The sequence below is a fragment of the Lupinus angustifolius genome, unplaced genomic scaffold, assembly GCF_001865875.1.
Source record: "Lupinus angustifolius cultivar Tanjil unplaced genomic scaffold, LupAngTanjil_v1.0 Scaffold_16_26, whole genome shotgun sequence".
Taxonomy (NCBI): domain Eukaryota; kingdom Viridiplantae; phylum Streptophyta; class Magnoliopsida; order Fabales; family Fabaceae; genus Lupinus; species Lupinus angustifolius.
In genome coordinates, this window is record NW_017718876.1 from 490 (window position 1) to 72,578 (window position 72,089).

The 72,089-nt window shown below is 34.6% G+C and overlaps 4 protein-coding genes across 6 annotated transcripts; all 4 read left to right on the top strand.

Moving 5' to 3' along the window:
* Positions 1-12,761: 12,761 nt before the first annotated feature.
* LOC109337965 (uncharacterized membrane protein YjcL) lies at positions 12,762-19,171 on the top strand. 3 transcript variants are annotated; one of them, XM_019575076.1, is made up of 6 exons: positions 12,762-13,115; positions 14,361-14,587; positions 16,377-16,487; positions 17,072-17,227; positions 18,095-18,336; positions 18,732-19,171. In XM_019575076.1, exons 1-6 carry the CDS (start codon positions 12,829-12,831, stop codon positions 19,053-19,055), a joined length of 1,347 nt encoding a protein of 448 aa, XP_019430621.1. In that variant the 5' UTR covers positions 12,762-12,828; the 3' UTR covers positions 19,056-19,171. The 3 variants fall into 3 exon arrangements, with proteins under 3 accessions (XP_019430621.1, XP_019430622.1, XP_019430623.1); XM_019575077.1 differs by having other exon boundaries at positions 13,007-13,115; positions 14,307-14,587; XM_019575078.1 differs by having other exon boundaries at positions 13,009-13,115; positions 14,289-14,587.
* A 1,820-nt stretch (positions 19,172-20,991) lies between these two features.
* Positions 20,992-22,023, top strand: LOC109337961. Its single transcript, XM_019575069.1, has one exon. It carries the CDS (start codon positions 21,030-21,032, stop codon positions 21,885-21,887), a length of 858 nt encoding a protein of 285 aa, XP_019430614.1. The 5' UTR covers positions 20,992-21,029; the 3' UTR covers positions 21,888-22,023.
* Positions 22,024-30,152: 8,129 nt separating this feature from the next.
* Positions 30,153-30,997, top strand: LOC109337962. The gene is made up of 2 exons (XM_019575070.1): positions 30,153-30,796; positions 30,862-30,997. Exons 1-2 carry the CDS (start codon positions 30,153-30,155, stop codon positions 30,995-30,997), a joined length of 780 nt encoding a protein of 259 aa, XP_019430615.1.
* A 21,375-nt stretch (positions 30,998-52,372) lies between these two features.
* Positions 52,373-53,616, top strand: LOC109337963. The gene is made up of 2 exons (XM_019575072.1): positions 52,373-52,558; positions 52,660-53,616. Exons 1-2 carry the CDS (start codon positions 52,373-52,375, stop codon positions 53,614-53,616), a joined length of 1,143 nt encoding a protein of 380 aa, XP_019430617.1.
* The last annotated feature ends 18,473 nt before the right edge of the window (positions 53,617-72,089 follow it).

Below are 72,089 nucleotides of genomic sequence, written 5' to 3' on the forward strand. Positions count from 1 at the left end.
TGCCTTGTCTGAATTGTAGAAGAAGGGTTGAGGCTTTGCCTCTATTACGAGCTTCATGACTCTTAGGACTAGTACCCATCGTGGCGAGCGCAAGGACGTACTATGAGGAATGTTAAATACAGGCACGAAGCGGGTCATTAATGTTCTCCAAGTTGGACTCCTCTCTCCCTCGCCTTGTGTAACAACATTTACACTTCGGCACTTGGGACCTCTCTCTATAGAGATTAATCTCATGTCCAACATCTTTTGTAGCAATAGCTTGAACTCAGAACAACTTTCTAATATGTGACCTCCTGGACCGTGCATCTCGCAACTATCAAGATCTTCATCTTCCCTCAGTCTTTCCACCATCCCATGTATGCACATCTCCTGGTAAATAACCTTCACCAAAGTCTTTATCTCATGAACTTCCCTAATATACAAACCATCTGGTGCATCCTCTACAACATTAACACCTTGGTTTCCATGATTGGGCAATGGGTTTCGGTCCACATCTGGTGTATTTTCCTCAAACACTAGTTGTTTTGTATTTATTAGTTGTTGAACCTTATACTTGAGAGCCCGACAGTGTTCAATGGAGTGACCGACAACTCCATAGTGATATGCACATGTAACATTTGGATTGAACCAAGGTCCTGGTGACTCGGGAACCTTTCCTACTATCGGGGTTATGCATCCCCCTGCCATAAGATAAGCGAAGATCTCAGCGTAGGTAACAAGGATGGGGTCGAATTATGGAGTTTTCTTTTCATTAGTATTATGGTGGAATGTGTTCTGGCTTGGATGGGGAGTGTTGTTGTGTTGGGATGAATATTGGTTGGTGTTTGGGTTGTATGGCATATATGTGTTGGCATTTGGCGGGGTGTAAACATTGACGTTTTGATTTGGTGGTGTGTATGTGTTTGGGATTTGGGTTCGCGTGAACCGAGAAGGCTCACGGTGGTTATTTCGGGTGTTTTGGGTTTGGTATTTCTTGGGCTCGGCGGCCACAAAATTTGTTTCACCTTCTTTCTTCTTAAAAAATTGGGCTTCTTCCCTGGGCCCGCACTTCCTTCGATAATCTTCCCACTCCTCAATCCTCCTTTTAACTTTTCCCCAAACTTGATTAGAGCATTGAAGTTAGTTGCTATATTTCCCACGAGGAGTTCGTAGTATGGGCTCTGTAGGGTGTCGATGAAAATCGATAGTTGTTCTTCTTCCTCCAGACGGGGAAGTACATCAGAAGTTAACCCTCTCCACCGTTAGACATACTCTCTCAAGTTTACTGAGGGCTTTTTAGACATACTTTGTAGTTGAGACCTATTGGGTGCTGCATCCTCATTGTACTTGTACTGCTTGACAAATGCGTTAGATAAGTCTGCAAAGGTCCTGATTTGTGCCTTCTCCAAACGAATATACCAGCTCATAGCCATGCTTATCAAGCTATCCTGAAAGCAATGTATCAGGAGCTTATCATTCCCATGGTATGTCGACATCTTCCTTACGTACATGTGCAGGTGGCTTTTGGGGCATGTAGTCCCATTGTATTTTTCAAACTCTAGTATCTTAAATTTGGGTGGAAGCACCACATCCGGGACCAAGCACATTTCAAAGGCCTTTTTAAGTCTGAGTAGCTTGCTCCCTCAATTGCCCTCAATCTTTCCTTTATCCTCTCCATCTCCTATTTATCTTGAGCTTGGGAGTCACCATCTTATTTTTTGTATTCCCTGACGGAAAACCATGTGTAGGATCCTCATCCTCTCCAATGACGTTTTCATGATGTTCATGACGAAGAGCTTCTCCATGCGCATCCTCGTAGAGAGGATTATAGTTAGGTGGCATTCCGCACATGAGCCATTTCATGGCCGTTTCTCGGTGTTGACTGGCTTTAGCAGTTGTATCAAGATTGGCTTTTGGCGCGGACTTGGGAGCTGGGCGTTGACCACTAGGTTGTTTGACGGCGGCGGCAGAAGTATTCTCATCCGAGTTCCGAGCCTTCTGCAGGCTCTGAATAAGCTTCATCATTTCCTTCATTTGCTCCTTGATTTCAGCTAGCTCTGACCTGCTCTCATGACTACTTGAATCGGAGTCTGACATTATCCTGGACTGCAACCTTATGTTGTATGGATGTTTGGGAGTAATGGCAGTTTTATTTAAATGCATATAATTAAAGACATAATTTAATACGATAAGAAAATGTTAGAGAGTATTCATTGGTATAGCAAGGATGACGAAGCCCATGTTTGAAGGCCATAGAGCACAATCCATGGTTTGCTTGTGGTTGATGACAATTTTTAGAAAAAGACTTTGTTTCCTTCCGTGGTTGCATCTTGGATATATATAGCAATGTTGTATCTTTTTCTTTGTTTTTTGACTTTGTTTTTTCCGCTTTTTTTATTTTATCCTTTTTTTTTTTGCTTTTTGAATTGGGACAAAGGTAGAATAAGGGAAATGATTTTATTGATAAGTGAATTCTAAATGGATAAAGGGGAATCATATGAATCGATTTCCTCCTTTTTTATTTCAAATGATCAAACTAAAATTCCCTACAATTCTTTGGTATTCTTCCTCCACTTCTTGAGCCTTTGAGCGACTGGGGTGCAACTACTAAAGAAAACATTCATTTCTGGAAGCATCCCAGTTTCCGGGTACATGTTGGCTTCTTGCCTTGCAGCTTCATAGGTCACCAACCACTCGTCTGTGAATTCCCCAATCCCATCTATGATGTCTAAACATCTTCTCTCACATAGCTCTTTGTCTTCCCTACATTCATCTAAGGCTTGCCCCCAATTGTCTGACCACATCTCTCTCTCCCCTACTAGTTGATTATAGGCATGTTCAAGGTTTCTGAGTTGGTTCAAGAGTTGATTTCTTTCTCCAATCATCTCTTCCAAGGCGAGACAATGTACTTTCTCTTGGTCGTCCATTCTAGCCCGATATTGGTTCTCTCTGCCAAGACCTTGTTCAATGGAGTTCTGACATTCATCAACTATTGCCCAAGCTTTAGCAGCACTAACCATATCTTGCTCTGACTCAACTCTGACTTCCTCTAGATTCCTGTCACTTTCTTTCTTCTCATTCCTTAGGTTGAAGATGATGTGATAACGAGCATCTAGTTGTGCTTTAAGATACATGAACTCTCTTTCTTCTCTGGTTAATCGGCCCTTGCCAACAGAAGCGCATAAGTCTACATAATCGAATTTGAGGCTTGCCACTTCCTCCTTTAAATTTGAGTTCAATTTATTGATTTTTTCTTGGCGAAAACCCTCCTTCTCAATTATATTCCTTGATTCTTCTAGTTGGCTCTCCAGGACTTTAATACTTTGCTGAAGATTCATTTCAGTTTGGGATGACCCCTCCTTTTCTTTAGGCATAATAACTTGGATGCTGGTTTTATTTGTCATTTTATCCTTTCTCCACAAATTATATTCTTCGGTATAGAAAGCCTGATGCTCCCCTAATTCCTTTTTTGCCATAAAAGCAAATATAATGTAGAGCTCTCCTTACAACATCGAGAAGCTCTTTGAAAGTATTTTTATCCTTATATAGAAAGACAAACCCCTGAAGTTGTTGAGGAGTTATAGGACTCATCCCCTATTTCAGTTGACTAAGTACCAAGGCAGGAGTGTAGGTGATGCATCCATTGGGACCCATTAGAATGAGATTTTGGTACTCCTCGCAAGCGTACATGACTTCCTCATGTTGATCATACAAGCAACACTTCACTCTGAAGTTTCTTGTGTTGATTTCTTCGAAGAGGTTGGACCATTCAGATAACGTGATGGGTTTGACATTTGTGTTGATGAATATTTTGAGTGGATAGTGAGACCCTATAAGAAACTGATGATGTCTGAACCAAGTTATCATCCACACATACAACAACTGTACACACAACCTTATCTTTACTCTTTTATTGGCTTTCTGATGACCTTTGTAGATCTGTAGGAGAGTCTCATCCAGTACTGCAGGTGTTGGGTTAATCGAAAACCTCTTCACCATATAGAAAACATCAAGGGCTTCACGGTCAATCATGTTAGCAACAAAGGGAAACAAGACCAGACCATAGATAGCTAGTGCAAAGGATGATGCGAAGGATTTCCAATTCTTTTGCTCTTCCATTTTGATTATATGCTTCCTAAGACAACTCCACTTCAACCCTTCATACTCTCCTTGCTTTATAATATTTTGAACCCCTGGACGTGCCCCTATCATTTCTTCAATATATCCTTCGCTTAACTTATGATCTTCACTGAATAAGTATACCTTTGATCGATCCAGCACAGGAACATCCAACAACATCTCATATTCCTCTATTGTTGGAGAAGCATCAAGATTAGGAAATTCAAAAATCCTCAGTTCTGGGTTCCAGTATTGAATCATGACTTCCATAGTTCGTAGTGTATCAAGCTCGATGTTGACTTTGAGTAGATCAATGAATCGCCCATAAGTCTTGGGGAGTCGTTCTTGCTCTTCTTTAGGAATTCTTTGAATGCACTTAAGGAGGAAATTTATACCATTCACCTATACCTCTACCTTTGTCCCCCTTTTAGGGGTCCCAACATTGCTATATATTGGATCCATGGTATTCGGGCCTTGCTATACGATGAGTTCTCTCTTTTAATAAAATCTGAAAAAATTGTTAAGTAAAATGTCACCCCAAAAAAATGTATGAGGCAATGTACATACATGTATGAATGTATGCATGCATGCATGTAAGCATTTATTATCACAGCTATGGTGTACTTTAATAGGTTTTGCGATTATCTAATAGAGATTGCTTTTAAGGGGTCCAGATTGCGTCCAATCATAAAGAGAGGAAACCCAAATACCTCAGGGATTACAAGTGAGACCCGAAGTCTACACCAGTAAGGCCCATGATATTTGGTAACAACCTGGGTGGTTCATCATGCCAATGAAGTGAGACCCAAAGTCTTCACCGACAAGGCGAATGTCTCTCCTAACTTAATGCTCGAGTATAGAGCATATACTTACTCCAATGTGATGATGTATGACATAAGATATTAATGACATACAATAAAATAATATAAAAAAAACCATGCATTTAATATTTGCAGGCCTAACTCACTAAAAAAAAGTCCACAGCAGAGTCGCCAACTGTAGCGCTCCAATTTTTGGTTGCACGAACTCATTAGAGTCACCACTACATTTTTTTGCTCAAAAATGTAGAAAAATCTTTTGGCCCAATCGCATTGGGCCTTAGACTTTGATATCCAGGTTCGGGAGTCAATTATACACTAGGAAATGTATTAGCATCCTAGTTGCCCGTTTAAATGGTACTCTATTATATTGCATGGATTACTAATTGTGTTATTATTATATTATTACCAACAAAACTTTATTTTAATATTATATCTGACAAGAGTGATTTAGGTCCTACGTATCCCTTTTATGGGAATGAAGACTACGTAGTTCTTTGGGTAGAAAAAAGTTTGTTGGTTGGGTTAATTTTATCTCTTAAAAATAGTAAAGTTTAAATTATTTTTGAAAAAAAAAAGGTATGAGTGAAGCATAGCATTTACATATGCAGCTACATCTCATATTAAAATTTGATTAGATATCCTAATTTTTCTTTTTATTTAAAAAAAAAACCATTTTTAAAATATGAGCGCAACATAGTCCTTACATCCGATACCGCAACTTATATTAAAACTTGGTTTAAGAAAAATTCTAATTTTTTGTTTATTTTTATTTTTTTAGAAAAAAAGTTATTTTTTGAGATGTAGAGATATACTTAATATATTTCACATAACTTTGTATTACATGATTTTCATTATTTTACGTACTTATTATAAGACAAATGAGATTTCAAAATAAATTAGCAAATAACACAATTCTCACAATTTATTTATTTTTTAGAGCATATGACATGTACATATTGATTTACACTTGGTATAATTTGGTTACCATCACATAAGTCCTTTTATTCCCACATAAGACTTTTTAGTTTTTTATATAATTATAGGACAAATGGGATTCAAAAATAAATTGGCAAATAATTAAGTTTCATACTTTATTTATTTTTATAGAATATGATATACATATTGATTTAAACTTGGTACAATTTATTTACCATTACATAACTTCCTTATAATAAACCTATAATGCATATTGACTCCATTATCACTAATAAAAAACTTGTGTAAAAATTTACTTTTTATGTTTTTGTATTATCAAAATAATTATTTAAAAATTATTGATGAAATTCTTTACTTAAAATGATGACACTTGCAATAAAATTACTGATATAATTTTCCTGCGTAAAAATTACACAGAACACAAAGAGAAAGTGCTTACCTAGTGAAGATCAAAGGGAATGGACACAATGTGGACGGGAGCAAAATGATGCCTTTGCAACCGCGGCATGTCAATGGATGATTGGATGGACGGGTGTGTGAAGGGGGAAGGTCCACGTGGCGAGCCGTGGGGCGTTGGATGAGCGAGGGTGCAGGATCACGTGATGCATGTGTCTACACTGAATCTCGTGTTCTCACACGGGTTATGTTCTGGTGCGGTGGTGTGCAATGTATCCGCTTGACGTTTCGAAATGTGGTTGGTTAGTTGTGGATGGTCAACGCATATCTAGAAAAGTAAAGGGATCCCACGATCAGTAATGGAGGAACACGGCTAGTGCTTTGCACGCAACCACACAGGATCGTCAACGCATATCTAGAAAAGTAAATGGACCCCACGATCAGTAATGAAGGAACACGGCCAGTGCTTTGCATGCAACCACACAGGATCGGTGTGTAAAAAAAGTCTCTCTCTCCCTTTAGCACATAAACCGAGGCTACTTTTTTTACTCTTTCCAATGAATTTTTTCTCTTCCCTTTGACTTTTCTCTTTGTAATTTTTCTCTCTAATTTTTTCTTTGAGCCGTGTATTCTAGCCTTTTTTCAGTTTCTCTTTCTATAATTTTTCTCAACCATGTTTCTAAGGGAATATCTTTCTCTATTTTTAGCAAACCCACCTACTAACTCATAGAATAAAAGAAATAAATATGGATATTTGGTTTTAATACTAATTATAATTATGAACTGATTTTTATCCCCTTTAATGTTATTTTTGGCACATGCTTAATTTGTTATTCCCTTCCCTTAATCCCATGATTTTAACTTATTACAAATTATTTGTATTAATCAAATCTTGCAAATTAAGGCATTTAACACATGATTTTAATAATCTTTTCAATACAAGATTTGCAACAAAAAAATCAAGCGAAATCTTGTCATTATTTGAAATTTGATCAACTTACATTTAGGTATTGTTTCGTTTTTTTGGGATGGTTTTTCATAAATAAAAGGATGCAATGGCCAAAAATTCTTAAGAAGTCTAAAGCTACTTATTTATTTATTATTATTCTTCTTTTCTAAAAAGCCTTATACAGACTTTATTTTTTGTAGAGTCGTAATATACTTTCTCTGCAAATCCATGAATGCAAACATTTTTATTTTTAAAAGGAATCAATTCTTGCTAATAAGTGACCATTAAATTATTTTTGAATTTCCTCTAAAAAACGAAAATGAATTAAATATATTTATGATGATGTCATGGATCATTCATTAAATATTCATATCACCTTTATCTCTTTATTTTTGGAAATAATTTTTTTGCAGGTAATTGAAATAAAATTCATTAAATGCTAATGAATTCATTTATTTGATTTGATTCCCCCCTTTTCTAACAAAAAATCAATTCATGCAATCCAATCGAATTCACATAAAATATATATTTGATTTGATGAAATTTGTATCAAAAAATAATTATGGAAAATTTGAAGTATTTTTTGGCCGGACAAAATTGGGTATTCACATTTGTCTTTGTTTTCACCTATCTGCCTTCTTTTTATGCGTTGCTTGATGATTAAGAACTCAGTTTTCTTTCCTACTCTATATGGCTTTTTCGACGCATAGATGCCTCTATTTATAGAACAGTTTAGGAGGAGTTATAACTCCTCCGCTATCACGGGAACTGCCCATAATGTGAGAGGGGAGAGAGTTAGCAATACCCCACTAGTTTGATCCATCAATTATCAATCATCATCACATTAGACACTTTCATTCAAACTAGTAACTTCTAAGAACATGGACCACTAATTGTTAAAATTAATCTAACACTTTAAGGTTGATTGCTTTGTGTTGGTACTTCTTAGACTTACTAACTCCCTAGTGAAGCTAATTGTTTTTATTCTTCTGTTCTCCATGCACATTCTTCTTTCTCTCCTTTTCTGTTCAATATTTTCCAGAGCAACTTTTAGTAACCCCTTTAAGCCTGAGGCTAGAACTGTAACTGAACCATAATATTCATCTAAAAGTTATGAGGAGTTAATAATCTAATGTTTTAAGAAAATTGGTACTTCAGAGCTATGAAGCACGGATTCACCAAATACCCTCGCGTGTAGGTGTCCGACACGTATCCGACACGGATACGATCAGATTCACAAAGGATACGTGTCCATAGAGTTTCCAAAAATAAAAAAAAAATAAAAAAATAAAAACAAATATCAAGACACGTATCAGATTTGTTTTCAATAAAATATAAGATATATAGATTCGTTTTTATGATAAGATAGATTTGTTTTCAATAAACACTCACTTATTTAAAGGTCACATCATATCAATTTACCATCACACCACATTGACCCTCGAATAGCTGGTACTTTCCGATCCATAACACTGCCGGTCGATGCTTAGTATTACTGCCTCTACCGCCATAGGTATGTTGTGAAGAGCAAACAGAAAAAGGCTTACCTTTCTTACTTCTTAGTTTCTTTTCGCTTAGTATGTTTATAAAGAGAAGAGGATGTGTGAGTATTAATAGAGAAGATAAATAAAGGACTTACCTTTATTTCTTAACAGAGAAGAGAAGAAAGATGGTAGGAGAGAAGAATGGAGTGGACCGTGGGATGAGGGAAGACTTTGAATTTTATGAATTATTCTACTATATTTTTTAGTTTTGATACTTTGAATTTTGGAGGGTAATGATTTTCAATTTCCATTATATTTTTTACTTTGAACATTTTGATTTACACTTATAATTTTATCATATTTTATGTATTTTTTATTAATTTATACGCGTATCCCTGAATGTATCGTATCCTACAATTTAGAAACAATGCATTTTGACGTATCAGATACGTATCGTATCCGTATCTGTGCTTCATAGCTTCAGAGTATACAAATCTTTGTAATGTCGTGTCGATTGTTTTTTTTGATGTAAAGGGAAATATTGGTGCATTGGACAACTTTTTTGGTCCTTGCTTTAGAGGGGACAAGAAGTATGACTTTTTTTTCTTTCTATTAGAGGATATTTTAATCCATTGAAACTGGCTTAAAATGGCGACTAGCTAGTGACATAAATATTGGTGGAATTACTTTGGAATCCAAACTTGTATATAAAGACTAATTTCTCATTAAATATTGATAGAACTAACTTTTGTGTCCAAAACCTAAATTTTATTAAATATAACACCTTCATCATTTTAGATAAATTATTCTAAATAATACTTATTATTATGAACATTTAATTTGGTATATGAAATGATATAAATGAAGATACCTTATTACTTATTTACATATGATAAAAAGATTAGAAAATTAATGGCGTTTGAAATGATATACATATTTGTACTATAAATCATTTGCACAATAATGTCATACATAACTAACAAAAATAATTGAAAAACATGAAATTATGAGTAGATATATTGTTGCAAGAAAATGCGCTATTTACTTTGAGTGAGATGTCATTAATTTGTACACAATTAAATAGACAATAGACACATACAAATAGAAGTCACGTGTGACCATGAGATGTGTTCTTCTATATTATGAGGGAACGGTCAGCAACGGATGCCTGGTAGAATGGAGGAGATCGAAAGCCTTGGTCGGGGTATCGTCTGGACCCATTGGGGGAGGTACCTAAAAGGTTCTCCGACGATCAAGTCAGTAGATTGCTTTAGAGAGAGAAAGAGAGTAAATAAGAGAGAAGTTAAAGTAAGTAGCAGTGTTGTTAAAACCGTACCGGTTATCAAACCGGTCAGGGTACTAGTATAGTGGTACAGTGGTTCAACCAGTGGTTCAGTAATTAAACTGCATGCCGGTTAAACCGGACATACCTACTTATATTTATATATATATAAACCTATAACAAAAAAATTCCAAATAGGTAGATACTCAAATTTATAATCCATATTTATAATCTACTCAAAATTCACATAAATAAACATCTTTAAGTCTTTAACAAATTCAAAATCTAAATTAAAAAATCATATATCAATGCAAAAGTATCACTTAACAACCACAAAATATAAATAAATGACATAACTTCACAACTCACTCTATAAAACAAATAAATTTAGAGTTTTAACATTTAACATCAAGGAGTCAAAGTTATCTTATATGAATATTATATTTTTCTACCAAATCCTATCTTCAGACAGTACTCCAAGATTACACAAATGTCACTGAGATTACACACGAATGTTAGGAACCAAAATGTGTAATCTAAGTATGTTTTGGAAACATGTGCCTTGAAGTGTTGAAGAAGAGTTGGAAAGATGGGTCACCTTGTAATGAGTTTTTAAGTTTTTTTAAAAAAAAAAATATATGTGTATAAACCAACCGGTTTAGTAAAATACCGGCCGGGTCACCGGTTTTGATACTTGGCTGTTCAACACCTGTACCGTACCGGTTCGGGGGCCGGTTCACTTGCTTTCCAGTTGAACCGGCCGGTACTGTACGGTTTTTATAACTATGGTAAGTAGTAATAAGTGTAGCAATAAATGAGGGAATGAGAGTTAATTATATCCCTATGTAGGCTCCTTATTTATAGAGTCTGAGTTCGTTGATGTTGCACCCGACTATTGGTCAGAGCCTAGTGAATATAACGGGATATGCTGGGTTGTCCTTACTCCATTTGCAGGTTTGCGTCTGTTGAATTGTCGGGGGCAGGTTGGGTGTGCAGGCAGCATGACAGGTGGAATGTCAGTCATCATTCAAGATATTTGTGGTGTATTAATGATGGAGTTAGAGACATTAATGAGATGTCATAGGTATTAATGGGGTACCAGAGACATTAAAGTCATGTTAGGAGCATTTATGGTGATTTCGGCGGGCCTGACCCGCACACGGGTGGGTAAGCGATGGTAGGCTTAGACACATATCTGCATCCGAAACGGGTTAGAAAACATCTGGATTTATCCGGGTGGAACAAGATGGGTTTGGTCGAGTCGGGTCATGCTTATCTCTCACTCAATCCTAAACATTGATCAAGTCTAATTTCGAACTTGAATCTAGATATGATGAAACATGACCATGTTCAAGTCCAAGTGCAATCAAGCTAAAACAGATGAACGGGTAGAGTTCTAATCACCCCTATAGTCAATGGAAATGTTTTATGACATATCATCCCCATATTTTAGCAAATCAATCTCAAGTGGAAGTTGTGTTCTTTCACTCTCCTACCTTCATCATCAATGGCTTCCAAATTGCAATTTCACACCCCATTTTCTCCACCATGGTTAACGATGGTGGCATTTTGTTGGGAATCTTTCCTCCATAATCATTGAATCTCAGTATATGCTCTAAATTTTGAAGTTTTAGAATTATTTTTTGACTCTTAAAGACTATCGAGTTCAACCATGAAAGTTAAAGTAACATTTTCAAGTTGACTTGGAAATATGGCAATAGTTAATCCTTGATCATGTCTTTATGATGAAACTTTCTCCCCTTTCATCATATAAAAGGAACTTGTGAGGAAGATATAAACAAACATGTGAGAAAAATATATATAGTAAGTGAAAAAGTTAATATTCATTATAATGTGAGAGTAATATTTCTAATAAGATACTAGTGATATTGTGTTCCATTCTTCTTAGTTGAGAGTGAATGTTATCATCTTATAATGAGAGAGACAAATATTTTAATTATACTTTAAATAATAAAGACATTTTCAAAATAGGTCTCATAATTGCTTACTTCTCAATATGATAAGTTTTTTCATGTTAAGTGCCCATTTTATATCATTTAAAGGAGGAAAATTGATTATGACAGTTTGCGAGACTCATGCATTTGCTTATATCACTTTTGGGAATCCGGATCATTTCCATTACTAAAGTGTTCATTACTAAGTTTGATAAAATCTCATTTTCCTTTATAATCTAGAGTACTGAACATTTCAATTCTCGTGAACTCCACTTTTGGGGTATAGTAACTAATCATGCATCATCTTTTTTCCCTACTCGTTTGATGACATTACCGCAACACTTGGTGTTGCATGTTTTGTTTGGGTGTTATGAGCATTCGGGTGGAGCTAAAGTTTTGGATTCTATGGTGTTGCATTTATGGACACAACTGAGTTGGGATCCTCTTCATTAATGGAGAAACAAGTATACCCAAAACAAGAGAAAAATGTAATATAATTTGACACTTTTATCCTTAAGATATAATGAGATGACATTTTTACCCTTATATGTAAGTGCAAAAATAATCATTTGTCTCTTCATTAATGAAGAAGATCCTAACTCGACAAAACTAATAGTTTGGATTCAATGGTGTTGCATTTATGGACAATAATGAGTTAAAATTCAAATCCATTAAAAGAATACATCTAAAGTATTAATGAGTGAGAAAAAAAATATATACACTTCACAAAATATTAGATTTATATAAATAATACAAATTAATAAATCTTTACCCCATAATCATTTACCGTCAATTAATAAAAGAATTTTGAGGAATTACGGTTTGACTTATCCGTGCCATTTCCCACGTGCAGTTAGATAAAATCACACACCACTCACTCCACTCCCACCACAATCTTCTATCACTAATGGCTTCCTTACGAACACCGTCGTCGGTCACCGTCTTCTCTCTGTCACTGACAATCCCCTCACGCCACCTGTCACCACCACCCTTCCATAGAAATCTCACCTCAATTCCACTACTACGTCAATGCACCAAAACCACACCATCATTGACCTCATTTTTCTCGAAAAAACAACCTCGTTCGAATCCAAGTGTTGCAGTGAGGTCACAGCTGAGATATCCTATCATTTCCCCTAATGATCATTGGGGCACTTGGTCCACTATCTTTGCCATTGGTGCCTTTGGTCTCTGGTATTCACTCTCTCTTTCTATTCACTGAAACCATAAGAAAAACTTGTGGACACATATCGAATACCTCATATTGATCGGGTTAACATGTTGTCAAAATTTTAATTAGAATTAAATTTTTAATATGTTATTAAAATTTATTGATTGTTTCCATATAGATAAGCAAGTCTTTCTCCATATTATTTTATCATCCCATTTGTTTGGTTCCTCTGAAAATCTGTTAGTAATTATTTTACTACCCTGTTCTTGATTTTATTTCCGAAGAAGAAGATTCACTCAGCTGTGTTGTATAGAACTATAGATAAACATGTTTCTCATGGGAATCATAAATTCCAACAATTTTGGGTTTTGGGTTTATATGAGATTGAATGATCTCAATTATCCAACCCAGTTGAGTTAAGCACAAGTGATAATTATGTGGAGTATAAAGCTCCTACCTTTGAAAATATTTTAATTGAAACAGAAAGTTATTGAGCATACCTTTATCTTAATTCCAATATATCTTTGATGTAATTGTACATTGGTTTTCAATACATTTATAATTTATTTCATCTATAAATTTGAAAAAACAATGTAATTCTGCCAGAAAAAATAATATTTTTGCCTTTACTGGGTATTGCAATCCCCAAAACTGTTTTGGTTTTTGAGAACTCTGTACAATGACCTTCACAATTTCGTGTTTTTACTTTCATTGAGGTAGCAGGGACAGACTCAATTGTATAATTACCTATATATACATACATACTATTCTGTAGTATTTTTAAAGAAAAAATTACATATTTATTCAATATATACATATATTTTTATATGTTAGGTCCCTCCATTTTCAAATAGCTGATAATAGATTCAATCTTAACGTATTGAAACTTTGTTACCAACATTGCCAGTGCCAGTTAATGCTATGATTTTACATACTTTGGACTTGGAAAATGCTTAATGTCATGTATGAATTTTTACAAAACCTTTTGTGGGAAGTAATTTCCTTTCATGATCTCTTGTTCCACATTTTTCTCATCTATTTGCTGCTACATAAATTCGTAGTGAGATTCATTGAAAATATTTCATAGTAAATACACTGCTGTTTTTGGACCCAGTAAGCAAAGGAATGTGGTTCAAAATTACCTTTCTTATAGGACAACTTCTCTTACAATGCTATTCGTCTATTTATATCGATAGGTTCCTCTGTTCTTGTAGGCATATCCTGGGTAACTCAGTAGTAAATGAACTTGTGTTGCTGTGAAATGCAAGGTCGGAGAAAACAAAGATTGGGAGCATGGTAAGTGCTGCTCTGGTGAGCACGTTAGTTGGGCTTGCAGCAAGTAATCTAGGCATACTTCCATATGATGCACCAGCATATGCAGTTGTCTTGGAGTTTCTACTTCCTCTAACTGTTCCTTTGCTATTGTTTAAAGCAAACTTGCTTCAAGTGCTGCGTTCAACCGGGACACTGCTCTTAGCTTTCTTACTTGGGTCAGGTGAGACAGATAGGAACTTCATGTATCTATTTCGTTAAAAAGATATTCCATCTAGTTATGTTGTAGTTTGTGGAAAAATTGAGCTTGGTTATATCTCAAATGGTCATCCTATTTTGGGATTGTTAATAATTTGCAGGAAAGTTAACATAAAACAAAAGTTCATTATGTCAAAGAATATCGTGGGGATGTACCGAAATAAGGTTAGACAGATTGTGGAAAAAAAGGTTTGCTAGGTTTTGCAGGTGGAATGTTGGAAAGTGAAAATGCTTTTTCAGCCTAAGTTATGCCGAGTGTCAAAACTAGTTAATTTGAGTTTTCAGCTTCTCGTATTCTTCTTATGCCTAGCAAGTGTAAGCTGTAAAGTGATTTTCACTCAAAATTTTCCAACCGCCCACTTTCCATCTACTCAACCACGTATCCGAAGTTAAAAAAGGCGATGAAGAAAGTAAAACTTAAATGGAGATTTTCATTTGGTTTATCTGAATTGTCAAAAACTCACTTCTTAACATGTCACACATATGAATTCAATTGTTTCTAGGCTTGCTTTTCATAGAAGCAAATCTATAGATCTTGTACTATTAACAAGGCTATTTGGTATCTTGAAAATTTATGATTGAGAAACTGCTTATTTTTTAAATCCCATGAGTTATTTTGTTCTTATCTTCTGAATTTCCAATATAGTCTATCAGTGTACACAACCTGGATATGCTTTTTATTTCATATTTTTTGGTGGGAAGTTAGATATCACATGTCATGTTGACTGCTCTATGGGGATCAATTTTTTCATTTTAAGACCAAATTAGAGCAGAACAAACTTGCATTCAACATGTAAAGACCTTTCTAAGTTTATTACAATTGAAGTGATGACACAAATTTGTGTCACATAGGATGTGCATACATTTTGTTTTAATGGCAGGGACAGAGAGAGCTTCATGGATAAATTATGAGCATCCTTAGGGATGTTATTTTACACCACAACTGCTTTCTTCCCGATGTTTCATGCCTTTAGTTTGTTTGTTTCGTGGTCAAGCCAGATGATGAAAAATTCACATGTTCGGTTCTATATGAATTCATCTATCCCAATAACCAAAAACCTGACTTGAGTGCTTCTTTATATACAGCTTAATTGGCTAAAAGAATGGGTCATAATTATTATGGAGAACCCGTGTATGATCTTTTATATACTTTTCCAATAGTAGTTCTACATACTATTACCTGTAAAGTAGGCTTAGAAATTGTAGAATCATCAATGATTGGTAAACCCGGAGATCCATTTGCAACCCCTTTGTTTGTTCAAAAGCCATAATCCACGAGGCAGTCATCTAAACAGAACAGACATGGGCTGGGATCCTTCAATTAAAGGAAGTGGGTGTGGTTGGAATGATGGGCTGGGTGTTCATCTTCTAGTCAGCATAGTGATCAATCACCTGAAACTATTCAAAGTTATTTAATTTGTTTTTATTAACAGTGGTTGATGGTTTAGGCAAAGTCTGGGCACTGAATCTATTTTATAATCACTACTTATGGGTGGTTTTATTCATCCTTGCAGTCTTTGTTGTTATTATATTCTAATTATATTAGATTCAGAATCTACTCTTCATTGTTATTTGGAGGATAATGGACTAACTCATTCGTATTTCTAATGATTATTATCATTATTTTTCTTTTATTTGTCCACACAAAAGAACGGAATAGGATTAGTTCCATGGACAGTGAAGCTTACGCTATTATGTATTATCTATAGAAATCTATTGTGTCTGTAATTTTATTTTGATCTTGTGGATGGCAGTTGCTTCTATTGTTGGCACTCTAGTGGCATTTCTGATAGTTCCTATGCGATCTCTTGGTCCTGACAACTGGAAAATAGCAGCTGCTCTCATGGGTAGCTATATTGGCGGATGTAAGTTCTTAAACAATTAGCTGCTGCATGCTTATTTGTAGTTTGCTTCTTGACCTAATGCTACGATACAGACTAGAAGTCTAGAAGTTTGCATCGATAAATTCATTGCAGTATCTGTGATAACAATCATCAGTTCTTTGGATTTTCTTCTGCATATTTTTCGTACCTATATGTTCCTCTTACAATGTATCCTCAATCAGGGTACAGAGGATTCCCTTCCCCACAAAGTACTTATCGAGATTATTGGACTCTGTTCAATGTCAGTTAATACACTAGACTAACTCGGAAATGAGGATGAAGCATTTATATACTGTGAATACTTGATGCCATAGAAATTGGTTTTTGCATATTCTTTATGATAGAACATTATAGTGCCATTTGATCCCTTAGTGGACCCACCTAGTGAGAAAAGGCTTAGTCGTTCTTGTTGTTCCCAAGGTGTAACATGATGGGTAGTTAGGTTGTATGGAATGTGATGTGTTAATTTTCAGTAGTTAAATTTGTTAAATTTGACATTCATGTTTACTACAATAATGCTATAACTGAATGAGTTTCCTTTGCCATTTTCTTGTTGATTGCTGTAGCTGTTAATTATGTTGCCATTTCAGAGGCGCTTGGTATGTCAGCATCAGTTTTAGCCGCAGGAGTGGCTGCGGATAATGTTATCTCTGTTGTTTATTTTATGGTATTGTTTGCATTGGCTTCTAAAATACCTCCTGAGGCTGCAGCACCAACCACTGGTACAATTCTCTCGTTCTTCTCATGTTCTTTTTAACTGAATTATAAACATCAACTCAATATCCTAGAAAAATACTCTAAAATTTAATCTGGTTCTCCTAGTTTTTACTGAGCTTGAGCCAGAATTTGTAAAATCAATGTTTTATGTCAGTTAGTATTATCAGTGGGTGCAATTTTATATTTGTTCTTTTACATTTTACAATTTATGTGCCATTTTGGTTCAAGGTTATTAAGATACTGCAATCAATAGCTAAAAATAGATCAAAATATTGCAAATTTGCATGTTAATTGGTTTTCTGTAAGTTGTCATAATATACACATATGTTGATAATTCCAGTATCATTTATGAAATGAGTACTTAGTTTGGAAAATAATTAATTTGCCTTCAACGGAAACATATTTAGATTTATTTCTTTTGCACATAATAGCCAAGGGAACCTGTCATTGGTGAATTGTTTTTCATTTTACTATATATTTATGACACGGACAAACTTTCCCGGTACATTTAGTTTAACAGATAATGACTTATCAATTATCTGAAAAGAGAAAAAAGTCATGCTTATGATGTCAGGAATCGATCTTTACAGTGCAGATTAAATCCAATGGTAAGGTATTTTAGATCTTGAAAATAATTTTATAAAAACATGGATTAGCATTCTTTGAAGTGGGAAATGCAGAAAGTTTATAAAGTGGAATCATAAATTATTCATTTTTGTTGATTATTTAAGTAGTACAAAATTGTCTGTTCATTATGAAAAAAGAGAAATTTTTATTCTATCTGTTTTTTTCAAAAGGCTAAATAATATAACTTTCTAATACACAATTCTGCAATGGAAATTTTAGCTTGATTTTATAAATAATCTTGGCAGATGATACAAAGTATATGGAGTCGGATTACGATGCCAACCTCCACGTGTTGCAGACTGCTACTGCACTTGCTACATCTTTTTTAATATGCAAAGGTGCAACATACCTAACAAAATTATATGGAATTCAAGGAGGAACCCTCCCTGGAGTAACTGCTATTGTAGTCATTTTAGCCACTCTTTTTCCAAGGCATTTTGGTTCCCTTGGATCTGCTGGCCATACTGTTGCATTGATTTTGATGCAGGTAACAAAAACTCCGTACATTCTTTTGCTTCATATTGTTTCTGTAGATCAATTTAGATGTGGGATTTATGGTCATGACTTATCATATAATAAATTTTATTTTGAATGATAATAAATATGCTTGTACCAGTACCACAACTTTGAAGATTAAATCATGTATCAAATACAGATGATGGCTAATATTTGCTCTTAGAAAATATGCTTGATTTCTTTGGTTTACTTTTACTCATTTTGCACCAGATGTTTTCATGCTTTTGATTGGTTGGTAGATACATGATCTAAGATACAAGTATCATGACATAGAGGAACCAAATGATTATCTATTAACAAAAGTTTAAGAGAATCAATGTGAAAGTAATAACCTTGGTATAATATTTAAGGATATATATTTGGCAGGTATTTTTTGTGGTGGTTGGAGCTAGTGGAAGCATATGGAATGTCATCAACACTGCCCCTAGTATTTTCATGTTTGCACTAGTTCAAATAACCATTCATCTTGTTTTGGTTCTTGGATTAGGAAAGTTATTTAAGCTTGATTTGAAGCTGTTACTTTTGGCATCAAATGCCAATATTGGAGGCCCTACTACAGCATGTGGAATGGCCAAGGCTAAAGGGTGGGAATCTTTAGTTGTTCCTGGAATTCTTGCTGGCATTTTTGGAATTTCAATTGCAACATTCCTTGGTATTGGTTTTGGAGTGATGGTTCTGAAACACTTGTAAAAATGAGTATTTCTAGGATCTAGATATGCTATAATGTGTACAGTTATTTGGAAGATATAATGCCTACCAGATTCATGGCATTCTTTGACATACAATTGCTCATGAATCTTTTATAACTTTCTTTACTGTTCCTGTTCTCCATCTCCTATGCTATCAAACACTTGACTAAGGTACCATGGAATCTGGCATAGATCTGAATTATGGATATTATCTTATATCAGTATAAGCTATTCAAATCAGCTATTAAAGCTATTAAAAATATAGACAAATTTTCAAATTTCAACGAGTTTTAAAGTTTTACCAATATTGTCTCTTTTATCATGTTTATCAAATAAACTTAAAGTAGAATCATAATGTTATTTATAAAAGTAGACGTATTAATAAAATAAGATAGAAAAAAAAAAGATATTTATTAAAAAATTAAATGACCCCTTATTAATTATTATGATGGGTGAGTGGTTACACTTGCTCGAGACTAGCCCCAAACCAGTCTGTACGATCTGGTTTTCACAAAAGTGATTGAATGGTTGTGTGAGCACCAAGACACGTGTATGATTTAAAAATCATAGTATTATTAGAAGAAGCAGTAACCAAGACTTCATGTCAATAATAAATATTAGAAAAGAAATAAATGTAATATAGACAAAGAAGAAGATTGATATAGTAAGGAAGCGGAAATATTTCTATTTCTATTTCATCTCTATATATCTCTGTTGTATAAATGAGATGTCCATTCATGGGCAATAAATGCCCACCAAAATATGATTTTTTTGGTAATAAAAAGAATATCTCTTTACTTTTTAGATAAATAATTAATCTATTTCAAATTGTGTGACTGTTTCAAACAAGTGTTCTTCCCATAAATCAAATACTTACTTTTTTATATTCTAAAGATGTAAACCAAACCTTATATCATTTGATCAATGTATTGTTAATCAACTTATTGTTGATCAACTATGATTACGAATAAAGTGAAGCAGGGTATATTAAAATATTTGTAAGTTGCAACAGTAGGAAGATATTTTTATTTTAATTATTTTGGAAGTCAAAAGTGGCGTTATAGCCTTATAGTTATTTGTAGCATTTTTAAATTACATTAAATACTTAATCCTAAGCTACCATTTCCCCAGTTTCTCCCCACCCAAGATGTTCTTTCCCACGTTACACCGTAGTGGACTACCCTCCCAGATTAAATATTCAGTTGACAAAACGAAACTACCCTCACCATCACCCAATCACCCTTCTTAAGTTTCAACTCATTCATCACATTGGTATTCACTTATCTTATAATATTTTGAGAAAATAGGAAACTAATTAGTATTAGTATGTACAATTTACTCATGTTTTTAATAAATATAATCATAAAGTGTGGTCTAATGGTTAACATAAAGAGTTAATTTAAGGAATGAATTAAATGAAAAAAAGTTAAAGGTTGAATCTCACTCACAATAAATAATAATATATTAACATTTACTAATAGAAAAATATTACAAACTGTGTATCCAATTCGGAGACAAAAACAAGAACATTTTATGCTCCTCCTACCCCAAATTATCAATTTAGACACAGCTCTCGGGGAGAGGATTCTTAATTAGAAATTATAAATTTTTAATGATTATTGCTAGAATGTGTAGTTGTGATTTTTTTAAAACTTATTTACTTATTTTTTATTAAAAATAATATGAAATTATGATTGTTAGAAATATTTTTTACTACGTACCATAATCCTATTTAGTATTGGACTCTCTTGGTACTGGAAAGGAACCCTTCCCCCATGAATAGGGACACTTTCGAAAACCAACACAGCAAAAAGTCCTCCAAATGGCAATTCTGTCATTCCACACAAAACCAAATGCTTTAAAAAGATTCTTCAACCCCCTTCTATAATTCTATTTACCTTATAAAACTCGTAACTTCCCATAGCATTAGCTTCATACTCTCAAAACTCTCTACTTTCTCTCTATCTCTTCTCCAATGGCTTCTCCCTACGAAGTTGAAGTGAAGATCGCTTCAGCCCATAGGCTTAAGAACGTTAACTGGCGCCACGGTGCAACCAGGCCATACGCCGTCGTTTGGGTTGACCCAAACAACAAGTTTTCCACAAGGGTCGATGAATCTGGCGACACTGAACCCAACTGGGACCAGAATCTTCTTCTTCCATTGCCATTAGGACCCATTGAAAACTTCACCCTCTACCTTGACATCGTCCACGCCGGTTCAGAAGATGATACTAAACCACTCATTGGTTCGGCTCGGCTCAAGCTAGCTGACGTCATCGACTATGGTGGGATCGGAGAGCGTGTAAGCAAGACCCTTAATCTGACACGACCCTCTGGAAGACCGCATGGCGAGGTTGAGGTTAAGGTTGTTGTAAAAGATAGAAGCTATCATGCTTCGGGTGAGTATTATACTCCCCCGTATGGTGTCCCGCCATCGCGACAACAACCACCACGTGAGTATGGACACCCTAATGCGGGGCCGCAGTACGAGAGTTCGTATTATTCTCCGGCTCCGCAGTCAGGATATCCGTATGCTGGTGGGTCATATGGACAGGGGAGTTATGGGGATGCCTATAATGAACCGCTGCAAACGGCATCGTATGGACAGGGAGGTTATGGGTACGCGGCGGCTCCGGTTGAGGAGAAGAAGAGTAAGTTTGGTGGTATGGGGACGGGATTGGCTGTGGGAGCGTTGGCTGGTGTTGTTGGTGGAATCGCACTCGCGGAAGGTGCTGATTACATTGAGAATAAGATTGCTGATGATGCTGCAGAGAAAGTTGAAGATGATATTGGTTATGATAATGATGATGGTTATGATGAAGATGATTTCTAGATTGTGAATTGGGAAGTAGTTATTGTTCATTTCATCCGATCCAATAAAAAATGGGGTGGTTGTTTTGTTTCGGAGCTATAAACTTGTGAAGTATTCTTGTCAATGATATTATAAATTGTGTGAATTTTGCAATTTTTGTGTGCAAATCATAGATTACCAGTAAGACCTTAGTGTAATAATGTGAGATCCTAATGGATTTTTAAAGTTAATGATTCGATTATTATTGAGGACAACCACGAAATCCGAACTTAATTATTTCCTTACAAAAAAAATAAGAAAATATTTTTAGTAATATCAAATAAAATCATATCTTGAATTTCAATTAGGTAGTTAATTACACTTTTGGGAGAAAAGGAACAAAGGAGCTTTGTGGGAAAATGTGTATTATTGTTAAACAAGCATTTCAAAATTTTATCTCAATAAAAAAGATGAGGTTTAAGCATTACTATATTAGCATAGGTTACTATGTAATCTTTGATATTATCAAGGTATACTTTCATCTTTTCTTCTAGTTTAAACATGTTAGAATTGTTACATAGTTGAGACCGAGTTTAAACTTTTATAAAGATTTCTTGCATATATACTGCATAACTCTACTATTCTTAGAATTGTTGAATAGAATTCATCTATTATGTGGAAAACAAAAATGAAAGCATACACAATTGAAGTCTTGGAGAGGATATAAAAGAAACTTCATATCAATGTTATAAACATTGTATCATACTTACTACAAGTCCTTATGGTTGTTAAGCTCTATAATTAATGAGAGCCCTAAATATTTGTTACTCTTATAACTAATTTTATTTCTATATTGTAGTTATGTTACTATTTTATTCTTTTTAAAATTTATTGTATTATTAATTATTATTATTTTATTCATAAATTCAACATTTAATATTATGTTGATGGTAATAATTATTGTTTTATATTATTATATAATTGATATATATTAGAATAAGGGTCTGACCTAAAGTAAGAAAAATATGAGATCGTTTAACAAACATAAAAGAAGAATACCCTATAAAAATATATTATACTCAAGTCCCAGATGAGTAACATAATCAAATCTAGAAAGAAAAAATATATTGGGTTCTCACATTTGTATGACACATCTTTTATTCAAAATTTATTGTAATTAAATTAGTTGACATTCAAGTTTTTTTGGTACTACCAAATATATCTCCTCATCTTTTTGGATAAAGAACTAATCTCTTTCAGGGTTCGTGGCTACCCCTAACAAATATTGTTCCCAAGAAACGAAAATCATCAACTTTAAAAATCCAATGAGACTTTAAACCATTAAATCAACGTCTTATTCATTGACATTTAAGTTTAGTATAGTTAAATTAGAGGACTAAATTTCTTTCTCCATCTACACAATATCAGAACGGATACTGATCATACTGGTGTTTTCAATAAAAAAAAAAATAGATAAACTAAACTCCTAACCAATATTATATTTTTACTTGATCGCTCATGTATCACAATGGGTAAAAATCAACCTATGTTTTCATGAAAACCCACTAACTAGGCGATTTAGCAATACATGTATTTTTTTAAACTAGCAAGTTATTCATGCATTTGTATGGGACATGATACTTTTTTATCGCATGATTAAGAATATATATTATATGTATATTTATGGTTAAAAACATGCATGTTACTTGTGCATTCGCACGGTTAAAAACATATATATTACCAATGCATTTGTATTGTTAAGAACACGCATGTAACTCATGTATTCCCATAATTAAAAAACAAAGATGTTACCCGTTCATTCTCATTGCTAAAAAAATATATGTTACACTTGTATTTGCATAGTTAAAACATACATGTTACTCATACATTCACATTGTTAAAAACTCATGTGTTAGTCTGTATTTGCTTGTTCAAACACATAAGAAAAATAAATGTGAACATCGAATAACATTTCAAATAATATTTTACTTACTCCTTGTTATATTTCAAATAATAAGAAATGATTTTTCAGAACTCCACTCATTAATTTTAACATTGTAATTTTAGTTCTAAATAGAAATTAAGAATAATTGTGTTCAAAAGAGAATTAAGAATGTCTTCTAATTTTTTTTTATAATTATTGTGTTTTTTTCTTTCATCGTGTGTTGGAATATATTAGTTAATAGATTGGAGAGAAGAGACAGACAGATATTCAAATAATAAGATGATTTTCCTTCCATTTTTTCCTTACAATTCTTGTGTTTTTTCTTCTTTATTTGATCGTTGGAGGAAAAATATTGAAGGAGTAGTTGTAATATGTCCATGATGATGTAGTAAGAACCTTCTATATAGGTAATAGATGTAATGCAAACCAATATCATTTTGCTTTAGTTATAAACAAAAAAAGTAAAAAATAAAAGTGAAAAGCAACGAAGAGAAATAAAAGTGAAAAGCAACGAAGAGTGTAGAACTCTTACGGTGTAAGAACGAAGTAGTGAAAAACAAAAGGAGAAAGAATCATAGTTCTAGCCATGGTTTATCTAAAGCTCTTCTTTTGTCACCGTTGTTGAACCTATCTCCAACGAAGTATTGAGCTTTTTAAGCGTGATAAATACGTGTGGTTTGATCTTTGCAATTTAAACTTTGTCGTTTGGTCTTCGTAATTTAAATAATAAAGTTATTAAAATATGCATTAGTGTTTTGTTTTTAGGAATGTGGATGACCACCACTATGTTTATAATATTGCTTCATTTCTTAAATTATTGTTGAATAAAGTAAACAAAGTTAGACGAATTTGTGGCGCATTATTTTGGAATATGCTGTGTCGTTGGCCGCTTCAAGAAGAATCGAAGGCAATGTTTGGACGTGATGATAGCAATGTCTAGAAGCAAACAAGCAACCATCATAGGGTATATTTTCTAGGAAAAAAATCACAAAAACCCCTTAAATTTTATGTGTTTTTTAAGTAGATATTATAAACTATTTTTTTTTTATAATTACTCGTTAAACTTTAATTAGTAGCAAAATTAATCCCTACCTACATACATTTTTAAATTACTAATAATAAAATTGGAAGATTAACCACTATCAATTTACATCATCACGTTAGTTTCCTGTCTAAACTTTTTCAGCATAAGGCAAATGAAATAAATTGTATTACCATAAACATAACCCACTTATAAAAAATACTAATAATTTATGTCTCTGTTATGAAGATCCTTAAATAGAGCACTGTGCAGATAATGAATTTTACTCGAGTGAGAGTTACTCCCTTTAATCCTTAAATAAATTGATTAACAAATTTAATTCTCTTCATCATGGTTTATTGAAGAGCACTGTGCAAATAATGAATTTTACATTAAGATTTCAAGCAAAGTTTAGTTTAATAATGGTTTATGTCGTCCATTTATATGCATCTTAATGAATTTTTTCCCGTTTCAGACTTTCGTAAAGAATAAGAAATGGTGAATTTGATTTTTCTTCTAAACCAAAACAAGTAATTGAATTATTTACCTCCTATTAGCCAATAGCCATTCAATGTAGTTGTTGGACATCATTCTAAGTAATTGAATTACTGTATCATTCAATGTAAGGAAGAGAAACTAAAGTGATATAAATTCATAGTCAACTTTATATCATCTAATGTTTTAATTCCAATTTTATTGTTGGTAATTTAAAATTGTATGTAACTAGAGACCAATTTCACTAGTAATTAAAGTTTAATGAGTAATCAAAAAGAAAAAATAGTTTATGATGTCTACTTACAAAACACATAAATTTAAGAGCTTTTTTAAACTTTTTCATTTTTTTTGTACAACTGAAAGTATTGTAGAAGCATGACAGTGATCTTTTATATCCAAATATGTTTCAAACCAATCACAATATATCACGTCAGTTAAAAAAATTAAATATTCATAATTTTTTCTTTTGTTATAATTGGTTTGGGGCAGTAGATCCACATCCGTCATAAACAACCATTTCCTAATGTTTGAGAAGAAGGATCAGATGTCCCAAACAAAGCTGATTTTTCTTTTTGACTAAGTTATTTTTTGATTAAATTGATATATAGCAAGGACAAAAATAAGGGCCACTTGGTTACACTTACAATTGTAAGGCGAAAAAACTCAACTCCTTTTAACCTTCTTTTTATATAATTTTTTTCCATCTACGAGAAATAAGATTACAGAATCATCCAGGGAAACAATCCCATAAAAGTCCTCACAAAGAAGAGGAATAAGAAGACAGAATCAAAAAGAAAAATACAACCAAAATTTCTTAAATAACTAGTATTTACTAAGGTATCACGCATTTGTTTGCCTCCTCATACATGAAATAAAGAAAACATTAGTATAACGATATAAGAATATACATCCATATTCTTGATCATTATTGGATATATCTTTATAATATTAGTATGATAATATTCATCAATTAAATCTCAGGGTTCTTCATAGGACACATGTTTTCTCTTTGAAGTAGAGAGTAGAAAATTGTTTTATGATTTGATGTAGTGATGATTACAATCATTCCTCATATGTTAACATATGAGATTCATATTATTTTTTATAGGCCATTATGAATATTCACTCATTAAATTTATATTAGTTTTAGAAGTCATACCAATTATCAAAATTAAACCGATTATTTTATAACCCTTAAATAAACAGATAATAGAATTGTACTAAAATATACTATGTCCATCAAATATTAATTAGAAATTAGAAATTTCTTACTATCTCTATTGACCTTCATATTTAACCAAAACAATTATATTACATATTTCTTAGACATGCATTTGTATGTTGTTTATCTTTAGATTTCTCCCTAATATAATATAGTTCATCTTATATATTAACTATGAAAGATTGTGACCTTTATCACGATAAAGGATCACTTGACCATGATGGTCACCATGCTAATATTCTTGATGACATAGATTGAATATGAGTGACATGAAAATTTCATTATGCAATGTTATCTCATACATGTATATTTTCAACTGGTCTTTTTTTAGTCATTAGTGAGATCAATTCAGAATACTTAATTAGAACATAATAATTATATAATAAAATTTCAAAATAGAACAATAAACCTTTAACATTGTTATGTAGAAACTAATGCAAGATGTCCAAAGTAAATCATTAAACATATAAACTCCAATTGAACTAATGTATCCTAAGGAGTAAGGAACAATTCTCATCACATGAGCAATGTGCTCGTGAAAGAGCTTAGGTTTCACCCACTTATTCAATGAATTAACTAACATAAAATTTGTCCACGTATATTCTATGGAAATGGCAGAGTCATTGTCATAATGATCTTTTAATGTCATCAACCACACGTAAGTCAAAGACAAAACTTCATAATCATATCTCATGCTCAGATGTCACAAAACAAGCCATAAATTTTACATCCATGATTCAAGGAGCTCACTGTTTATTTAGCAGAATTCCAAGAGATAACATCTCCGGCCAACATAAAATATACTCAGATGTGTAGCATTTGTTGTCTTCATATAAAAAAAATGGAGTTAGAGTGTCCGATCATATCTACACTGTCAGACTTTCGATAAACAAACATGTATTCTTTTATTCTCTTCAAATAACAAATCACAAGATTGATTGTCTTGATGCATTCCATAATTACCTAAATATTTACGCAAAACTCCCATGAAAAATGCTATGTTAGGACACAAGAAAATTTGAGTGTATATTAGACTTCCTACTATAGATGCATAATGAATTTTTTGCATCTCATATATTTGAAGGTAATTTTTTGGGACATTATTCAGACTAAACTTGTCTCCCTTATCTATATTAACACCTCATGTCTTACAATCTTTCATATTGAATATATACATGAATTTAATAATTTAACTTTTTTACGACAACCTTAAGATACCTTGTGATCTTTTACTATCTGAATACCTAACATAAAAAGAATCTTCTTCAACCAAGAATATCATCAATATATCATATTAAGAATATAAGTTTGCTTTCATTGAACATATGATACACACAACCATGTGAGGTAATGATTTGATTGACTTGTTATTAGGCATGAAAACAATCCAAGTGTTGGTGTAAATAGACTTCACTTGTTTAACATATTGCACCTTAAAGTCTAACTTATTTTACTATTTAAGTTTTTTCAGGCCTATGTCTAACCTATTTAAAAGAATGATTTGTTAACATATTGAAAGCATGTACATTTAAATAGACCAATAAGTCTTTAAATAAGTAAATAGTCTCGCATTAAAATAACAAATCTAACAATCCAAGTTAAATTGCCTATAGGATATAAATATTATTTAATTATTTTATTTATATGTTATATAAAATAATTAATACCAATATATGATAAAATTACATAGATCGACGTGTTAGATTAAACAGACTTTTTAAGAAGCCTAGACATGACCTATTTAAGTTAAATATCATTTTTGAGGAGCCTCGGTCTGATCTATCATAGACTATGTATTAGGTCCCTAATAGACGGTTTAACCTCTTTCTTCCTTTATTTGTGATATCATCGACGAGAAGCTTATTAAAGGCCATATATAGATTTATTTAATTTACAAACCATGAAATTAGAGTAATTTGATACAAAGTTTTCTCATTGTACCATATCGATCGTTTATTCAATGTCACAATTATGACATCCATTTGACGGAGAACTAAATCAAAGTGAGGTATTGTTGCTAATATTATTCTAACAGAATCCTTCAAAAATACTAGAGAAAAGGTTTCTCTATACTCAATGTTTCCTTTGAGTGTAGCCTTTAGCAACTAGACGAGTTTTATGTCTCTGGATATTACCCTTTGAATTGTTGTTGGTTTTAAATATTCATTTGCAACTAGTAATTTTCATGCCTTCAGGTGATTCGACAAGATCCCATAACTTGAGAGTTAGAACTTCATATCTTTATATTGTATAGGCTTCATATCATTCATCATGACATAAGTCCAATTTTGAGAGTTAGAACAACACATTGCTTGACAAAAGTTAATTAGAATTTTCTCTATTAAACTGATGACATCCTTACGTTCTTGAAGAAACTTAAGATAATCATCTACGGTTGCATTTATCCTTTTTAGTGAATCTTCTTAATAATACTTCCCCTTCTTGAGATTTTTGAGGTCTAAGTATATGAGGGAAAATATCATTGTTGTCTTGTTGTGAAATATTATGAATATTATCTTATACTATCAATCTGTGTCTTTAACAATAATATGTATTTTCACAAAGACAACATTCTTTATATTCTCTTCCTTTCAAAACTCAACTCTGTTAAGAAATTTTATATTTCTCATTTAATTTAGGATTTGTATCACATGGATTTGGTTAAGATATTAGCTTTTGGAACTCACATGTATAGTTTATCAATGAAACAATCAGAATCAATAAAAAATTTGTTTTGGCAGATGTTAACTTTATTATTTTCAAAATAAAAAGAGAAAACCAAATTAATTCGGGTTGAAAATACTAATTAATTTCCTTCTAATAGACGGTGCATAAAAGTCTGAAATAAATCCAAAGGATATTATTTTTATAAAATGTAATCTAAAAATTTCAATAGCCTCCATTGTAACCTTTTTGATGTTGTCAACAAAGATGAATATCTCATCATCACTTGGTTGTCAAATCCATAAACAACCTTTTGTATTTATACTTATATGAGTAGTAGCATCTGAGTTCATCTACGAAGTATCATTTAGTACAAAAGTTAAATTAACTTCTGAACAAACTAAAGTGAGATATTTACATTTTCCTACAGGCCATACAATGTATTTAGGACATTTTTTCTTCATATGTCATTACTTCTTACATAAGTTGTAGTAGGTAAATTCTTCATTGTTGTTTTATTTCTTTTACTCAAAAGGTGCTTTTGCAACACCTTAGTATATTTTATTTTCTTATTCTAAGAAGTTGCCGCTAAGTATACACTTTTAATCTTTCTAGAGTCTATGATCCCTTCCTTTTAGACACATTGTGGTGAAGTCTTACTTTGAATTATTCAAGGTGTGCATGAAGTGAGATCAAAATAAAGTGAACGAATAACTTATCACCAAATCTAAATTGATTGAATTGAGTTTTGATGCAAGATTAGACGTCTTAATTAATAGATAACCATGATTCATGCAACAATTAGGCAATGATTCTCCACAGATTTCTCTGCACACTTTACAACCAACGATTCACCATAGTTAATGATAACTTGATTTCAGCCTGGATTGATTGGCATCTCTTCCTAGTTTGTAGGATCAAATTAATTACCAAAAGGATCCTACAATCCTATATATACAAATGTATATGTTGTTGCTAACTCAACGAAATATACAAACTCTTCATGATATCAAGAGCTACTTAAGCATAACTGCATTTTTTTTCTCTGATCTTATCACTGTTTTTGCTTCCAAAGAGAATGAGTTCATCATTGAAACCAATCTCATCCCAAACAATTCCTTCACCAACTCTGTTGATAAGCTTATTGCTCTCAATGTTGGTTCTCAATTATACATCAAATTGGATGGAGCCAACTATCCAACTTGGCGTCTTCAGTTCTTATCCCTGTTAACAGGGTATGACCTTATGGGTTATATTAATGGCAGTTTCCCATGTCCTCTCAAGGTGTTGAAGACGAATGGAACTGCTCTTAATCTTGCCTTCTCTCACTGGGTTCGTCAGGACCAACTCCTCTTACATGCCATTATTTCTTCAGTGGCTGCAACCGTGGTCACACACCTTGGCACTGTCCAAACTGCTCAACAAGCATGTGATACACTTAAAACCATGTATGCCAGTAGATCAAGAGTTCGAGTCATGGCCCTAAACAAATGTATCACTACATTCACCAAGAGTAATCAGACTATGGCAACATATCTTCAAGGCATCAAGGCTATAGCAGATGAACTATCCATTATTAATCACCCCTTGACAATACGGATCTGGTAATTCAAACTTTATATGGCTTAAACAGTGAATACAAAGACATCTTTGCTGCTCTTTGTAGTAGGGAAACACTAGTCACTTATGCAGATCTACATAAGAAACTCGTGGACTTCGAGACACTTTTGTCTCGTGACCAAATCAATCCAGCTGATCCGTTGCTTGCCACAACTAATTTAGTCCATCGCTATAGAGGGTCATAAAGACAAAAACAACAGATATCAGGCCGAAGTTCTGCTCCTAATTACTCGTCAGACAATCAGGTTGTGTGCCAAGAAATGCTATAGGATTGATGGTTATCCTAAAAAGACTGGACCTCGACCCTCTGTCAATATGGCTCAATATACATCCCATGTTCAACACTCTAGCTGGGTAATGGACACTGGAGCATCTCATCATGTCACTCAGGATCTACAACAATTAACATTGACTCATCCATATCCAGGCACTGATCAAGTCACCATTGGTGATGGAACAGGTTTGCAAATTACTCATATTGGTCATTCCTCTATCCCAACAAAAACACAAACACTCACTCTCAATCAAGTACTATGTGTTCCATCTATTCAATCCAACCTTGTTTCTGTCTCTCAATTGTGTAGATCTAACCATTGTTCTGTTGAATTTTTTTCCAAATTTTTTCACTGTGAAGGACTTGAAAACAGGCCAAACTCTGCTCCAAGGGCCTCTTAAGCAAGATCTCTATCAACTACCATCTCTCAACATCCACCCTACCTCTCCTCAAGTCTTCACCTCTAGACTCCAATCTCTCTCAACATGGCATCACAAACTAGGACATCCATCATAAAAAATAATTCAACACATGGCTGCTCATCACAACATATCAATAAAGCCCTCTGCATTACATGAATGCAACTCCTGTTATTGTGTTAAGAGTCACAAGTTGCCTTTCTCAAGTCATCACCTGACTAGTAGTAGACCATTAGAGCTTCTTTATTCTGATGTTTGGGGGCCAACACCAGTTAGATCAATAGATGGCTACCTCTATTACTTAGTATTTGTTGATCACTTTTCCAAATATGTATGGCTCTACCCTATGAAAAATAAATCTGACATCTTCTCCATATTTATTCAATTCAAGTCCCTTGTTGAAAAGTTTTTCAATCTTCCAATAGTTTCCTTCTTTTCGAATAATGGTGGTGAATTTGTCAAACTTAACAAATTTCTAGCTACAAATGGCATCTCTCATTTAACAACTCCTCACACACCTGAAGTAAATGTCACTGCTGAGAGAAGGCACTGACACATAGTTGAAACAGGACGAGCCTTATTGCACCATGCCACATTACCAGCCAAGTTCTGGTCATATGCATTTCAAACAGTAGTATACCTGATTAACAAGATGCCTACATCAACCATAAACATGCAAACCCCCTTCACAACTCTGTTCAACAAAGCACCTAACTACAATAAGCTTCATTCATTTGGCTGCTTATGCTTCCCATGGCTACAACCTTCTACTACCAACAAACTCCAACCTAGGTCAGTTCAGTGTCTCTTCATGGGATACTCTACCTCTCAACATGCATACTTATATCTTGAACCTATATCCAACGGGGTGTATACTTCTAGACATGTCCAGTTCATTGAAGATTCCTTTCCTTATATGACTCTCACTACATCCCCCACCACTACTACCCTTCCTCATACACATCCTCCCATTCTGCCATCTCTTATTCAAGTCCTCCCTAGCTCAACTGTTCCAACTACCAGCCCACCATCACTTAGCTCTACTTCACCCCTTGACCTTGTGGCAACTGACTCATTATCCCCTTAGTCATCCATCTCACCGCCAACTCTTCCTCACCTCACCATAAACCCTGCTCCATCCTCTAATTACACCTCAACTCAGGACACTCACCCTTCTCCAGAACTTGCCACCCAACCTCCCCATACCAGCAGTCATTCCATGACAACCAGGTCTAAAAATAACATTTTCAAGCCAAAGACATTCCTAATAGCCTCCAAACACACTCTCTCTGATAACCTTGAACCTACAACAATGATCCAAGCACTAAAAATCCCTCATTGGAGGTTGGCATGCTCTACATAATTTGATGCTTTGCTAAACAATGGTACCTGGAAATTGGTTCCAAGGACTGAAGCCCAAAATGTTGTTCTTTGCAAATGGCTTTTACGTATCAAGAGACACCTAGATGGTCGTATTGACATATATAAGGCACGATTGGTTGTCAAAGGATTTACTCAAACACCTAGACTTGACTTCAAAGAAACATTCTCCCTCATAGTCAAACCACAAACAATCAAAGTTGTTTTAACCATTGCCTTATACCATGGCTGGTCGATGCATCAATTGGATATTAATAATGCCTTCTTGTAATGTGCTTTGGTTGAAGATGTGTACATGCAACAACCACCTGGTTTTGTCCATAACGACCTGCCCACACATGTTTGTAAGTTGCAAAAAGCAATCTATGGCTTGAGACAGGCACCCCGTGGTTGGCATAATTCCCTCAAAAAGTTTGTCCTCACCACTAGCTTAACCACAAGTCTCAGTGACACTTCCTTATTCATCTACAACAAAGATGGTGTCCAAGCATTCCTTCTGGTGTATATGGATGATCTCCTATTGACAGGCAACAATGCTCCATTCATGCATCAATTCATGACCAACTTATCCAATGTCTTCTCCCTCAAATATCTAGGATATCCTCACTACTTTTTGGGCATTGAACTTATCCAAATTGCAGGCGTTTTGTTCTCACACAATATGGTTACATTCGTGACATTTTGGACAAATACAATATGGTTGGAGCCAAACCTACTAGCACCCCATTATGCACAACAACTCCTCTCAAACTGCTTGATGGATCAGCCCATGCTGATGCAAAATTGTTTCGTGCAATTATAGGAGCATTACAGTATTTGACCCTTACTCGTCCTGATCTCTCATTTGCCATCAACAAGCTGTCTCAATTCATGTATCAACCCACTCAAAACTACTTTCAGCAACTGAAACGTATCCTTCGCTATCTCAAGCTTACATTCAACTTTGACTTACAACTCAAGAAACCATCTCATCTGCCTCTACATGCTTTCAGTGATGCAGATTGGGGTGGAAATTTGGATGACAGGACTTCCACGTCTGCCTTTGTCATTTATTTTGTTGGGGATCCCGTGTCTTGGCTATCAAAGCGTCAAAGGACAGTGGCACGATCATCTACTGAAGCTGAATATCGATCTGTTGCAACTACTTCAGCAGAGGTCATGTGGTTACTGCACCTACTTGGGGAACTTGGAATATCAACTCCAACACCTACAGTATTCTGTGACAACATCGGTGCAACATACCTATGTTCAAACCCCGTGTTTCACTCACGCATGAAACATATTGCATTGGACTACCACTTTGTTCGCCAACTGGTACATCTCAGCAAAATCAGAGTCTCACACATTTCGACCAAGGATCAACTTGCTGATATACTCACAAAGCCCCTATCCTAAGCTCAGTTTGTTCCTCTGCATATCAAGCTCGCTGTCACTGATGGTGACATCATCTTGAGGGGGCATAATAGATAACCATGATTCATGCAACAATTAGGCAATGATTCTTTACAAATTTCTCTGCACACTTTATAGCCAACGATTCACCATAGTTAATGATAGCTTGATTTCAGTCTGGATTGATTGGCATCTCTTCCTAGTTTGTAGGATCAAATTAATTACCAAAAGGATCCTACAATCCTATATATACAAATGTATCTGTTGCTACTAACTCAACGAAATATACAAACTCTTCATTAATAATGTACTCTCTTATATCCCATTTACATTTATAGGTCATGGAGATAAATTAGCTAAAAGGTTAATCGTCTCTGTAAATTCATTTTTAGGCAAAAAATTCTACATGGAACTAACCTTCTTGCGTTTAACTCTATGGAAAATAGAGCCCAAAATAATTCTAGAATAAATCTCCTTATGATAGTTAGGCACATTTAATTAGAATATTTTCACTTCTTAATTTTAATCTTATCATAATTATTCAGAGTAAAAATGAGTTTCTTTATCCAAAATGTTAAATTTGTCTACAACCAAGAATTATCTCTATGGTTTTCTTGTTGAGATATATTGTATGCTCAAGAACCAATTTGTCATGTTTATAATAATAAAGTTATATGTATTATCATCTTAATATCATATTCATTATTTATCAAAATAATTAATATGAAAGATCCTTGATTAAAATTAGAGATTTATTATTATAATAGAGATTATAATAATGAGAAATAAATCTTTTATAATTTTAATCCAAATCGTTCTTGATCATAGGATTATTGAGCTTAGGATACTATTAATCCGGATAGATCAATATATGTGTAATGGTCTTTATTAGATAATGATTAATATATCTCATTTATTAAATAACACATATAAATGGTGCATATAGAGATATGACCATTGAACTGACTCAAAGGAGAATTCCTAATGGTTAATATATTACTTTTGAATTGTCAATAGGATATTCTTGTGAAGAAATATATATTTTCCTTAGACTTGAGATTATCATAGTAATTAACAAGTTATTTATTATATTTTGATATCGGACACCTAATGCCTCATGATATTAGTTGAATAATTATTGGGTATAATTAAATCCTTGTAGAATTAGTGACTAATCAAGAAAGAATCCATCAACTCGTGGTAATGAGTTTGAACTCTATAGAAATAAAAACCTTGGCCAAGGGAAATTGAATAAATGAAGAAATGAGTTTCTTAAGTCATTCACTACGAGTTAACTTATTAGAATTTGACAATTATACCATATTCTAGAGTTAACATAGAGTTGTAAAGATGGAAGGAAATATTATATTAGTCTTCTAATGGTTTGAAAGTAAAAGATATTACTTCATTTCTATCTGGTCGTTAAGGAGTGTTGCTAGATGCCAACCTTGATTAGTAAATTTATGAGTTAATTTACTACCGGTTTAGTAATGAACCTACGGGATCATCCACTAACGAGTGTTCTGATTTTTGTATGACAATAAAATATTATTGATTAAATTAAATAGTTTAATTTTGTATATTTACTTTTAAGTGGAATATTATTGTATTTTTTCTAGCACCGAAAATACAAATAATATTAAACTGATAGTTAGTTTTGAAAACAAAAAACCAAAAAATTATGCTGAATTGATGAGTAATTTATTGACATTAAATGGATTCATGAAGTTTTGGTTTTATGCTAAATTAATGTGTGATTAATTGGCACTAAATTGTTTGAGGGAGATTTTGTTTTATATAAACCAAACCTCACGTGTGATTCAAAACACACACAAAGAAAAATGTTTGAATCCTAATTTTTGGGTTGTTTGAAATATAGTAATTTTGAGTTGATTTTTTTTTCAACATTTGGATATTATTAATGGTGATAGACACTAAGGTAATGTAAATGTCACTATCAAATAAAACTAAATACATAATCATTAAATAACAAATGAATAACAACAATCGATCTTAGGCTAATCGTGTCTTACTAGTCTAGTATATGAACAGAGAGTTGACTCACAAGTGATCAACATGTCACAATAATTGAGAATAGGGAATAATGTATGTCCTGGTGTATCTTAATTCACAACACCGTTCATGTATCTTAATTCCTGCCACACATCCGCCTTTCTTTCAACATACGTGTTTCTCACATTGGAGATAAGCACATACAAAACACCTTAGTAACTCGTAAATGAAAATTCTCTAGAGCAAATATGTTTTTGGCAACTATATATACTCTTCTAACTAATCGAAATAAGCAATCAAACATGCTCAATAAAAGCAACTTAATGTTGTTATTCTATTATTTAATCACATTAACATGCAAAAATAAGCAAGGACTCATATAATGTATATATATATAATAACACATGCACAAATAATTCATATAGTAGACCCAACAAAAGATATAAAACATAACATTATTTTATAGTCTTTATAACAGAAAAATTAATTTGTAAGTGACACTCTCAATGTAATGATCAAATATTAACGACCGGTTCTGTCAAATGTTAATCTTTATTTTGACCAACTATCATTTATATGAAAAAACTTGATAATTATAACATATTTATCATCACAACTATGTTATTATTTGACCAAAGTTACTCTAAAATCGTGTTAAATAACACATTTAAAGAAAACTAATGTGCGTGCAAAAATGAATAGGCATTATAAAAAGGCATACAAGTATTACATTCTTAATGCCTAAACACAATTTGAATAATAAAAAAAAAATATATGATACACAATATAAATATTCCAAATATATTGCATCAAATATATGTCAATCAAATATTATTTTAAAGTCCAAATTTTACATTATAATATACATCATAAATCTATATAAACGTTAGTTTTGTTCCATCTCAAACAAAATCGGGGATACCATTCGACCAGGATGGGACTGATCCGACTAAAACAGGTGCATACAGATATGAGCCAACCTCTTACGTCATCCTCACTTAAGCACCATAAATATCACTGATATAATATTTAATGCAACCCCCCAATTGGACTATGCTACACCCTCTGACAGAAGCAGTCTATCCCCTTAGGACATATAAGTCCAACTTGGAGGTATACATCACATCACATCAAGATGTTACTGTTCCTAACATACCATTTAATGCTCCACCAATTGATATCTGCCACGCTGCCTATAAATCCTAACTTACTCCCTCCGACAAATACAGTCAAAAGCAAACATACTATGCGGCGGGGACAGAGCTGCCATGCTCTAATCACACACATTACCAAGTCAACATCACCCAATAAGTAGGTGACACATCACCAAGGTATTAATATATTATAGAGGGTGTTCTCCTACATGTAGTATTATTTTCTTTCATATTCTCTTACATCATAAATACACATTCACTCTCACAAACACCTCCCCTCTCATATATTCATTATTAGTTTTTACTCTCATTCACCTTCATAAACTCCTCATAAATCTCATATTGACTTGAACGTCGGAGAACCTTTTCAGGTACCACCACCAACGAGTCTAAGATCCATCTCCGTCAAACCTTTGAAGCAAGTAACTCCATCATACTCTCTTTCCGACCATCCCTAACAAACAGGAAAGAACATTGGCACTGTTTGTGGCTTACCTACACCATGGTGACCACTCGAAATCAAGTACAACCCATCAGCCAAGCAGAACCAATCACCAGCAACATACTTCCCAACCACCACACTTCGTCCCTCGATCATCCAGCTCAAATACAGCCATCCCACCAAGCTAGCCAGATCTAACCTCCCAACCCTATCCCCGAACCACCCACTATCCAAAAGCTCATCCACATGATTCAAACCCAAGGCTAAATCATTCAACAACAAGCCCAACTCTTAGCCAAACTCCGACTGAAGAAACCAGAGTCTAGCAACCAACCACGACCAGTTGTCATGAACACTACGCCGACTCCGTTGAAGAATCTCGACCAATACACACAACCCCCATAAATTCTAAAACTACAAACATACACATTCCATCTAACCACAATACCACACGGGCCAAACACCCCTTTACTGAGACAACCATGTCCTCACCCTTACCCAAAACACTTGACCCGCCCAAGCAATATAGACCAATATGATGGCACATCTGACCCACAAGACCATCTAGACTCCTTTGAGGCAACTATGCTCTTTCTTGGGGCCATTTATCCTATTATGTGTCAAGATTTCCCTCTCACTCTAAAACGTGCGGCCTTGTAGTGGTTCACCCGACTACCACCAAATAACATTAACCAATGGATAGTCCTAGCCAGCAAATTCAACATCTGGTTCATAACTAGCAGAGAGCAACCAAGATCGTCATACACCTTGTCCGGTATTCAGCAAGGACAACAGAGCCACTCCAAGCCTACTTAGACCAGTTTAACATCAAAGCTATGAAAGTTTGCACCTTAAGTTCCAATGTGGCGGTGCACATCTTGGTTACATGACTCCAAGATGGCCTCTTCATGCAAGAATTGGTCAAATATTCCGATCTTACAATGGAGGACTCCAAGAAAAAGCCCAACAATTCATTAACCTGGAAGAGACCCATCCCACCCAACCTACCTCTGACCATACAACCTATCATCACCCCTCACGAGAAGCCAAAAGACCACAATTCTAAGAACACGCCAAAGATGACCCTCCACGACCACCCAAGAAACAAAAGTACAACACCTACACCTCCTTAACGCCAACCGTTCCCGAATCTTCCAGGAAGTCATGGCGATCCACCTCGTCCAACTTCCCAAACCCAATCCATGCCGAAAAGTCAAAGCCCAAGACCGATCCAAATACTGCAACTTCCATAGTCTATTCGAACATGTAACCGAAGATTGTACCCAACTCCACAACACAATAGAGGACTTAATCCGAGTTGGTCATGTGCAACATTACATTGCCAGGGCAACCCGACAGGGGCCGTCACCTCCAATACATCAACCCAGCCCCTCTAGAAGACTCTCCCCTCCATGAAACCAACGGGACCGCCCTCCTAACAAGGATCAGGTAGACAGATACTGACCCAACAACCAATGACAGAGGAGCTCGGTAGAAATTAATACAATTTCTGGAGGTTTTTCTCTGAGGGTGGTGCATCTAGGGTAGCCCAAAAATATATGTCAGGGAAGTAATGCATGTCGACACCAGGAACATCTGCCAGCAAGACAGGAACCAGACTGTAACCCCTATATTATTTGACAATCATGATTATAAAGGCATCGTCAGAGGTCACGAAGACCCCCTCATTATTAAAGCTAAACTGAATAACAAGAAAGTCGGGTGGCTCTTTGTCGACCAAGGAAGTTCGACAGACATCATATTTCAAGATTTGTTCGAGAAAATGGAGCTAAGTGATCGTGAACTATTACCGCACAACGGACAACTCGTAGGCTTCACTGGTCACTAAATTGCTCTGTGTGGAATCGTGGATGTTTGGTTAACAGTTATCGAGCAACCTTTGAGTCACACCATTCAGGCAAAATTCCTAGTCATTGATTGCAAGTCAGCGTACAACGCGATTCTCGGTCGACCATCATTGAATCGACTTGAAGCAATAGTCTATACACCACACCTGTGTCTAAAGTTCATGTCCTCCGACTTCCGGGTATATACGATAAAAGAATATCAACAAAGTGCCAGAAGTTGTTATCACCTAACCCTACGACCAAGCTGAACCCCCAAGAAAGGACCACCCCCGACCTAGAGGCCAAAGGGTGTTCACTTAGTCAAGCTAGATGTCGATCAGACGAAGAAGAACTCCAACCACAATTTGAAGGGCAAAACTTCTCTATAACTCGGCCCAAAAAAAAAGCAATCTTGTATACATAGGCACGACACTGTTAGAAACTCGAAGATCTAGGCTGGTTAAATGCTTAGAAGCCAACAAAGATCTCTTTGCCTGGTTGGCGGTCGACATGTCGGGAATTGACCTGTCAATCTTCTATCATAAACTTACCACAGACCCCAACGCCAAGCCGGTTGCACAAAAAAGAAGGAAGATGGGTGCTGAAAGAACTACAGGAGTGACCCAAAAGGTAGGGGAACTTCTTGAAGCCGAATTCATTCGGGAAATTCCCTATACTACTTGGCTAGCAAACATAGTACTAGTGAAAAAACCATTTGGGAAGTGGTAGATGTGTGTTGATTACACGAATCTGAATAAGGTGTGTCCAAAGGATTCGTATCCATTTCCAAACATAGACCATCTAGTGGACAATTCTTAAGGTTACCAGTATTTATCCTTCATGGATGCCTATTTTGGCTATAATAAAATTCCCATGTACCCTCTAGATCAGGACAAAACAACCTTCATCACTCCTAAGGCGGCCTATTACTACACTGGCATGCCCTTTGGACTAAAAAACGCTAGAACCACCTACCAAAGAATGATGAATAAGTTATTTGAAGACTAGATCGAGCAACACATGGAGGTTTATATGGATGATGTGATCGCAAAGAGCCTCCCCACAGAAGATCATGTTTCGATTCTCAAAAGCATATTCATGCGATTACACAAATACAACATGCGCCTCAACCCCGAGAAATGCACTTTTGGGGTACAAGCTGGGAAATTCCTTAGGTTCCTGCTCACCAATCGGGGGATAGAGACAAATCTCGTCAAATGTCAGGCCATCATAGACATGAGGATCCCCCGTTCAGTAAAAGAAGTTCAATGACTAAATGGGCGATTGGCCGCACTGTCCCGATTTCTCCCTACAGTCGCCAAGCATTCACTAACACTCTTACAGCTACTCAAGAAAAGCAAAAAGTTCGAGTGGTCAGATGAGTGCGAAAGAGCATTCCAAGTTTTCAAACAATACCTGGATACTCCCTCAGTCCTAACAAAGCTGGAACCTGACGAGTCATTGTTCATGTACCTCGTTGTAACAGAAGAGGCTATCGCAGCTGCTCTAATTCGCGAAAATGAAGAAGTCCAGAACCTAGTGTATTTTACAAGCAAGGCAGTGCAAGGCCCAAAACTTCGATATCAAAAGTTGGAGAAAATGGCTTATGCCCTCCTGGTGGCGGCTAAATGATTTCAACAATACTTTCAATCCCATCCCATAGTGGTAAGGACTAACCAACCCATCCGTCATGTCTTACATAAGCCAGAACTGATTGGCCGAATGATTTCTTGGTCCATTGAGCTATCACAGTTCGATATCTGATAAGATCCCAGAACGACGATCAAAAGTCAAGTACCCTCAAACTTTATTGTCGAACTAGCCACCCAGCCAGACAACTCAAGACAAAGATGGACAATCTATGTAGATGGTTCATCCAATCCTAAAGGAAGTGCAGTCAGGGGCTTGTTGGATAACAGTCAAGGCCTGACTATTGAGCATTCGTTAACGTTTACCTTCACCACCTCAATCTACCAGGCGGAGTACGAAGCATGTATAGCCGAATTACAATTAGCTAAGGAGGTCGACACATATAAAGTAACTATTTGTAGTGATTCCCAGCTAGCCGACTCATAAGTAACCCGCGCTTATCAAATGAAAGATGTTATGCTAGGTAAATACTTGGTTAAAGTCAAATAATTAATGATAGAATTCGATGAAGCTTCCATCCGACACGTCCTAAGAGAACAAAATGCACGGGCAGACATATTCACCAAGGTGGCCAACACCAAAAGTCCAGGAAGCAACATGTCAGTAATACAAGGCACCATATTGAAACTCAAAGACGACTAGATCAACCCTATTATCTGGTATCTCTTAAATAGTGATCTCCCGATTCATTAGAAGGAAAAGCAAAGGTTCCCCCGCCATGGCTCCTAGTACACATTGCTGGAAGGCTCCTTATATCGTCGAGACAGAGCTGTCACACTCCAATCACATGCATTACCAAGCCACCATCACCCAATAAGTAGGTGACACATCGCCAAGGTATTTACTATAAATAGAGGGTATTCCCCTACATGAAGTATTATCTTCTTTCATATTCTCTTGCATCATAAATACATACTCACTCTCATAAACACCTCCCCTCTCATATATTCATTATTAGTATTTACTCTCATTCACCTTCATTAAATCCTCATAAATCTCATACTGACTTGAGCGTTGGAGAACCTTTTCAGGTATCTCCATCGACATGTCTAAGCTCCATCTCCGAAAACCCTTCGAAGCAAGTAACCCATCAGACTCTCTTTCCGACCATCCCCAACAAAAAGGGAAGAACAAGTTCCAAATTGAACAAGATCAACATGTATATCTCATATGCATGTCAACCCACAAGTCAAAATAAATTCAATTGATAATAGACATGTATCTAATTATCCAAAGTATATTGGAAAACCAAATTTTGAGTGAGCTTAAAAGATATATATATATATATATATATATATATATATATATATATATATATATATATATATATATATATATATATATATATATTAGTTATCAATAATGTACACTCAAAATAAATTACGAACATCATGTGATATTTTCTAGACTTAAACTCAAATCACAATTCACAATTCTAAAGATATATTCATTATCCAAAATATCATGCATACATATAGAAACAAAAAGTTTTCAGATTTGAACACTCTCATAATTAACAAATATATTACCAAAATATAATTAAAACTTTCAAATTTTTAAACAATACAGATAATATAACTCATATATATATATATAATTATAAAATCATAATAATATATACTATTAATTTGATCATAATTATATTACATATATAGGTGACATTGAAAACCTTTAAACCCCACACTAAAACTAGATTCAGTATATATAAATATATGATTCCGTGTCTAAGAAAACACTAGCTAAATAGTCATTGATGTAATTATGATTATACCATATCATGTCAAACTGTTATGAATATTTTGATATCTAAATCCCTACAGTATAGGTTATCACTTCTTTCTTTTCTTTTTTTCTATTTCAAATATATTTTAGAAAATCATAATTTTTAATTAAGGTGTGCATCATATATTTAATACAATTATATAAGCTATTTATTTTGGGTTACAAAACAAGCAATCTAATTACTAACGATATATAAGACTTCTGAAATGTATAACAAATATAGGCTTAATGAGTGGATAACCAAACGGTTGGCCTATAGGGGATAATGAGAACCTTATAAGTTAATGCATACGGTTATGGTCCCCAAGACACCAAATCACAAATAGTTTTTACTTCTCCCCATCAGAGAGAAAACGAAGGTCCCAAAAGAAATTCATGATTTGGTTGAGGAAGGTCATCATACCAAAACTCTCTCAAAAGGTATACGAAAGGAGTAGATGTGATAACATGGATTCAGGTATGACTTTGTATCTATGTTTTATTTCATGTGTGAGAATCATGAGATTCAAGATTATATGATTGATATTTCACCAATTATCAGAAATTTTTAACAAGTGGTATTAGAGCTTTAGGATATGAATTTTATGATTCTCCATTAAATGTGTTTTTCCCTAATTTTTTATGAACCCTTTAAATTTGATGATTTTTATGCTTCCGCTATTGGTTATGAAAGTTTGGTATTTATAAATAATGAGGATAACTTTCATATGCTTCCGCTTATTTTTTTCATCATAGGTAATTCATATTATGAATCCTTGCAACATGTGTTAAATTATATATTCATATTTGTGCATGGACATTACATTAACTTTTATGAATCTGTTATGTAATATGTATATTATATGTGCACTAATACCTTACTGTTGGACACAGACTTTAGTCACATTACAATTTTGCAATTTGCTAAAGTATATGTATAAGGTATATAGAAGATAATTTTCAAAATATTGTTTTGACAATATACCAGAACAAGGCAACAATGAAGTTTTCCCTCAAGTACCTATAGAACAAATTCAACAATCTCAAGAAGTAGAAGTGTCCTTAAGGAGATCCACTAGAGAGAGGAGAAGTGCAATTCCTGATGATTATATTGTATTTCTTTAAGAACATGAGGATGACATCGGGTTAATAGATGATGATTTATTGAACTTCTGTAAAGCCATGAAAAGTTCTAACTCTCAAAAGTGGATTGATACCATGAAGGATGAGATGAAATCTATGCATGACAATGACGTTTAGAATCTTGTCGAATTACCTAAAGGTGCGAAACCTATTGGTTGGAAATGAATATTTAAAACCAAGGGGGTTCAAAGGGTAATATTGATAGATATAAAGCTCGTCTAGTTGTTGAAGGCTACACTCAGAAAGAAAACATTAATTATAAAGAAACATTCTCTCTAGTATCTTCGAAAGATTCTTTCAGAATAATATTAGCACTAGTAGCTCATTTTGATTTAGAGCTACATCAGATGGATGTTAAGACTGTGTTTTTAAATGGTGATATTAAAGAAATGATCTATATGGTGCAATGAGAAAACTTTGTGTCAATTAGCTCAAATTCAATGGTATGAAAATTAAAGAAATCCATCAATGGCCTTAAACAAGCTACTTGTCAATGGAATCATAAGTTTCATCATGTTATTACCTCGTATGGTTTTGAGGCGAATAAATTTGATGATTGCGTGTACCACAAGATCAGTGAGAGTAAATTTATATTCCTAGTATTATGTATTAATGATATACTGCTTGCTAGCAGTGATATGTGACTATTGCATGATACAAAAAAATTTCTAACGGATACTTTTGAAATGAAAGGTCTTGGGAAAACTTCTTTTGTGTTATGTATTCAGATACTAAGAGATCACTCTCAAGGTATCCTAAGGTTGTCACAAGAAAGCTATATTTATAAAGTCCTAGATAGATTTAGCATGAAAGATAGTAAACTAGGAGATATCCCTATAACTAAAGGAGACAAGTTTAGTCTCGAACAATGCCCCAAAAATGACCTTGAAAGATACGAGATGCAAAAGATTCCTTATGCATCTGCAGTAGGAAGTCTAATGTATGCTCAAGTTTTCACATGTCCCGACATAGCATTTGTCGTGAGAGTTTTTGGAAGATATTTGAGCAATCTTGTAATGTATCAATAGAAAGCAGTCAAACGTGTTATGCGTTACTTAAAGAGAGTAGAGAAGTACATACTCACTTATCAGAGGTCTGAGAATTTAGAAATCATTGGGTACTCCGACTCCAAATTTTTGGATGTCAAAGATTCCTTATGCATCTGCAGTAGGAAGTCTAATGTATGCTCAAATTTGCACACGTCCCGACATAACATTTGTCGTGAGAGTTTTTGGAAGATATTTGAGCAATCTTGTAATGTATCAATTGAAAGCAGTCAAACGTGTTATGTGTTACTTAAAGAGAGTAGATGAGTACATACTCACTTATCAGAGGCCTGAGAATTTATAGATCATTAGGTACTCTGACTCCAATTTTTTGGATGTCTAGACAATAGACACTCCACCTCTGGATATGTATTTATCTTGGCTGAAGGTGCTATATCTTGAAAGTCTTCTAAACGGACGCTCAAAGCTCCTTCAACCATTGTTGTAGAGTTCATGGTTTGTTTTGAAACATCAGACCATGAAATATGGTTGCGGAAATTTTGTCACTGACATACGTGTGGTCGATGGTATTAAAAGACCACCGAGAATTTATTATAACAATAAATCCATGGTTCTTTACTCCAACAATAATAGGAGTTCTATGGAGTCAAAATTTATTGACATCAAGTTGGTTGATAAAGGAAGTGTTCAAAATAGACAAATTTCCATAGAACATATATGGACAAATTTTATGCTAGTTGATCCACTAACTAATTGTTTGGTATCTAAACTTTTTCATGAGCATATTGCTCATATGAGTATTGCTTCTTATGATATCTTAGATCAGTGGGAGTCTATATATTTTATAACATACTTTGGATGTTATATATAATTTTATGCATAATAATGTTGATGGTTTATTGTTCTATTTTGAACTTGTGTATTGTAACTATTATGTTGCAATTAAAGGCTTTGGATTGATTTCACTAAAGAATAAAGAAGGACCAGTTAGAAATAGACATGTTTGAGATCACATTGCATGAAATTTCCATGTCACTCATCCATATTTGATCTATGTCATTTATTACATTAGTATGATGATCATCATGGCCGAGTCACGCTTGAATGTGATGAAAGTCGTGGTGGTTTCACAGTTGATATATGAGATTAACCAGATTGTATTAAGGAGAAGTCTAAATATAAATAGCATAGGAATGCACGCCTAAAGAATATGTTATAGAATTATTTCAGGATAAAATATGAAGTCCGAGTGGGAGATTGTTAGAAATTCATAATTTCTAATTAAGGTGAACATCATATATTTAGTAAAATTATATCAACTATTTATTTTGGGTTACAAAACAAGTGGTCTAATTAGTGACACCTATAAGACTTCTGAAACTGATAACAAATATGAGCTTAATAAGGGAATACCCAAACGGTTGGTCTATGTGGATAATGGAAACTATGAAGGGCAACAAGGCGGGTCGGGGTCGAATTGTGTGCACCCAACCCCGAACCCGAAATTCAGAACCTGGACCCGAACTTAGTGGGGTTGAAAACAATGATATCAACCCCGACACCGACGAATTTCGAGTTACCCGAACCCGGCGAGAACCTGCCCAATTATGATGGCCAGATATTTAACCACACGCTGCCATATACCTATATTTTTTAAAAACCAACACTGAGATGCATAGATGGTTAGAAAAGAACAGACATGAAGGTGGAGAAGAATTATATAACAGAAGTACTCCTCCTTTAGAGATGCACAAATGCCAAATGGTTTGAAAACAACAAAGATGCAAATATCTGCAAATGATTTATAAATTTTATAATTTGATTGCATAAAATTCAATGAGTATCAACATTGTTGGAGAAGACAAAGATGGAGAAGAGCTAGAAGAGATGCAGAAAACCTAATTGTACTATTAAAATATTTGGCTTTATATATATATATATATATATATATATATATATATATATATATATATATACGGGTTCGGGTTCGGGTATTGGTTATACCAAACCCAAACCCGAATGTTGAACGCAGGTAAAATCTAAACCCAAACCCAGTCACATCGGGTTTACCTTGTTAAATTCGGGTTGGGTTCGGGTGAGTACCTACTGGTTTGGTTTTCATTGTCATCCCTAATGGGAACTCTATAACTTAACACATAAGGAACGGTTATAGTACGCCGAATCGCAAATAGTTTTCACTTCTCCTCATGAGAGAGAAAACGAAGATCCCAAAAGAATTTCAGGATTTGGTTGAGGAAGGTCATCATACCAAAACAAAACTCTCTCAAAAGGTATACGAAATGAATAGATCTGATAACATAGATTCAAGTATGACTTTGTATCTTTGTTTTATATTATGTGCGAAAATCATGAGATTCAAGATCTTAGAATTGGTATTTCACCAATCATTAGGAATTTCCAACAATATCTTCCTCTCCTCACCATTGAAGCCCATTTCTTCTTCTATTTTCTCTCTCTCATCCCCTAATCAGTAGAAAGTGGTCATGGCATCAATCTATAAAAGAGAGAAACCCAATTAGAAGAGATGAACATAATTTACAATTGTTTTGCCTGAAACGGCTGCTGATATATGATAATTTATAAAGCACATTGTTTCCAACCTTACATCTTATCATCAAAAATTGATATAATTGTACCTCAAATTTGAGTAGAAGTTTATTGCCTATATACCTCGATCAGTACATAATATTAATGTTGCCCATCCCCAAGCTAGTGGTAGTAAAAAGAACAGATATTAATGGAAAGTTAATAGGAGTTAGTATTAGTGGGCTTAGGGAACGTGAAAGAAAAAAACTGCATCATTGCATGTGGGAAACAAGGTATTGTAAAGAGTTTTGATCTGTACTTTGTTTCTACCCTTTGGGAAATTTTATTCTTTTCTAATCATGATGCCTTTAGTTCCTTTAGTTTAGCTTTGCCATTCATATCTCATATGGTCCCAGTATGTGATTTTGGTCTGTTAGCCATGTATTATCATGCATCATGATTATGTTCCAATACCCTAAAAATAAAATGTTGTATAAGCTAGCTAATGAATATACTTATTATGATTTGTAGATGTAACAAATCAGTTAAGTGAATAATCATATAGGAGCTTGAGATTACATATAGACTTGAAATCTTCAGATATTAAGTTTATAAGTGATAGGAGTTATATACACTTAAACTTATTCATTCTTCCATGAGACTTTATTTACCGGTATATTATTCTTACAATCTCAAAGATAGTTAAGCTTTAACCCTCTTTTTCAAATGAATATGGAACTCAAAAGCAAATTAAATGAAGCATTTATCGACCACCTACCAATAGCTGCAATGGCAGACCATTAATTGATAACCAACAAAGAGGTAATAGTGCTCAATGTATACAGCTGTGCTTTGAAGAGAGAGGGCATCCTCTCCGATAGTGGAGAGTCCAGTATTGGATAGGATTAAGATATGTGACAAGTTTTTTCTTTTAACGATTATGATTACATGTTATTTTCTATTAAAAAACAAATAAAAATTCTTCAAAAAAATCTAATCCTCATATATCAGTACTGGTTTCTCCAATACTTGAGAGGAGTTGAACTCTTGAATAGATGGGCTGCCACAAAAAGAATGGGCTGCCACAAAAAGACATGAATTTTTACTCATACCTAAGGCAAGAAATGAGCCAAATCAAAGTTCAGCTTAGCTAGACAAAGATTTGTTTAACTCGAATTGAGTTCAATACAAATTATTTTTTAGCTCGAGTTCGACTATTTTAAAGTTCACGAACTATTCGAATCAATACAAATTGGTTTATTTGGACAACTCAAATAATTAATTTATTTAAAAAATATATTTTACAAGGTATATATATCAATATAATTTTATTTATATATAATAACAATAAACATAAAAAGTTAGTTTTTATATATATCGACTCAACTCATGAACTTAATGACTCAAATTATATCTAACTCAAATTTGGCTCGTTTAATTAACGAGTTCAAATTTCAGCTCAAGTACGACTCATTTAGTTCATGAACCAAGTTTGTCGAGCTAAATAACGAATCGAGTTTTGAATGAATACCGAATTAGTTTAATTCATTGTCCGTCATAGTGATACTCATAAAAATATTTATAATATGTATTCACAATAATATTTTAAATTAAGAACGAATATTATAATATCTATATATTTATAAATTTATTTTTAAATAAATATTTTATATATTATATGTTTTATTACTTTCATATTATATCTGTCTACTTTATTATTGTCCTAATTGGATACTCTCGGTACCTTCTATATACCCACATGATGACTTTCACAAATGGGTACGAATATAAACACAAGTAAGCACTATCAGTATGTCCCCGCCCATTATAATCCCAAGGAGTAATGGAAATTCTTATATATTTAAGTGCATCATATACCATTCAAATTGTTACGAGACTTTGTTTACTCAATGGCTTTTGGGAGAATTTAATGGTAGTGATGCTTTGAGGAGGAAATAATCCTAGATGATGAAAGGAATTCCACAGAAAAATCTTAAATAGTCACAATTTTAAATATGGATAATTAGGGATGGCAATGGGTACTGGATGCATGGGTATCCATAAAAAATATATGTAACGGGTTGGGTTTGGGTCTGTGTTTTTGGACTTGTGAGTAATGAAACCCGAGATTATAAGACCCGTTGTTGGATGAATCTGGGTTCAGGCAATGACGTATCCAGATCGATGGGTACTCGGACTCACTATTCTTTTATATATATATATAAAGAAGTGATTCGTTTACACCCAAGTTAAGTTACATTCAATCTCATTCATTCATTTTCTTAAATCCAACTTAAAAACTTAAGTTATTTAAGATTTCTCTTTTTCTCTTTTATCATTTATTTCACTCGTCTATTTGGTTCGTTGGATTTAAGAAAATGAATGGTTGAGATTAAATGTAACTAGTGTAACTTAATTTAGGTTAAACGAATCTCTCCTTATATATATATAGAATGGGATCCACTTATTCAAAGAGTAAGTTTAAACAACTTACTTCACATCTTAGTTATCAATTATATGAAAATCCAATATATTAGTTTGAATTAGTGAGTAGATCTATACCATCAGATTAGATTTCCCTATAATAGAGGGTTAAGATGTGGAATATGTGGATTCATCTATATATATTGTTAATTCATAATATTACATTGTTAACTGGTAAATATAATTGATATGTTGTTAAATAATGTTATATTGTTAAGTAGTATTGTCATGTAATGTTGTTAATTGAAATGTGTAACATAATATTATGTTGACTGAACAATTATTATTAAATCAATTTTACGTTATAATGTTGATATAGTTAATTTAAAATGTGCTTAAAACTTTAATTATTTCTTATAATATTTTCTCTCGTTGATTACCTAAATAACATATAAGATTGTAATAAACAAATACACAATTACATAAATTATTAGAAATAATTTTTAATGTTTTTAATTTGTGGGTACCCACAGATCCGATAAATACCCAAGGACCCGTGGGTAGCAGACCTAGAGGATATCAGCATGAGTCTAAGGCATGTCTGGTTTTAAATAGAGGTGTTCAAATCCAGATCGATCCAACAATAAAACTGAAAACCGATCCAAAATAGACTGAAACTACAAAAACCGAATACATTTGGATCGTGTTGAACTTATTTTTAAAGACCGATTGGTCTGGTCCGAATTTTGGTTTCACATGTTGGATCCAGACCGATCCAGACCAGACTGAAATAATATGTAAAGTTTAAGTGTGTAATACTTTTAAGTGTCTTCCAAACTTATTCTTAAGTCGCAACTCTAAAATTGTATCTATATTTTATTTGTTATATTCATTAACACATACTTACATATGTTGCTATGTTTTTTGATACACTTTTTTAAAACTTAAACCAATCCCACAACAAAATAAAGAGGATTAAAGTATTATTCTGATTAGGTGTTTTATTATCAATTTTATTGTTGTGAAAGTATTATTGTTATTAATCATCGGTGGAACACCATAAGTGTTATAATTACGTTGCAAGTGCTCATATTATTGCAAGTATTGTTGTCTTGTTATTATTGATATCTTGTTGTTGTTACTATTTTTTACTTTTATTATTATTGTTTTACTATTTATTATTATTTTATGTTGTTGTTTACTTATACTGTAGTTGCACACATTTTAATGTTGTTGACCACTATTTTTATTGTTGTTTTATGCTTAAATTTAATCATTTTTATGAGTTTTGAATTTAAGTGAAATTTCAATATTTTATAAAATAAAAAAACTGATCCAAACCGAACCGAATCCGCATATTATATTTGGATATGATTGGATCAGACATCTTAATATAAACAGACTAGACCGGTCCAGACCGCATGTTAATTACGTGTTTGGATCGGATCATTTTTTTGCCTAAAAAGTGATCCAAATAACTGCAAACACCCCTAGGTTTAAAAGTGAAGCAACATGATAGGTCTGGGTTGTTAAAATAGAAAGATAATTCAAGCTAGAGTAGGATAAAAGTGTAAGAGTTAAGTTGGTTAAGACTTTCTTTATATAGAAAGTAGTTGACAGTTTTAAATTATGTTATGCCTTGGTTACTATAAATAACATTCAATGAATCAATGCAAAATATACTCTCTGCTTTTAATCTAACTTACATTCTCTGATTCTTTCTCCTCTCTATATACTTTCTTCTTCTTCTTTTTTCTGTCAACAATTCCAACAAATTCTGGTATCACGAGCAGAACGAAAGATGGACCTACCAAAAAGGAAAAGATTCATGATAAAGGTGAATAACTCTTGGTTCAGTTTGCAGGAATCAGTGAGTAAAAGCAATTCGGTGGAGTCCATAAGGTTGAAGGTGAAGGACAGATTCACGAATTGAAGAACAATTCCTCGGCAAAAATCCAAGATGGTGGGAAATGGCAACAATTTGCCATCAATGGGGCTCCCAATACTCATAGATAAAAATTGGGATAGATGGAGAACATAACTGAGAGTGCTCTTCAGTTTTCAAGAAGTAAGTGAAGTAGTAGAAGATGGAATTCCTCCCCTACAGATGGAAGCCACTGAGCAACAAAGAGCAACTTTCAAAGATGCCAAGAAAAAGGACAACAAAGCTCTATTCTTGATTCACCAATGTGTGGATGATGTGCATTTCGAAAAGATTCAGAATGCAACTACTGCCAAGGAAGCTTGGGACACTCTGATTCGAAGTCATGTTGGGGGAGAAAAGATAAAAAAGGTAAAACTTCAGACCTTAAGAAGACAATATGAATTATTGTACATGGAGAAGGAGACAAGATGGGAGAATACTTCACTTAGGTGTTAACAATCACCAATCAGATGAAGGGATTTGGAGAACTAGTAACAGACCTCATGATAATTGAAAAGATCATGAGATCTTTTCCTCAAAAGTTTGATTTCATAATCGTAGCAAATGAAGAATCAAAAGATGTGAATGCAATGAAGATTGAGGAATTGCAAAGTTCACTTGAAGCACATGAGATGAGGATGCTTGAGAGAAATCCAATCAAGAAATCAGAACAAGCACTAAAGGCTAGCCACTTCACAGAAGATGATAGAAAGAGAGATAAGAAATGGAAGGGAAAACAACATCATCAGAAAATGTGGCCTCTGAAATCAGAAAAGAACAAACCAAATCATGATTGGCCTGAATCTTATAGAGGAGGGTCAAGAATGAATAAAAAAGGAAAAAGGTTTGATAAGAAGAAAGTGGAGTGCTTCAACTGTCACAAGATGAGACACTATTCCTGTGAGTGTCATGCAGAGAAAGCAAGAGGCAATGAAGAAGTTTATGCAGCTCAAGAAGACTCAGATCAAGAACCTCTAAACTTAATGGTCACAACAAGTGGTGGGGACTCACAAACTGAATCTTGGTACTTAGATTCAGGTTGCTTAAATCACATGACGAAGCACAAAGAATGGTTGACCAACTTTGATTCATCAAAGAAAAGCAAAGTGAAATTTGCTGATGATAGTTCATTGGAAGTGGAAGGAATGGGCAATGTAATAATCAAGAGACAGAATGGCTCCAAGGCAATGATCACAGAGGTTCTTTATGTACCTTACATGAAATGCAATTTGCTTAGCATAGGTCAACTAGTGGATAAAGGCTTCAGTGTTTTAATGAAGGATGACAAACTTGAACTGTTTGATACTAACAAAAACTTGGTCATTAGAAGCAGACTAACAAGAAACAGAACATTCCAGGTTGACATCAAAGCAGCTGAAGTACAGTGCTTAGCCATGATGGAAGCCTCTAATGAAAGCTGGCTATAGCACTCAAGGTATGGACACTTGAACTTTAGAAGTCTACACCATCTTGGGATCAAACAGATGGTCACTAGATTACCAATCACCTCACTATCTGAAAATATATGTGAAGTGTGCTTGGTTGGAAAGAAGACCAGAAAACCTTTCAAAGCATAAGTGTGCATGAGATCCAGGGGAATAATGGATGTAGTCTACTCAGATATCTGTGGCCCATTCGAATCAAACTCCTTAGCGGGCAACAGGTATTATATAATATTTGTTGATGAATTCAGCAGGATGACTTGGCTTGATGTGCTGAAAACAAAAGGAAAGGCACTTGAAGCATTCCAAAACTTCAAAGCTGTTGCTGAAAGGGAAAGTGGCAGACAACTAAAGACACTGAGAACAGATGGAGGAGGTGAATACACTTCAAATGAGTTTGTGACATACTGCATGAAGCAAGGGATGAAGCATGAAGTAATCTCACCATACACACCACAACACAATGGTCTTGCAGAGAGGAGAAATAGGACCATAATGAATATGGTAAGGATCTTGATCAAAGAAAATGATCTCCCTCAAAAAATTTGGGCAGAAGTAGTGTCAACTTCAATCTACATTTTGAATAGAAGTCCTACAAAGAAGATTGAAGGAAAAGTACCAATTGAGATATGGTCAGGAAGAAAACCTTCAGTTAGCCACTTCAGAGTATTTGGCTCACTAGCCTATAGACATGTCCCAGAACAAAAGAGAACATAGCTGCAAAATAGAAGTGAAGCTATGGTGTTTGTTGGTTATCACCCCACATGTGCTTACAGGTTGTATGACCCAATCAAAGAAAAAATCACAATCAGCAGAGATGTTCTTGTCCTAGAGCATGAAAAGTGGGATTGGAAACTGATGCACACCAGTTTAAAGAGGGTGATCCCTAGTTGCATTGAAGAGGGGACAAGCTTTGAGACTCAGCAAACAAGCAATCCAGAAGAAATTGAACATTAACCAACAATAGCAGATCCACATCAAAGAACACAGAGACATAGATCAAGACCTATCAGATTCAGTGACAATGAAGTAAACTCAGATAATCAGATCACTGAAGAAGGTGACTTGATTCATCTAGCATTGATGGCTGAATCAATTCCACTAAATGACACAGAGGCACTAAAACAGGAAGTCTAGAAGCAAGCTATGAAGGAAGAGATCAATGCTATTGAAAGGAATGAGACTTGGAATCTAGTAGAATTACCATAAGGCAAACATCACATAGGGGTGAAGTGGATCTTCAAACAAAAGATCAACCTAGATGGCTCAATATCAAAATACAAAGCGAGATTAGTTGTCAAAGGATTCCTGCAGAAACAATGGCTAGACTACTCAGAAGTCTTTGCTCCTATGGCTAGAATTGAAACCATCAGAATGGTGATTGCAATTGCTTGTGTTAGAAATTGGTCTCTGTTTCAGCTAGATGTAAAATCTGCATTCTTACATGGACCATTAATGGAAGAGGTATATGTGCAACAACCACCTGGTTTTGTTAAAAGAGGCAAAGAACAGTTGGTCTACAGATTGAACAAAGCCTTGTATGGCTTAAAGCAAGCCCCAAGGGCATGTAATAGAAGGATTGATTCCTTCATGCACAAACTAAACTTCAAAAAGTGCACTATTGAACATGTTGTTTATGTCAAAGAAGGGAAGATTGGAGATTTGCTAATCACCTGCTTATATGTATATGACTTGTTAATCACAGGATCAAACTCAGAATCCATCAAAGAGTTCAAAAGGATCATACAAGCAGAATTTGACATGACTGACTTAGGCAAATTGAGTTACTTCCTTGGGATGGAATTTTCATACACCACTGCAAGGTTACTAATGCACCAAAGGAAGTATGCAATAGAGATGCTAGAAAAGTTCAACATGAAGGCCTGCAATGTTGTATCAACTCCAGCAGAAGCAAGCTCAAAATTGCACAAAGATGAAGAAGGAGAGCCTGTGAATGAAACTCATTTTAAGCAGATAGTTGGGTCCCTTAGATTTCTATGCAATAGCAGACCCGACTTGGCATTCAGTGTTGGTGTAGTGAGCAGATTTATGTGCAAGCCCAAAAGGTCTCATATGCTAGCTGCCAAGAGGATCTTAAGATACATCAAAGGGACAATTGACTATGGAATTCTGTTTCCAAAGGAAAGTGATAACTCTGCATTGAATCTAATTGTCTATTCTGATTCAGATTATGGAGGAGATCCGATTGAAAGAAATAGCACCTCAGGCTATTTGTTCTTGATCAATCATGCACCTATCTCATGGTGTTTAAAGAAGCAAGATGTTATTGCCTTGTCAAGTTGTGAAGCTGAATATATATATGGTTGCTATGCTGCTTGTCAAGCAATATGGTTAGAAGAATTGCTTGCTGAAATGAGGATTGATGTGCAGAAGCCACCGCGGTTGAAGATAGACAATGTATCAGCTATAAATTTGTCAAGGAATCCCGTGAGCCATGGCAGGAGTAAACACATAGAGGTGAGGTTTCACTTTCTAAGAGATCTAGTAAACAAAGAGAGGATAGAAGTAACTCACTGCAAAACATGAGAACAACTCGCATATGGATTTACCAAGGCACTCAAAGCAGATAGATTTGCAGAATTAAGAAGACGAAGTGGAGTAGTCTCGACACTTGAATTGAATCCTAGCCAAGACTTGAATTAGAAGGGAATGTTAAAATAGAAAGATAATTCAAGCTAGAGTAGGATAAAAGTGTAAGAGTTAAGTTAGTTAAGACATTCCTTATATAGAAAGTAGTTGATAGTTTTAAATTCTGTTATGCCTTTGTTACTATAAATAGCAATCATTGAATCAATGCAAAATATACTCTCTGCTTTTAATCCAACTTACATTCTCTAATTCTTTCTCCTCTCTATATATTTTCTTCTTCTTCTTCTTCTTCTTTCTGTCAACAACTCCAACATGGGTAATGTACTACTCTTACCCAACTAAACTCATTATCATCCCTATGATATCATAGAAATGTGTCAATGCCTAAAAAATGAAATATTGATCTCTTTATTTTTTTTATACTTTTATCTTCTATATTCTGTTTTTATCAGTTTGACCTATTATTTAATTATTATATATTGGGTTCGGTGTGTTCTTCACTTGCTCACCCCTCTAAGTACATGTCATTAATTACATATAGTTAGGTTTTGTAATTTTTTATACAATTAATATATTATTTATAATTTATATATTTATTGTATTTAAATATCAACGATTATTAATATATGAATTGTAAATTATACGTAACAGTATAAAAAATCTTATATTTTGGAAATATAAATTATTTTCTTTAGGTTTTATAACAAAACCATGACTGAAGGTCAACATTGAACAATGATTAGAAAATAAGGATCTAACTAAAAAAGTAAAACAAATGATCAAATTAAAAATAAAGCATACCTAATTGAATAAATCATGTATCGCGAAGTCTATTTCTCAATGTTGTGAAACTTTAGCCGGACGTCTAACTGGAAGAGATCTCGTATTAAGTTTAACTGGTTTAAGCAGTTAAACCGTCCGGTCTGATCGAGTGATTTTATACATAAATTAATAATTTTTATCTATAAATATATAATTATATGTAAATGTAAAATTTTATATAATCAATAATTATATTGAAGTGACATATCTTCATATTTTTTGGATTAGAGTAAAACAAAATATTGGGGTGATGTTCTTTTTTTTTATTTTTTAATTGAACCGTTAAGTTTACTTCCCTGGTTAATGTGGTTAAATCGGGTTTAACACGGTCGGACCAGAATTTCCCCAATTCAAAGCAGTTCAACCCTAATTCGGTTAAGACTATAAACCAAAGTCGTTTTCAAGTCTAGTCAGCGATCAGACCAGTCAGACTGTCTGGTCTGGTCTGATTCTCATAACACTGATATTTCCTTCTATGGTCGGTAGAAGGGGTGGATATGAATTTATGAAAATTTTATATATTTTTAATCTTTCGAAATACAAAACAAGATTTAGGTCTTTATTTCTGGTATCCATCCAACTTTTTTTAAGAAAAAAAATATTTCACTATAATCTCTTTTTTATGATTTAAATTTTAGGATAATAAAAATAAAATGGAACACAATGCATCAGTGTTATGAAAATCAGTCTGATTCAACCATGAATTAGACACTTGACTGATTCGAGCCATATGCACAATTAATTTTGTATTAAAATTGGGAAAATCTGATTTATTTTGGTCAGTTTAAACATAAAATATGTTACTCGAATAGTTGAATTGACTGAGTCAATCAAATTCGTTTTTAAGAAAACCAAAACAACTTGGTTTTGACATGGAAAAATTAGTCTTTTTAACTTACTTGTAATTATATTTATCATTTGTTAGTTTATGTGTAGAAAATCTTTAATTATTTAATTAAATATTAAACTTATTTATGTGTTTTGTTGTAATTAAAATGTAAAATTTATGTTGTTTAATTAAGTATTTTTATATAATAATATTTTCCAATTAAGAGTATATAATTATTAAATAAGTTAGCTAATATTATATGAAGTTTTTGTAGAATTTTAATATAAATCGAGTGTAAATGACTCACTGGTCTTACCCATAACTCATTAACATTATATCTTAATCAAGTCAATAATCTATCTGAGTTTAATAACACTACAAAGGAAAATTAAGAGACGTAAATAATTAACTAAATGTTTAAATATTTCCATTCCATTGGTTTTATCATTGGGTTATACACTTCTCCGGCAAACATTATGCATAATATCAAGAATATTCTTTAATTGATAGTCAAAGACTAACCCTTTTCATATATCTTACATTAATATTCCAAGCAATAAATTTCATAATCTATTGCTCACTACTCATTAGTTGAATGTCAAGTCTCAAATGTCAAAATGGATGTGGTGATTTAATATTTAATTCATTACTAGTCTGTTATAAACACGGGGAGTAACATTTTACATAAATAATTGATAATTTAGCTACATGGTTTACTTTATTGTTAATGTCCATGATAAAATCTGGGTGTAATAAGCGAATAAAATAATTTATGGCTACTTGTACTTTTTTTTGCTATTAACAAGGTGTTGTTTCTCATGGCAAAATAAGTGGTACACATTATTGAGTAAGATTTATGTTCACACTAGGTAGCACAAACCCAATCAAGAGCACAAGAGTCCAAGTGTACAAGTACTTTGTTCCATAGTAAGGAAACCTAACCATGAAATTGATCCTTGAAAAAGAAACATGGATGTAGAGACACAAATAGTGAAGAAGAAGATGGGACATCAACATGGTAGCAACGATAGCCTTCAAGTATGATGGAATGGAATTAGGTTTTTGATATGTAATAGGGTGGTGACGACTTAGTTGGTAGTTTGAAACCCTTTTAACATACCTAATGTTTATGTTCTTTCAGAAAAAAAAACTCGGGCTGATAAAGTTATTGATTTGATCACCCAATAAAAAAAAGTGTTGAATTTTTGCTTCACTTTCTTTAAAAGCTTAATTTAATATAACAAATAAAAATATATAATAACAAGTTAGAATAAAAGTACAATATACCACTTAAAATGTATCACAAACCAAAATAATGTTTTGAATGTGTATACTCATCCCATACATATATTCACATAGTGACTGATAAGTATTTAAATGATCATATTGTATATATTATTTTTACGACACTTTAATTATTTAATCATCTTAAATGAATGAAATTGTACTAATATATGATTAAATTGTGTTTAAATGATTAAATCTTACCTCTAAAGTATTTTGTAAGCTTAATCCAAAGAAATAATTGCAAAAATATAAGTTTTGGACAAACACATAAATTTAGTCATGAGTTGTCCGAGTAAAATCATGATAACTCATTCGTTAATAGTTGGATTGAGCTGAATTTTGGATATGTTATTCCTAACTTATGAAACTTCAATGTAAACTATCGGATCGGCGAAATAAGAGAAAATTCGATGCGATGAATGCAGGTTTTCGGGTTGAGTGCAAATCGGAGCAGAAATCAGCATTTTGCCATTGTTTCATTCCCACTGAGCGTACGTACTTGCGCTCAACGCAGTGGGTGATGTGCCCAGCAAGTGGGTACACTGAAAGGTAACTAGAAGTGTGATGAGCGCATATAACAACATCTAAACACTATTTAAGAACTTCCAACTCAAACCAAATGATATATACTTTGTAATATTGATTTGTAATACTTATTTTCGGAGTTTTTAAGGAGTTTAGCTCACTTGGGTCGTGGGAACTAAGTGAAAGCACTATAGGAGTTAATCTATGCTCATTTGTGAGTGGTTCTGTCATCCCATGAGTTGTGTATTGACCTTATTTTGCTTACATTGTATGAACATGAGTAGCTAAGTACTCCCTTGTTGAAATTGAATGTAATAAAAGCTTGAGGTATACAAACAGATTTATTTATATGAAGTTCATGAAGTTTTGATTATATTTGAGTTTTTGGATGTGCATAATGTTGCTTTATTTTGACAAACTTATCACATGAATTTAGAATAGAATGTTTACTATCATACTTGCATAAGTTTGAAATTGCATAACTGAACAATTAATATATTTTTTAGGCATAGACTTGTATTAAATTGTTATCTCATGTTGTCACTTATTTGTATCTAAACGTATAACTAATTATTGTATTTTTATAACCCTCAAACTGAATGACATAGACTACTAGACATAAATGTATGTTTGAAGGTTCATAAACTGAATTTATCATTGTAGTTGCTAGACATAGAGTTATCTTTGATAAAGTGTTAGTATAGACCAAGACATTGATAGCTAATACAATTGAGGTATTGCATTTTAAACCCAATTTGCCTACATGGATTACTAGACATATAGGTGTGATTTGTAAGCCATATTTCTTAATTTTATTGAATTAAGTTGCTAGACATAGAGTTTTGTTGCATAAGTTAGTAAATTGACTAAGACATTAGCTTTTAGTAATATTGAGGTCATTTGTTGGAGTAATCATTATGAATTGAATTTGTGTACTAAATCATGTGTATATGGATAGTGAGTATGAATTTCAATCTTAAATCCTTTTATCATTGTATTACATTTGAATTATATCATGTCATAGTATTTAAAACTTATTGAAGACAACTCAAAATAACCAGACAACCAAGCTTGACCGAGCCAAAGGCATTTCTGACCGAGACAGGCCAAAACATGATGTAGGACAAGATGCACCACATGATCGAGATAGACCAAAACATGATGCACGACAAGATGCATCACATGATCGAGACAGACCGTGCATTTTTGACCGAGACATACCAAAACATGAAGCAGGACCAGATGCCCCAGATGACCGACACAGACAAGGCAAACACAAGGTGCGCAAGTGCACTAGGCAGACACAAGGTGCACAAGCGCACCAGGCATAGACAAGGGGCACCAGGCAGACACAAGGCGCACAAGCGCACTAGCTGACTGAGGCGCATGAGACTTCACGCATGATTCCTGACCAAGGTGCATGGACCATGGCGCATGATTCCTGACCGTGTCTCTATTCTTTGGCGCACCATTTTTGGCTAGTCATTGGCGCACATTTTTTATTTCCATAGGATCAAATCTTTTTATGTTATTTTTCAATGGCCATTTTTGTTACATCAATCTTTTGGATTGTTAGGCAGTTGGTTAGTTAGGGTAGTTAGGTTTTATTCTATTTTTGTTTTCCATTTTTTGACCGTTGCTTGTATAGTATGTCTCTTATTCTCTCAGTGTATAAATTGGTGCACATTTTTTATTTCCATAGGATCAAATCTTTTTCTGTTATTTTTCAATGGCCATTTTTGTTACATCAATCTTTTGGATTGTTAGGCGGTTTGTTAGTTATGGTAGTTAGGTTTTATTCTGTTTTTGTTTTCCATTTTTTGACTGTTGCTTGTATAGCACGTCTCTTATTCTCTTAGTGTATAAATATGGTGTAAAGGCTTCACAATAGAAACCATTCAATCAATAAAAGTATGAGGTATTCTTTCATTCAAAATCACAATATAGTATTAGAGCCTTCAAATTGAACGTTCTGGTAACCACTTTTGCTGCACAAAGAATCACATAGATTCCAGCCACACTCTCTGGTCAAAGAAGAAGATCTTGGTCCATTCAACCATCCTGATCAAATCACACTCATAACATGGAAGATACAACAAGCACTACACAACTTGCATCCCGTGGCAACAACCACATACACAACCCTTACTATCTACATCTTGGAGAAAACCCAAGAGTAGCCTTGGTCAGTTATCCACTTGATGGAACCAACTACCACTCATGGAGAAGATCAATGAGAAGAGCACTCAAATCCAAGAACAAGTATAAACTTGTTGATGGATCAATCCCAACACCCCTTCAATCTGATCCAAGCTATGACATATGGGAGCATTGTAACACCACGTTCAAATCTTGGATAACAAGATGCTTGACTCCTCATATTTATCAAAATATAGTTTGTATTGAAGATGCACAAGACCTTTGGCTAGATCTAAAGGAAAGATTCTCAAAATGAGATTATATTTGAATTTTAGATTTATTGCAGGATGTTCACTCCATAAAGCAAGGATACAGAGACATATCTCCATATTTCAGAGATCTAAAGACACAATGGGAAGACCTTGAGCCCTTAAGACCTTTACTGCATTGTATGTGTGAAGTAAAGTGCAGGTGTGGTGCCTTTGACAAGATGAGGGTACAAATAGAGAATCAATATGTGATATGTTTCTTGAAGGGACTCAATGATGAGTTCAACACAACAAAGGTACATATCCTCCTAATGGAACCCCTTTCTTCAATCAATAAAGCTTTTTCATTACTGGTCCAACAAGAAAAACAAAAAATATCAAACATAAGTAATCATAAGATCTTTTTCAAGAATGCAAACACTAGAGCTCAAGGTTCCCCAAATGAATCAGCACAATTTGGAGAACAAGAAACAATGCACAAAGAAGCAACATGGCTCAAGGTAGAGGAAGAGAAGCAGGAAGATTTTCAAAGGCTAACAACACTAAGGTTTGCACCTTTTGTGGGAAAGATAAACATATTGTGGAGACATGCTACTTCAAGCATGGTTTCCCACCAAATTGGCCTGAGTCATCAAAACAGTCAGGTAGAATCATCAATAATGCCATGACAGAGGAACCTACATAGTAGATCAACAATCACCAAGCATAGAACACTCAATCCAAAAGTGTTAAGAGTTATAAGTTTGGAGCATAACAATATGCTCAACTGACATCCTTGCTACAAGACTATGTTGTGTCATATAAAAATGATCATAATGTGAACCAGATAAGCATCATGCCCAAGGACAACAATCTTGATGATGAGTCACAAGAAATCTCAGGTAACATGACACCCTGAGTTTTGGACACTGGTGACACAGACCATGTTTGTCCTTACTTGAGTGAATTCACTGCATATTACTTTATAAAACCCATCACCATAGGCCTGCCAAATGGTTCATCCACTCTAGCAAAGGTCTCAGGCACTATTGCACTTTCAAATCACTTAACTTTGTATATTATGTTATATGTTCCTGATTTCATGTAGAATTTATTTTCTGTCTACAAATTAACTATATCCATGAATTACAAACTGAATTTTGATGATTTGTAATGCTCTATCCAGGATATGAATACCTTGAGGATGATTGGACATGCTGAAGTAGAGAATAACCTATATGTGATTAAGGGAGATCCTAGTGCTAGACATAAGAGCAATATTAATATGATGTATACTGACCTTTGTTTTGATCTATGGCATTTTAGAGTATGACATCCTTCCTTGGACATATTAAATTTGATTTGTAAGAAGTATTCCTTTGTGAGACATGATGCATCTAAGGTTTATGAACACTGTCACATAGGAAAGCAATTTAAATTGCATTTCCCCAGCAATAAAAATAATGTTTCTTGCATTTTTTATTTGGTTCACATGGACATATAGGGTCCTATTGTGATATATCCATACCTGGTCATAAGTACTTTCTAACTGTTATTAATGATCTTTCTAGGCACACCTGGATCTTCCTCATGAAAAGAAAGGGTGAGGCAAGAGGTTAAATGCAAAACTTTGTCCAAATTGTTAAGACACAATTTTGAAAAGTCATCAAGAGTATAAGAAGTGATAATGAGGTTGAATTCCAGACCTCTGGCTTCTTCAGTGAACATGGAATCATACACCAAAATTCTTGTGTTGTAACTCCTTAGCATAACTCAGTAGTAGAGAGAAAGCCTATGCATCTTTTAAATGTCACTATGGTTATCATTTTCCATTCCGGGCTACCTAAAATGTTTTGGTGCTATGTAACACAACATGTTACTTAATAAGCAGAATGTCTAGTCCCTCTTTACAAAACAATACCCCACATGAGCTCTTATATGAAACCCTCCCCAACCTATTAGAAACTAGGGTCTTTGGGTGTCTCTGTTTTGCCTCCACTCTTACTCAACACAAGACTAAGTTGGATCTTAGGGCCAGGAAGTGCATCTTTCTTGGACATAAGGTTGGTGTCAAAGGATATCTTATGTATGACTTGAAAAATAGAGAAATTTTCCTATCTAGAAATGTCCAATTCCATGAACATATTTTCCCTTATAGACAACCTAACAATGATCTCAGCAACTCTGTGACCATTGATTTTTTGGGAAATACTCAAACTGACATTTCCCTTATTCTCATAGACACTATAGATGAGCAAGAAAATTTACACACCATAAGTTAGAACAATGAGGACAAAACACATACTCATAACCATGGCCAACATGGCACTGAACCCAATCCTGAGACCTCTAGGAGATCTACCAGGATTAGACACCCCCTACATACTTAATAGATTTCCACTATAATCTCTTTAATCAACAACTAAAAGAATTTGAAAAGGGTGTCTATCACTGATCTGATCACGGTTGACTAGAGCCTTTAGAATAAAATAAGCAGCGGAAATATGAAATTTGGATAAAATAAGATGGTTTAGATTTGAGGTGAAGGCATTATAATACTTGAGGTGTTGATAAGCCAAAGTGATGCTCACCACAAGAACTTGGTTCTTGATAAGAACTTCTAATCTTGGTTCAGCCAAGAAGGTTTGGAGAATACTCTCACAAGGATTCAATCCTTAATTCATAAAGAATTCAACTTAACTTATTTTTTCCATTTCAAAAGTCTTACATTTATAGGCAAGCCACTAGGCTCTCACGGTTGGCTAACATTAAGATAGTAAGGCTAATGCATGATAATCTAACGTAGGTTACCATGAGCCAAATGAATCTAATCCTAAACTAGACTACATTTGGCTGGTAAAGATATTAGCACATGTGTTTCGTGTGCTTTATTACAATTGAAAGACAAACAAAATGACTTATGCATAGGATGCCTTGGATGCCACGGTTGTAATGTGAAGAGCATAGGATTCCATTTCTTCTTAAGTGCACGACCCACAATTAAGTCACATGGTGAATAAGACTTGATGACTCCGTAATGCTCATGGCTAGGCTTTGATGAGCTTCATAGGATTCTTGTTTGACCTCCAATTTGGCACATGATGATTTGTTGAAGTTATGACCTTCTTAATGGTCCTCGGGTGTACTTATGCTTGGCATTGAATTCCCTTTGTCAAGGAAGGAATTTACCTCAGCTGAATGATGAGTGATCAGGCACTAAATAGCTTAGGATGTCGTTGGTGCAAGTTATTAGGCTGCCAACGGCTAGAACATGTCCATAATGCACCATTAATGTACAATTAAGGTCTCCAACGGGCACATGTTAATTCCACACGAGCATCTTTGCTCCAACAGCTCTGAAATGTGTCCAGGTGAATTAAGCTCCAACGGTCCAGACAAGGTGTTTAAGCACCATAAATGCTCCATTAAGCTCATCCACAGTCATATTTTGATTCCCCTCGAGCAATCCTCCTCCAACGGCTACAATAGTTTTTATTTACCTGCCAAATAATAATAGACTAAGTTAGAATAACTTTGGTTCATTAAAAATAAAGGTTGGTCCAAACATTAAAGTGTCGGTTACACTGTTAGGCTTGCCTTGGTCTTCCACGACCCATTTTTCAAACTAGACATTATTTATGGCAGATTTATGATTAAAACACTTAAAATAAATTAACTAAGTGTTGGACAAAAATTAGCCCACACATTTATTATTAAAATTAAAAATGTTCAATGCTAACTAAATTGACTATGCCTGACTCGGTCAGGCTACGCCTAGTGCCTGATGCAGCATGCTAGGCACATGCGCCTTAGTCAGATATCCTGTCTAGACCAGATTGACCGAGCGCCTGGCTCAGCACTTGGTGCGCTAGGGACCTCAACTCGGTCAGACTTGTCTCGGTCAGGTTCCACGCTTGATGCGCCTGGCTCTGTGTTAGGGTCAAATTTGGCGCATATGCTAGACTTGTGGCCTGTCTCATGCGTGTGGCCTGGTCCGTCTTTGGCTCGGTCAGAACCATGGACCAAGATGCTACTAAGCATCTTTAAACTCAGGGCTATTTTTGGCTCACCATCATGGATCCACCCTATGAGTTGTCCAAGGACATTTTGAGCTCTTTTTGCCCTAGCCCTAGCCCTAGTCATAGGACTGCTTATGCCTTCAAGGCCATCATGATCAAGGTTAGGCTCTTTGGGGTTCATATCATCCCCCCTTCTTGAAGATATTTCGACCTCAAAATTGTATCTTCTTTACCTACGTCAAACGGAAACAAAATAATAACTTTCATTAAACCAACATTAGGAAAATACTTCCATTGAACTTGGATGTTAGGTGCTTCGGCACAATCTTTAGTAAACACTACTTGATTGATTAAGCTATCCATGAGTCCAATCTCAAGGCAAGTCAACATTGTCTTGGCTTCCCTCCAGTCATCAACTTCTTTGATGATTCCAAGCTCCTGAAAAATTCTAGAAACATATCTTGGCAAAACAAAGTTAGTTGTAAAACGAAATAGAGGTGTGGCGGGTTGTTTTGTTGGGACAACCTTGTTGTCTTCCAATTTATCCATAAGATATAGTGGTTTCCTCTCCCTCTCTTTTTGTGCGTTCTTCTCACTTTCTTTTGTTTTTTTCTCACTCTTTCTTTTTTCTAGTGCTATTTTTTTTCAAGATTTTTTTGTCTTCAATGACTTGTTCAGGAGTCAATGGTGAAAGAATCACCCTCTTCTTGTTGTGTAACAATGTGTACTTATTTGTACGTCCATCATGTGTTTCTCTCTTATCATATTGCCATGGACGGCCTAGTAATAAATGACTAGCCTCCATATCCACCACATCACATAGAACTGAATCTTCATAACTCCCAATAGTAAAAAGGACTTCAACTTGTTTATCAACAAGCATCTCTCCCACCTCACTCAACCATTGCAATCGGTATGGATTGGAATGTGCCATAGTCTTAAGATTTAGTTTTGACACTAACCTTTTACTAACGACATTTGTACAACTTCCACTATCAATGATCAAACAACAAACCTTACCACCAACTAGACACCTTGTATGGAAGATGTTTCCTCTTTGGTCTCCTTCTTGGTCTTTGATTTGACTTCCTAAGAGCCTCCTCACCACAAGCAAGTCACCTTCAGGAACAATAACATCATCCTCCTCATGACCATCTTCTTCATCACTTGAGGCTTTAGATTGAGATTCTATCTCTCCATTAGTCATGATCATTGTCTTCCTTATAGGACATTGAGAGGCAATGTGTCCAAGGCCTAAACACTTGAAAAACTTGACATCTCTACTCCTTTGACTTACCACCACGGGTTGTTTACCTTGGCTTGTAGTCACGGATCCTTTGGTTCAAGGTGTAGCTTCCTTTGTTGGGCTCTTCTTCTTGAGTTTGTCCACCCATCTTGATGATTGATATTTGGAACTAGACCCCGAAGATAATTTAGACTTCCTCCTCCTCGATTGCTCCTCTACCTTCACAACTTGTTGAACTAGATCATCCAACTCAACATAGTGTTGTAATTCAACAATGTCTTGGATGTCTTGATTCAACTCATGGAAGAACCTTGCCATAGTGGCTTCTCGGTCTTCATGGAAATTAGACCTCAACAAGGCCAATTCCATCTCCTTGAAATACTCATCAATAGTTTTAGACCCTTGTGTTAGTCTTTGTAGTTTGTTGTGAATATCCATTTGATACGAGTTAGGAACAAATCGTCTCCTCATGATCAGCTTCATCTCTTCCCATGTATCAATTGGTTCAGCACCAATTCTTCTCCCCTCCTTTTGAAGTTGATCCCACCAAATCATGGCATACTCCTTGAACTCCAAGGCTGCCACCTTCACTTTCTTTTCCTCATTGTAAGAATTGCAATCAAACATTTGTTCAATTTTCAATTCCCACTCAAGGTGAGCCTCCAGGTCATTTTTGCCAATAAAGGTTGGTACCTTTATCTTGATCCCTTCTAGTTTGGCATACTCCCTTCTTGCTTCCCTCATTTTCCAACCCCTGCCTCTTTCATCATCTGAGTCACTTGAATACCTATAAGCACAGTTATCAAGCCTCCTATCATACTCCAATTTCATTTGCTCCATTTGTCTTTGGAGTGTTTGAAATTGTGTAGTTATTATGACATGTAGGGTTTCTGTCCTTAGGGACAATGGAGAACTATCACTTTCGTGATTAGATATTTTGCTCAAACTCACATGTATCATGCACTTTTTGTTTATGGAAAATGTTGGGAATGGTGTATCACTCAGCAATCTATCCTCCACGGCCTTCTTAAGTAACCCAAGTTTGAACCAAGAATTTTGTGAAATAAAATCACTCCAACTTCTCAAAATTGGAAAGTTGTGACTTGAGTTATACCTCAAAGAAAGAACTTGATACTTTTTTTTACTCTTTTAGATTTTATTGAACTTTTGTAGAATCACTTTGATACTTTTTGTTTTTTTTTTTTTTTTGGAATTTTTGATACTTTTGACACTTTTGGATTCTATTGACTTTTGTAGAATCACTTTGACACTTTTTGATTTTTTGGACTTTGACACTTTTTGATTTTTTCGATTTTTTAGACTTTGACACTTTTTGTTTTTGGACTTTGACACATTTCGATTTTTTAGACTTTGACACTTTTTGTTTTTGGACTTTTTGACACCTTTGAAAGATAAAAACAAAGATAAATATACTCGCAGCCAAGAAAGAGTAGTGAGCACCAAGCAAGAGACTAGCTCTGATGCCACTTGATGTGAACCTCTTGGATAAAAGGCTCTTGCACGATCTATCTTGGTTGGTGCTAGACCAAGCTTACGATTGACTAGAGCTTTTAGAATAAAATAGGCAGCGGAAATATGAAATTTGGATAAAAGAATATGGGTTAGATTTGAGGTGAAGGCGCCACAACACTTGAGGTGTTGACAAGCCAAAGTGATGCTTGCCACAAGAACTTGGTTCTTGATAAGAACTTCTAATCTTGGTTCACCCAAGAAGGTTTGGAGAATACTCTCACAAGGATTCAATCCTTAATTCACAAAGAATTCAACTTAACTTAACGTTTTTATTCCATTGCAAAAGTCTGACATTTATAGGCAAGCCACTAGGCTCCCACGGTTGGCTAACATGAAGATAGTAAGGCTAATGCATGGTAATCTAACATATGATACCATGAGCTAAATGAAACTATTCCTAAACTAGACTATATTCGGTTGGTAAAGATATTAGCACATGTGTTTCATGTACTTTATTACAATTGAAAGACAAACATAATGGCTTATGCCTAGGATGCCTTGGATGCCATGGTTGTAATGTGAAGAGCATAGGATTCCATTTCTTCTTAAGTGCGTGGCTCACAATTAAGTCACATGGTGAATGAGACTTGATGACTCCATAATGCTCACGGCTAGGCTTTGATGAGCTTCACAGGATTCTTGTTGACCTCCAATTTGGCACATGTTGATTTGTTGAAGTTATGGCCTTCTTAATGGTCCTCGGGTGCACTTATGCTTGGAATTGGATTCCCTTTATCAACGAAGGAATTTCCCTCGGCTGAATGTTGAGTGATCATGCACTAAATAGTTTAGGATGTCGTTGGTGCAAGTTATAGGCTGCCAACGGCTAGAACATGTCCATATGCACCATTAATGCACAATTAAGGTCTCCAATGGGCACATGTTAATTACACACGAGCATCTTTGCTCCAACAGCTCTAAAAGTGACTTAGGATTCCCCTGGGTGAAATGTGCCCAGGTAAATTAAGCTCCAACGGTCCAGACAAGGTGTTTAAGCACCATAAATGCTCCATTAAGCCCCTATATGGTCATATTTTGATTCCCCTCAAGCAATCGTCCTCCAACGGCTACAATAGCCTTTATTTACCTGCCAAATAATAATATACTAAGTTAGAATACTTTGGTTCATGAAAAATAAAAGTTGGTCCAAGCATTAAAGTGTCGGTTACACTTTTAGGTTTCGAGTGGTCTTCCACGAGCCATTTTATAAACTAGACATCATTTATGGGCAAGTTTATGATCAAAACACTTAAAATAAATTAACTAAGTGTTGGACAAAAATTAGCCCACACATTTATTATTAAAATTAAAAAATGCTCAATGTTAACTAAACTGACTAGACCTGACTCGGTCAGGCTACGCCTAGTGCCTGATGCGGCACGCTAGGCGCATGCGCCTCGCACAGATATCTTGGCCAGATTGGCCCAGCATCTTGCTCAGCACTTGGTGCGCCAGGGACCTCAACTCGGTCGGAGTTGTCTCAGTCAGGTTCCACGCCTGATGCGCTTGGCTCCGTGCCAGGGTCAAATTTAGCGCATGTGCCGGACCTGTGGCTTGTCTCATGTGCGTGGCCAAGTTCGTCTTTGGCTCAGCCAGAACCATGGACCAAGATGCTACTAAGCATATTTAAACTCACTTAGGCTATTTTTGGCTCACCATCATGGATCAACCCTATGAGTTGTCCAAGGGCATTTTGAGCTCTTTTTGCCCTAGCCCTAGTCATAGGACCACTTATGTCTTTAAGACCATCATAATCAAGGTTAGGCTCTTTGGGGTTCACATCAATCACCCCCTTTCATCTGTGTTATCCTATGCCTCTATTCCACCCAAACAACTACAACAAACCTTGGCCATATCCACCCACATTGAGCCAAAGTCCTACAAACAGGCCATCAATTGAGACTTAGATCAAGGCCATGCAACAAGAGCTAAATGCTCTAGAATTAAATCAAACCTCGGAGATTGTTGATATATAAGATAAAGTATAACCATAATGGATTCATTGAGAGATATAAGGTTAGATTAGTGGCCAAGGGGTTCAATCAAATTGAAGGCATTGATTTCTTTGATACATTTGCCCTTGTTGTTAAATTAACAACAGTTAGGCTCCTTCAAGCCATAGTCATTTGTCATAACAAGATTGTTCATTAACTAGATATAAACAATGCATGTTTTCATGGTGACCTCCGTGAAGAGGTCTACATGACTATTCCCCCAGGTGTATCTTCCAGTGATCCCAAGAAGGACTGCAAACTACGAAGTCCCTTTATGGACTTAAACAGGCAGAGAGATAATGGTACAACAAGCTTTCAGATTCATTGCTCTCCTTAGGATACAATCAATCTCACCATGATCCCCACACCTATTATTAAAACCACTAAGTTGCATCAAGATGATTCTCCTCTCTTTGACAAATCAGCCTCTTATAGGAGGCTGGTGGGCAGGCTCCTATACTTAACAAACACCAGGCCTGACATTAGCTATGTTGTCCAACAATTGAGTCAGTTTATGGCCAATCCTACTGAAAATAATCATAAAGCTCTTTGTAGGGTTCTAAGGTACATCAAATGGAATCCTGGACAAGGTCTTTTCTATTTTATATTTTCCCCTATCCACTTGAAAGTCTTCAGTGACTCTGACTGGATAGCCTCCATTGACTCTAGGAAGTCCATAAGTGGTTGTTGTGCCTTTTTGGGCAATTCCCTTGTTTCTTGGAAATCCAAGAAACAAAACAAAGTGGCAAAATCTTTTTTAGAGGCTGAATACTATGCTTTAGCCTCAACCTCTTGTAAAATCCAATGGTTAACATATTTACTTGACAACTTTCATATTAGATTTATTAAATCTGCCTTACTTTATTGTGATAATGATTCAGCAAGATATATAGCAACTAATTTTGTGTTTCATGAAAGAACTAAAAACATTGACATTGATTGTCGTGTGGTTAGAGGAAAGCTCTAATCAAAATTGTCCCATTTGTTGCCTATGTCTACTTTAGAGCAGGTTGCAGATATCTTGACAAAGGCCTTGGATCCCACACCATTTAATTTCCTATTGTCCAAGATGGGAGTAATTAGTATATACTCTCCAGCTTGTGGGGGGTATTAAAGACAACTCAAAATAACCAGACAACCAAGCTTGACCGAGCCAAAGGCATTTCTGACAAGACAGACCAAAACATGATGCAGGACAAGATGCAC

Coding starts and splice junctions, on each gene's coding strand:
- LOC109337965 (XM_019575076.1), top strand. CDS start 12,829: ATGGCTTCCTTACGAACACCGTCGTCGGTCACCGTCTTCTCTCTGTCA. Junction 17,228..18,094: donor GGCTGCAGCACCAACCACTG/GTACAATTCTCT, acceptor TAATCTTGGCAG/ATGATACAAAGTATATGGAG. Junction 18,337..18,731: donor TTGCATTGATTTTGATGCAG/GTAACAAAAACT, acceptor TATATTTGGCAG/GTATTTTTTGTGGTGGTTGG.
- LOC109337961 (XM_019575069.1), top strand. CDS start 21,030: ATGGCTTCTCCCTACGAAGTTGAAGTGAAGATCGCTTCAGCCCATAGG.
- LOC109337962 (XM_019575070.1), top strand. CDS start 30,153: ATGTATATGTTGTTGCTAACTCAACGAAATATACAAACTCTTCATGAT. Junction 30,797..30,861: donor CCCTTGACAATACGGATCTG/GTAATTCAAACT, acceptor TCTTTGTAGTAG/GGAAACACTAGTCACTTATG.
- LOC109337963 (XM_019575072.1), top strand. CDS start 52,373: ATGGAAGCCACTGAGCAACAAAGAGCAACTTTCAAAGATGCCAAGAAA. Junction 52,559..52,659: donor GGGGAGAAAAGATAAAAAAG/GTAAAACTTCAG, acceptor ATCACCAATCAG/ATGAAGGGATTTGGAGAACT.